The following is a 64,902-nucleotide window of genomic DNA, read 5'->3' on the forward strand; positions in this document are numbered from 1 at the left end:
CCGTGCAAAGGTAAAAAGAACCCTGCTACATGATAATATGACAATTGGTCAATTCAATGAACTATCATTCAGAAAATTAGAAAATCATATGCCGCATTAAGTAATACTTGAAAGGAAACAAATAATAAATTATCAATAAATATTATAGAAGGTCTAATATAGCACAATTTCGTATTCAAAAAATAACTTGCATAATACATCATACCAGGAAAAAATTTTATAGAATTACTACATAATTTTCCTTAAAATTTTCTGTATGAAAACATAGTTTACATAACTCGGGAAAAAAATGCTTCCATTTGAATGATTCCTTGCAAAGCATAATAGGGGAGTTCCATTCATTCATTCAGATCAGAGAGAAATAACACTAAAAAATTAACTAACATATTCATTAAGAAGCATAATGGAAAAACCAACCCGGTGCAAGTTATGAGTTAATTCACATAAGAAGATAGCAAAACTGCCAATAAAAATGGTAGCTACACTTGTTACTTTGCATACCTTGTAAAACTAAAAAAAATGAACATAATTATAAACTCAAACAGAGACTAATAATTTGAATAAGAGAAAAGTATGATTTTTTTAAATGACAAATACAAAAAGGACTTGTAAAAAAAAAGGGCACACTTGAGACTTGTAACACTAAGTACTATTAGCCTATATGTAGGTAAAGAGATTGAGAATTAACAAACTAAGCAAATGAAAGGATTGTATATAAATATATCTAAAGAATAAAATAGACAATTGTTTGGAATCTGAATGATGATGCACAAAAAGTAGCAAACCATAAATGATTGATGATGAGAATTTGTAAAGATGAGAAATGAAACTACTTGTGCTAACATATACATGTATATTCTCTACTGCTCTGCTGCTACTTGTACCTTTGCATTATTATTTCTTCATAAAAATCAATTTTGCATCATATTTAAATAGGCATGCAATATTATTCTCTGATCTATCTAGCTAGCTATACTACACACCATGCTATTAGTTGAAGTAGGAGATAATTAAGAAAAAGAAAAAATTGTTATTACACATGTTTAATTTAGTAGATGATTATGCTAATTAAGTAAGAACCGAACTTGTGAAGAGAAGCAAAGCAAAGCAGTATATTAACCAAAATTGTGAAGGGAAGCAAAGCAAAGCAGTATATTATTATTATAGGTGAAGAAAATGCTCGATAAGCCAAGTAAAGAGAGAGCAATCTGAAGAATGAACAATTCAAATTAGCAAAGGACCTCTTTGAATTATAAAATACAAACAAAGTGCCCAATGAAACATAATCAATCACTCATAAAATGTAAAAATAAATGAAAAGAAATAAAAGCAATTGTAATGATTCTTAAGTATAGCTATTTAGAATTCAACCAGAAATTACCATTAAATCCCTATAAATGATTTTAAACTAAGCAATTCTCATACAAAATATTTTGAAACAAATAAATACCTTTAAACCACTCATATGGACAGTTTTTTGGAAATGGAGGTAATAACTAATTATATAGTTGAAAAAAAAAAAAAGAAAGCATAATGAAATAGGAACAAACTCTAAAGTTACGGTCAAGTTTCCTGCAAGTGCTAGAAGCAATGTAGTTTTCTCAATACCCAGAAGACCCAACAGGAATATCATCCTGAGATTTCACACCAGAAAAAAAGAAATGTATAGGTATTCAAATATTTTCATTTCAAAGAAAGACTTTATAAAGTAAATGTTAAATTGCCCTCATTGTACACATTAAATTATTTCCATTATGCATATTCTGAAATATTGCTAATTACTCTAGTCTGATCTATCCGTCTCGGATTGGTAATTTCTTTTACATATTAGTTTAAGTGTAGCAGGTTGATGTAAGAATGTAAAATACAAATCCTTAGTAACTGAGTGATAGCAATCTGATCAAGAACAAATTTTTGGTTTTAAAGATATTATGAAGATGATGATGAAGAAGAAAATAGATAGCAAACTCATCAAGAACAATTGTGGTTTCAAAGAAGCAGACAGGGCAAGTGCACATGGCGGATTTGCCACCAAAATAATGTTGTCGCTTACAAGCTCAACATGTTACAGATGTGAAGGATTGAAGGGAGATATTTTTAGATGGGATATGCGAGTTAACTGGAGAGCTGTTCTATTTTGGATGTTGTGAGGTTGGGTCTTGTATATCATGGTGTTTGTTTAGTTTTATGTGTGATGTATCTTTTTAGGCACCTACTCAAATAACTCAAATAAAGATGTTAAAAACTTTTTTTTATAAATATACTTGTGTTAAGACTTAAGAGTGAAATTTGTTTGTTTAGCCACACTTTAAATAAAGATAATACTTTTATAACATATCAAAATTAAACTCTACAATTTATCATCTAATGATAAAAAAAGAAGTATATTTACATGAAGACAATTATAAAATCTTCATTGTAGTATCCACTATTTTTTATCGTCTTAGTTCGTATAAAAGAAATACTATTTTAAACAATCCACTTTTGCCCGACTTATAATCAAGATGATTATATGCTTATATTTATGTACATACATGCAGAAAATGGAACTTACTGAGCCAATACAGCTCACTCTTAAAGCAAATAAAAAATCATTCAGAAAACTGAAATAGCAAATTGATAAATCTCAAGGTAGAATTCACATGTTAAATCTCATTGTAGAGTTTGATATTGTGTGTATACATTGTCCGAAGAAGAAAGGCAATTGCAATATAAGCTTTTTAGAATCATTTAAACAGAGGAATTAGTATTGAAAGAACTGAATCTAATGATAGATCAGTCAAAGATAATGCAACAAAGGAAATATTGTACTGCGATAAAACATAAAGAAGTAAATGTAAAACTTCAACTGCATACTTAATCTAAGAAATATTATTTTACTATTATATATAATTAAAAGACATATTGAATTTAACAAGAGAAAACTTAATTGCATTTTCAAATGTTTGAGTTTTCCCCAAACATAGTTGGAAGGAAATCATACTTTAAAAGCAAAAGAAAAATAGAACAAGAGATTTGAGAAGCTTCTTTCCAGCTCAACTTGCAAATCCTACACTTCATTTACAACACAATCAAGTGTGCAAGTTGTTCCCACTTTAGCTCCTAATTCACTTCCCTTGTTTTACCTGTTTTTGATTCTGAAAGCCTGTGGAAAAGATCAACCAGTAAAATTCACCGCATTAGACAATCAAAAAAGAAATAATCCTAATCTCAAAGAACCTCAATGAGAGACGTGACAATGAGAAGCAAGACATGGGTTAATGGAATTCAAATTCACTATCAATGATGAAAACTCACATTTGGTTGCAACTTTCTGCATAATCCATCAAGCTTATTTGTTTTTAATGAATAATAGGCAAGCAAAATTAACAGCCAGAAAATTGTGCAAAGCACACGTTATAATTATATACCATTTTTTCTCTTCTTCTGCTTGATGTTGCTACGGACAGCCATGAGACAGTCCACATGCACAACGGACCTTATGTGGATGGGATCACCATAAAGATATTGAACATTAACATGTTTGAGCAGCTCTCCTCTGACATTATATATATAGAACCCTACTTCACCATCTGAAGGATAACATCTTCCAATAATATCCCCATTTGCAGATAAGCACAGAGGCTTAAAGAATCCAAGGGGAATCTCATAGAGGGTCCAAGACGACTGCACTTTATATTCTTTCATCACCCATATCTCAGTTGTAATCTCTTCATAAAAATACAAGGCTAGGCACCCTCCTAGCAGGACAAGACAGGGGTGATATAGGTCTGTTGTTTCTATTGGCACAGATATCTTAGAGAAACTTCTTTCCTTCAGATCAAAGATAAGAATGTCAATACAGTATTCATAAGGAGACCAATGAAAAGCCCCGTTACAGAACAACCCCTCAGGTTTCCAATAACCCCAGTACAATGATTTGGGAAGTGCAGCATCAAGACTAATCCATGAATTGCTTCTCAAATAACAAAGATCAAAATGGTTTTTGTCGTCTTTATCCTTATATGCTACAACTACTACATAATTATCTTGTGACGAATCATACCCAAAGCCACATAGAAGGGCATCATGGAGAAAGCAGAAGACCTTAGCAAGATAATCATAATCTCTATCTCTTGTTGCGGCATTAACCATGTGAGAGTATGAGATTCTTTTGCTGGAATCCGTGAGTGGGTTCCATAGGATAAGAAACTGTGGTTCGCGCTGTAAGAGTACAAACCCTCTGCAGGAACCAAGAAGATGGAAATCAAAAGATGGCTTCTTCATGGAAGGGAGAGAGAGGACTGTTGCATCAACGCCATCATTATCGTCTTGAAGCAGTGCGTTGAGGTCAACTGAGTAAGCGTGAGAATTGTCTTGGAGGAAGAAGCATGTATGAGAGGGTGCGAGAGAGAGGTCAAGATGGGATTTTGTGAAATTGGGATCGGAAATAATAGTGTTCCATAGCTTGGAAACGCACCTTACGCGCGCAAGGTGTTTGATGGGAACCCTCAGTAAGATTTCCCGTATCAGCTCCAGAGGAAGGAGATCGTTGAAGTTCTTGAGCTTCTTCTTCTCCATGCTCGATTGCTCCATTTCTATTGGTCCCATTGTTTGGGTTTTTGGCAAGGAAGAAGGTTCATATGCAAATCCCCTCAATCCGTTTATAAAGACGAGAATTTTCCCCCGTTTTCGCTTTTCTTTTCAAATGAAAATATGAAATAATGCAACCTTGGAAAGAGTTATTTCAGCAAACAATTCAACTAAGTATCTTTTAAAAATGGTACAATAAATATTCCGTCTTTCATTACAATAATTTTAAAAAATTAAAATAAACACATCTAAAAATTATGAATAGATTTAGTCTCTTCTTAAAATGAAATAATATTTAAAATACAAACTAAATAAAACAGAAATTTAAAATTTAAATTTTAAATTTTTGTTTCATATTTAATATATTATAATTTAAATACATATCTAAAAATTAAATTATTTAAAATTCAAAATTTTGATTTAAAATTCTAAAATAAGCCGTAAAACATTTAATTATTAACTAAACTCGTACAAATTAAAACACTAAAAAGCAGAGAAGTCACGTTCGTCCCCATATCGACCAGAAGTCACACATCAAAAACCCAGAGAAGTCATTCTTCGCCGCTGCATTCCTCCTTCTTGGCGCTCATTCACAAAGCCGCATTCCCCTTCGTCAATACTCATCTTCGTCGCCATCTACTTCCTCCTCGTCGCCGTTCGTCTGCATCAACGTCGCCGTTCGTCCACACCAAAAACTTACCTAAGGTTTGGATGGATCTCTGATACCATTACTTTTTTATTATTCTATATAAATTTTTGATTTTTTTAAATAAAACACCATTACTTTTTTATTATTCTATATAAATTTTTTATTTTTTGAAATAAAAATCGAATAAAATGACCTCGAGAGATTTTCATATATATTGCAATGTTAAATTATTTTTGCATGTGCAATTTCCGGATTTTAGAAGTGTTTCAAAAATATTTTTGGTATAACTTCGTAATTTTAGATGTGTTACAATTGTTTTTTAATATTTACATTTGAATTTTAGATTTATGATTTTGGATGTGTTTTAAAAATATTTTCGGTATAACTTCATAATTTTAGATGTGTTACAATTATTTTTTAATATTTAAATTTAAATTTTAAATTTATGATTTTGGATGTGTTTCAAAAATATTTTCGGTATAACTTAATAATTTTAGATGTGTTACAATTGAAAAAGAAACTACAATTGAAAATATTTTAGTTGGTGTATATAATTATATTAGACCATTCATCACTAGAAAGTCGTAAAACAAATCCTACATTTTATCAAAAGTACAATAAGTAAGGGATTAATTTTTTTTAAATGCACTGACTTTGAATTGCAGATACAAATTGGAATATTGTAGCAGAATAGAAGAAAGAAAAAAACCGTATTACAGAGAATGAAGAAACATAACAAAAAAAAATAATAACTAACTATGAAGTGGGTAAGAAGTTAAAAAAATTTTAGTTTTTAAAATTTAAATTAATCTTAATTATAAATGTGCATCCAAAAAAATAAGAATATGTTTTAATTAAATAATATTAAAGGAAGCAATTGATTATTTTTTTGAGTTAAGGTTGATTTTAGTCAAAGTTTTTAACCAATGAAAATAGTCAAACTAAGCAACAATAGTATTGACAATGCAAGTAAAGGTTAATTGAAATAAAAGCTTAGCTTGTTTGCTTTGTTTTAAGACTTCTAAGTTTTAAGTATCGATTAACTAAAGAAATTTTTTTTATTATATTTCTAGTATTTTTTTTTTTCTTTCTCCATGGCATCTTATAAATAAAAAATACTAAAACTTTAATCAGAAAATATTTTTACTAACCAAATTTTAATGTTGATCGATCTAAAAGAAAGTGCATTAAAAAAATAATTTAATATCTCATTGTGAAGTGAAAGAAGGTAAACAAGCAAGCTCTGAACTAGTTGCAAAACATGAGACAATGTTACCCTTTTTTTTTCATCTTCTTATCAGATTCATTAATAGTCAAACTAGAAAAAAAAAAAAAGTGGATAATGTTGCAGCCTCCCCTGTTTCATGACCCATATCTTTAGTTTCGGCATTATCATTATAAAAATAAACTGCTAAACTTCACTTGTCCAAGCACAAATATCTCCGAGAAGCTCCTTTTCTTCAAATCAAATTAAAGTAGTTGCATCGTTCCACTTAACAATGGAGGTAAACCGGTAATTCAACTCATTTGACTAACATTTTGCATGGATCATAAGCAAAAATAATAGTAATGCAAGCTCAGATTGGTTCATAACTATAACATGTTAAGTTATTATGCACTACCATAGATAGATGGAACCTTAATACTAGGTAATGAATGCAAGATTGCTTAATCTTGGCGCATAAAATCAGTTAGAAAATGACATATTCACAAACTATTGTCTGAATTAAGCCATCATATTTACAAATCAAATCTAAGATAATACATCAAGATTGATTGACATAATCAAATTGGACTACTAGTGGAGTTCATCACAATGCTAAATCTTAACCCAAAAAAATGGAAGGTTCTTCATGCTCACCTTCCCAACCCAGCATTTCAATCGCAATGGAAATCACGCGTCCCTTATGAATCTGGAAACTCTAATTGTTGAAGGACATGGTTTTCATTACCTCCCGCATGGATTATGGAAGCTCAAGAAACTGAGACATCTTGAAGGAATGCTATGCATGACGAGTAATAAAATCCCTTAGTAACGGACTAAATAGCAATCTGATCGAGAATATTTTTGTGGTTTAGAAGGAAGAACAGCAACAGTAAAAGAATAGATAGCAAGCTAATCAAGAACAGTTTTGTGGTTTCAAGGAAGCAGACAAGCCAAGAAGTGTACATTAAGTACTTAATAGTTGACTTACCACCAAAATAATGTTTTTGTATTATATACCAATATATAACAATTTTCAGCATCTATAAACATCTTAAGTTTTGCATAGCAAAATTTACTTCATGCTCAATCTATTATATATCTTGAAAAACAATGCTCCTTAAACCGAATAGTATAAAATTAACTTAGATGATTCTTATAACAGCGTAGGAGTAATTTTTATAATATAGAATTAAAAATAGTTCTATAAAAAGTTGTAGTTACAAGGATCAACCAAATGAAGGAAAAATAGGAGCAAGCAAGTTTACTAGTCTTTTTTGTTGTGATACTTGGATAGAGGCCTAGAAAAACAGGAGAAAGAAACAGAGATACAAAACTATTATTTCCGACCAAAAAGAAAAAACTATTATTAGTGTCTACAACATAGTTTACAGCAAAACTTGTAACACAATCTTAAAAGTTCGTAAAAGCCTATGGCTATACACAATTTTTGTACTTAATGTGATATTCTATTTAGACAATTCACCAAGTCACCAATTATTACATTGTTCTACAACCACAAGAAGTCAACAAAGAACAAAAGGCAATTAATTATGTAAGCGCTTTTGTATTATAAAAAGAGGGGTTAGTACTAAAAAACAAAAACTAGTAATTTAAAGATAGATCACTCAAAGATAATGCAGCAAAAGGGAGAAAAAGAATGTACACAGGTAAAAAATAAATATAAAAAGCAAATGAAAATTTTCAAAAGATATATTGGATTTAACAAGACGCGAAACTCCATTTTGCACTTTTCAAATGTTCTTTCCCATACATATTTGGATAGAAAATCATAATTCAAAGCAAAATAAAACTTCAATTTCTTGAAGCTTCTTTCCACTCAACTTGTGAATCCTGTGTTTTATTTGCAACGAAATTAGTCACTCATATATACATTGAAACACACAATATAAAGTTATTTTTACACGGATTATTTTCTCAAAGCTAACCATGATTTTGGCTATTACCTCAGACTTTTGATTTCTAATATCTCTTTCTAACCCTACAAGCAAGAGCTGGAGAAAAGGAAGAAACTTCCTCAGGATGTAGATGTAGCTCTAGACTGTAGTATGAATAGGTATTTTGTCAATCACAATAATGCAACTTTTGCATAAATAATACATAAAAATATGTACACACATGAATCAGGATGTGCAACTTTAGGATACAGCAAGGTAATGGAGAATGACTAAAATAATCTCCATTTATGTGACTTTAGAATTTTAACAATTGCAAAAGCTTTTCTATCAAGCACTGTGTTTTTTCACCTATGCTTTATTGGTTCATTGAGTCAGAACTCACTGGTTGAATAACTATGCTATCACAATTGTAAGATCCACTAAAAATTGATCTCATGGCAGATCATGATGCAGAATCTTGCTCCTCACATTTCATATATGATGTTTTTCAGAACTTTAGAGGCTTCACCCGATACGGATTCACAGATCGCCTCTATCATGCTCTGTGTGAGAGAGGAATCACCTCCTTCAGAGATGATGAGAACCTCAGAGTTGGTGATAGAATCAGAGATACTCTTCTTGAAGCCATTGAAAGATCCAGGTATCACCTAACTGAAAACTGAAAATAACTAACTGCTTACACCATCATCACCTAACTACTAACTAGTTTAACTAACTAATTAATTTACTCGTGGATCATAAGGATGAGGTGGCAAATTATACAGCATCAAAGTCCCACTCCCTTCCATTCCTAGATAATGATGAAAGTTGCAAACTATTTTGCAAGAAGGTCTTTAGGGGAGGAGAGTGCCCATCTGTTCTAGAATCAATTGGTAGATCAATGGTTGAAAAATGTAGAGGCTTACCACTTGCTATTATCACCTTGGCCAGGGTGGTTGCGAAGAAGGAGCGACTGACAGTTGAGTGGATGAGAATCATGCGCAATGTCATTTGGTATCTTGCTAAGGATAACAGTAGTCACTGAGGTGTTGAAGCTTAGTTATAACAGCTTGCCTCATCGATTAAAAACATGTTTTTTACACTTTGAGATGTTTCCCGAAGACTATGCAATTCCTGTGAAACGATTAATACTATTATAGACTGCTGAAGGGTTAATACAGCCACCAAAAACAGGAATATTAGATGAACCAGAAGTAGAAGAAATTGCTGAAGACTACTTGAATGAGTTGGTGGATCGCAGCTTGGTGATGGTGGCAAAAAGAAGGAGTGATAGAGGGGTCAAAAGCTGCCGGATTTATGACCTGCTTCTTGATCTTTGAATATCAGAGAGTAGGGCTGAAAAAGGTATAGATATATGCACGGTGAAAGACATTAGATCCCTTGGCAATGTCAAATCCTGTAGTAAGCAGTATGATCACTCCTGCATCCATTCTTTAATGTGCTTTAGGGAGAATTGCATTCCAAGACGGCAAAATCTTGATCGAATGGGTTTCGATTCAGCTCGCATTTCGGACTTTGGATGTAATGATTATGTAATATCATCAATGACACAGGATTTGAGTATGTTCATCCATTTAAGATACTTGAGACTAAATCGGGGTGCACACTGCCCAACAGAGGATCATCCTGATCCAATCTGCACCCTTCCGAACCTAGAAACTCTTAATTGTTGAAGAACATTTCCACTGTTATAAACTCCCGCATGGAATATGGAGGCTCAAGAACTGTCGTGAACTTCTTCCATTTGGCATATAGCATACCTATAACTTCAGTTCTTGGTTAATTACCAATACCTTTTTGCCCAAGGGTTTTATCAGTCACATATTTATTACTAGTATGACATTAAGATAAATCTTGAGTTTTACTTCATTGTGATGTGCCTAACATTATAAAGATACACATCGGCTAAAAATTTTTTATGGTGTTGTCAAAGCTAACATCGAACTGAGTATACAAGTATACAATCAATGAGAAAAGTATATTTATCTATAGGAATCAGCATAATAACGAAGCATATATAAGATTTTCATGGTAGAGGTTACAAGCTTTAGAACTGAAAAAGAGCTAAACCCTAAAACCTCACCACAAGACTAGACTTTAAAAAGCAAGACACTGATTAATAATCCCCCAAGCATCTGATACATCAAGTTTCACCATGAATAGTCAAAATTCACATCTGAATGCAACTTGATGCACATGCATCTTGCTCATCACTTTACATTAATCACAAAACAATAAAAACTAGCAGGGATAATGTGGTGCAACGCATAGCAGAAGAGTTAAATAACATTATTGTTCTTCTTATCCTTATGCTTACTATCACTAGGGAGCAGCAAGAGACTCTCTGTATATACAAGGTAACTTCCATATTTGTAAATATCGTGTGGAAGATGAGCAGGACATGTAAAATGTTGGAGTAGCTCTCCTCTGATATTATATTTGGCAAACTTTAATGGTCCAGCAAGAATAGAATCTAGTGCAATAATGTCACTACCATTGGATAAGCATAGAGGCTCAAACTCTAAACAAGGAATCACATACAAAGTCCAAGATGAGTGCACTCTGTATTCTTTCATCACCCATATGTGTGTGTTACCTTCAACATAGTCCTGAAAATACAAGGCTAGGCACCCTCCTAGTATGACAAATGTGGCAGGACCACCCATTATGAGTTGTTCAGGCAAAGACATCTTTGAGAAACTTCTTTCCTTCAAATCAAATATAAGAAGACCTTCACTATAATGTTTGAGAGAGTAAGGCAACCAATGAATAGAGCCATTCAAGAACAACCCCTCAGATTCCCACAAACAAAAACCGAATCGTTTGGGGAGTGCAGCATCAAGATTAATCCATGAATTGGTTCTCAAGGACAAGCAATCTAAGAGTTGGCAGTTACTATCCTTCCAAGCTACAACAACTAAGTAGTCATCCCGTGTCGCATCGTAACCAAATCCATACAGAATCGCATTACCGGGAAAATAAAAGTACCTGCCCTTACTACGATGAAGAATATTTAACCAAGAGTAAGATACTCTTTTGCTGAATCCGGTGAGTGGATTCCATACTACAAAAAAGTGTGGCTCTTGGTGTACGAGAACAAACCCTCTGCAGGATCCCATTACACGAAACTTAGAAGGTGGCTGCTTTTTGAAAGGGAAAGATACCTCTTTTACTTGGTAATTGTCGCCATTAAATACTTCTTCAAGGTGAACAAGGTAAGATTCCGAGGAGACTTTTCTGTAGATGCACGCATGGGTGGGTGCGAGAGAGAGGTGAAGATGCGATTCCGCGAAGTCTGGATCGGAAATGAGAGAGTGCCAAAGCTTCGAAACGCACCTGAGGCGACCAAGGTGTTTGACCGGAATCCTCAGTAAGATTATGTGAATCAGGTCAAGAGGGAGGATGTCGTGAATGCTTTTCTGCTTGTTCTCCTCCATGATCGATCACTCTTCAGCTTTGTTCTTTTGTTAGGGTTTCTGCGTTGGTACAACACGGGATTTGAATCTGCTTCTGAACACGGGATTATTAGATAAACTTATAAAGCATTAACCCCAAATTGTTATGTGGAAACTCAGGTGTATGCACCTAGTTTTCATCTTTGTAAATTTATGGGTATATAAAGAGTTTTTTAATTTTGATATGGAGTGATTGTTAGTGTATATTGCATAATATGATTATGAAGGTATATGGTGTTTTATAGGGTTGTGATGGCTACGCAGAATAAATCGGATGGGTCAATTGGAATGACGCTAATCGGACGGTCCGATTTTAGTAATCGGACAGTACACACGTATTGCTTTTATGTGGTGTGCATGCAGTTGCTTTTGTGATTGGCCTTGTTGCATATATATCTCATTTGAGTGTCATCTTCGTACTACTTCCACTTGGTGCGCATGCAGCTGCTTTCGTGGTTGGCTTTGTTGCATATATATCTCTTTCGTGGTTGGCTTTGTTGCATATATATCTCATTTGAGTGTCATCTTCGTACTACTTCCACTTGGTGCGCATGCAGCTGCTTTCGTGGTTGGCTTTGTTGCATCTATATCTTATTTGAGTGTCATCTTCGTACTACTTCCACTTGGTGCGCATGCAGCGGCTTTGTTCTATATCCTATTCGATTGTCACCCCACCCCCCTCTCTCTGTAAAGAAATCGGACGGTCGGTTTCTTCCCCCCTAAACAGGGTATATTGTATATCACTCTAAAACTCCATAACTCCAGTGTAACTCACATGTGTGAAACACATAAAAAAAATAGCCTAGTAATAAAAGATTGATTTTTAAATATTTAATTACTCTATTTGTCTTTGCTTTTAATTTTGTAATTATGTATTTGTGAAAAAAAATAGTAAAGTTAATGAAATATTTTTTTCAAATTGAAAATACTCATAAGGAAGAATTTAATGAGATCTTGGAACACATATTTTTTAGAAGGAATATTCCAATAATTTTAATGTTTTTGATACAGAAAAGACCTATATAAAGATCCAATTGAAAGAAAACAAATAGAGTAATTACCCAAATCAGTCCCCGAGGATTTTAGAATCGGACATTTTAGTCCCTAAGGAAAATTAATACACATATTAATCCCCAAGGTTTTACTCCGGCAGACAAATCAGTCCCCAGTTCATTTTCCGGCAGTGTAATTATCCAAATCAGTCCCCAAAAATTTTAAAAATGGACATCTTAGTCCCCAAGAAAAACTAATGGACAAATCAATCCCCAACATTTCTCTTTATTAGACATAATAGTCCCCCGTCCAAAAATAAAATAAAATAAAATAATTATTATTATTAATTACACAATAATATTATACTATATTTTTTGTATTTTTTGGACAAAAATAATGATAAATTTATTCATTAAATTCTTATATATATATATATATATATATATATATAGTGTCACTCAATAATAATAATAATAATAATAATAATAATAATAATAATAATAATAAAATTATTAGAGATTATTTTACAAGAAATTTAAAGTTAAAACCATTTGATATTTTTGTATTTAATATAATCAAAAGATGTCCTAGGTAAAAAATATATATATTTGTATTAAAAAATATGTATTAAAAGAAAATATTTTAATTTGAATTTATATTAAATACATATTTTTTTAATACAAACATTTTTAAAAAATATTACATCTTTTGATTATATTAAATATAAAAATATCAAATAGTTTTAACCTTAAATTTCTTATAAAATAATCTCTAATAATTTATTGATTATTATTATTATTATTATTATTATTATTATTATTATTAATTACATAATAATATTATACCATGATTTTTTGTATTTTTTAGATAAAAATAATGATTTATTCATTAGATTCTTATATATGTATTTATATATATATATATATATAAGAATTTAATGAATAAATTTATCATTATTTTTGTTCAAAAAATACAAAAAATATAGTACAATATTATTATGCAATTAATAATAATTATTATTTTATTTTTGGACGGGGGACTATTATGTCTAACAGAGAGAAACGTTGGGGATTGATTTGTACATTAGTTTTTCTTGGGGACTAAAATGTCCGTTTTTAAAATCTTTGGGGACTGATCTGGGTAATTACACTGCCGGAAAATGAACTGGGGACTGATTTGTCTGCCGGAGTAAAACCTTGGGGATTAATCTGTGTATTAATTTTTCTTGGGGACTAAAATGTCGGATTCTAAAATCCTCAGGGACTGATTTGGGTAATTACTCAAACAAATATAATAACCAAATTGCGAATTCGATAAAACATAAAGACCAATAGAGTAATTAAACTTTTTTAAAATATAAAATAACAATAATCATATTATGTGTATACTAAATAATCTATCGCGAATCTGAGTTTCATTTCAGGGTCTGGCCAATGAGTTGCTGGCGAGTGAGTTGACCACTCGACCAACTCAATTTGGTTTAAAAAAAATACATGTATTTATAGACAAATATATAACAATTAATTTAGTGACTATTTTTTGTGGTTGGTGGTAACACTGCAGGTGAAAGTTCTGTTCGTTCCCTATCTAGTTGGAACCGAACGAGAACGCCAAGAAAGAGTAGAAGATCGGGGCCGCCAGAATGGTGCGGTTATGGCTGCTGGCTGGTTCTCAGATGGTCTGACACAAATTTAAATCCAAACAAATCATTTTATGGTTTCTCCAATTATAATGTGGGTTAGAAAAATTACTTGTGTTGTTATAATTGTCCTTACCTTATTGTTCTTCTATTATTCTTGTCTGAAGTTTCATCATTTCTTCATTACAAACAAGTGGAAAGAGATGGTGTGGACTTTTTGATTGGGCAGATTCTGAAAATGATAAAGAGGTTGATAAGACAGAATCTTGTGGTGCTGATTATGAAGTGAAGGTGAACTTTGATTGGAGGTTTCGGAGATTGGAAGAAGATGTCCAGATGCAAAAAGTGATTACCCAGTTGTTAGTATTAGTTGTATCTATATTGATAGTGTTGGTGGTTATCCTGTATTGTAGATGATAAAGAGTTGGTGGTAGATTTCCTGTGAACAATAAATGTAAAAAAAGCTCATGTTGATGAAATGAAAATGTTGTTTACTATGAAATTTTTGTCCTTTAAGATTGGAAAATGCATTTCGATCCCTCACCATGTAAATTCTATGACAATTAAATCCTTCCGTGGAATTGGTGCTCGAAACAGTAACGGACATTGTTGAGGTGGAGGGGTGGAGAGTGATGTGTCCGTTACGGTTGCTGAAGTGGATGGGGAACAAATTGGTCATTAATGACCAAAACGACGTTGTATGCATCCCCACTTTCATGCCCATCATCCCAGACCTTCTTCTTCTTCTTCTTCTTCTTCTTCTTCTTCTTCTTCTTCTTCTTCTTCTTCCATGGCAGTTTCATCGCGCCCTTTCTTCCTCTCTCGTCTCACAAAATAAGAGCCTTGTAAGCAACGAATAAATAAACCCATTGACTCAACTGAATCTTTCTAATTAAAATACCTCACTGAACTTTTCCAGTTTTTCCGGAACGAGAAGAAGATTCTCATGCTACATTTTTCATTAATTTAAAAGGTACAACTACTACCACTGCTACTTATTTATTGTTTCTCGTTCTGAACTTTTCTACTATTTAAAGCTTTTAATAGCAGCTGAGATAGTTTCTTTCGCTAAAAATATAATTAAGTTAAATTAAATATGTATGCAGTTAAAGTTGAAATCTTTATATGATGATCACAAAAATTTTTGTTGAATTTCTACTGAGTTCACTTGCTATGGCTTGTTAGTGCAGATTTGAGTTTTTGGGTATGAAAATTCTTTGTTATGGTACCACACCATGCTGCCAAGTGGTGCAGACAAAGTGGAAATTGGTTGAAAAGAACTTCAATTCACGCCAATCATGGTTTCCAAGCTTTGTAAATCATTGAATTTCTTGTTCCAATACCGTACCCAAAAGTGATTCCATGAGATTTCATCATAGGTCACTAAGTGTTCTAGAAGAGTCCAGAAGATTAAAGAGTTTCAGGGTTTATAGTGGAACTTCTGATGGCTATGTGATTGGTAGTGAAGATGAAATTGCAGGGATTGATGAACATGCTGCTTCTAAGATTCTAATTCCAGGATTACCAGATGGTTCAAATGGTGAATTTGGTGCTCCTATAAGTAGTTGTTTCTGGCAATGGAAACCTAAACTTAATGTATACTATGAGAAAGCTGGTTGTAAAAATATTGGTTCACCAAATGTTCTTTTTCTTCCTGGTTTTGGTGTTGGTTCGTTCTATTATGAGAAACAGCTTAAGGATTTGGGGCGTGATAATAAAGTGTGGGCATTGAATTTTCTAGGCCAAGGAATGTCCCTTGCTTTTGAAGACCCTGCCCCTAAAATTAAGGAAGGTAAAAGGGATATGGATAGGGATAGTACTTCTTCATGGGGTTTTGGAGAAGAAGGCACCCTGCTGCCGCAGCATCGTTTGCTTCAATCATGTTTGCTCCTTAGGCTGAAATATCTTTTGCTGAAGCTTTATCTAGGTAGCAGAATACTAAAACAATTATAACATTAAGAATTTAAATACTGCTATGGCTATGGATATGCATTTATGATTTATGGTTCAAACCTTGAGAATTTTGAGTGTTGTTTGCAATGTAGATGTAGAGAAAATGATGTGCTGATATGGCTGATGTATGGGAAAGAAGATCCATGGGTGAAGCCAATATGGGGAGTGCAAGTGAAGAAAGGGTGCGATGAAACTGCCATGGAAGAAGAGGTCTAGGATGATGGGCATGAAAGTGGGGATGCATACGGCGTCGTTTTGGTCATTAAGGATCAATTTGTCCTCCAACAATTTGTTTCCCATCCACTTCAACAACTGTAAGGACACATCACTTTCCACCTCTCCACCTCAGCAATCTCCGTTACCATTTCGAGCACCAATTCCACGGAAGGATTTAATTGTCACATAATTTACATGGTGAGGGATCGAAATGTATTTTCCAATCTTGAGGGATGAAAATGTCCGCGTTTTAAAAGATTAGGGACCTATTTGTCCTTTACCCTTATTGTTATTTATGTTTGTTCATGGAATGAACCAAAATCAGTAAATGATGAAGAAGGCAATAAAAGTGATTGAAAAATCACAAAGCATAGTGTATTAAGATAAACTTCATTGTTTGGTAAAAAACAGCAAATGACAAAGATAAAAGGCAACCAAAAAACATGAAGCTGCTATGAGTAGTTTTCTCAAAAGTAAGACATCACAAAAGAAGCATAAAGGATCACAATTTACCATCTAGTCATTGTTATTGAAAAAACCTAATTACACAAAACAGAACCCCTATACAGATTTATCTAAAGTCTTCAATTCTTTTTTCTTGGAGGCTTAAACATTAGAGTTGGGATGAACTTCATCAAATTGGCAAATTTTGTTGATGTTGCTAAAGACGCACCCTGCAAGGAATTCACTGTTGGAGAGGTTGCCGGTAGAGAGGATTTTCTTTTTGGTGACAACTTCGAAGGCCTTTTCATACTATGATCCTATATGAAAAAAAGTTGGTATTAAATATAATTGAGTAGTCCACTTAAATCATGAAAGTATAAATATATAAATATTAAGCTACCTGTTGAGAATCTTCTGCATCAGAAGCAGTTGGCTGAGATATCTCGATCTCTACAGGTTGTGAAACGGGATTGCTTTCCCCATCACCTTGGTCACCATCATTTTGGGGCTGCTCTTGCTGCTCAGGCGCAGGATGTCCTTCATCTTTTTTCTTCTTCTCAACCGCTTCGGCAGTAGCGGCAGCTGCAGCGGTAGCATCAACCACCCTCTTCTTTTTGCAGCCCCTCTTTGTATGTCCCTTTTCACCACAGAAGCTGCAGGTAAAGGTCTTCAACTGCCTTTTTAGATATACACCGTTTTCACTGTTACTCAACTAATTTGGATCAACTTTAGGCTTTTTAGTTCCTAAACCACTCTTCTCATCTGCATCCATCCTCCTCTTCATCTTGAGTTTTCCAGATTTTGTCTTGGTTTGGAGTCCTTGACACTGGTGGTGGCTGTGTGACTTTAGATGTGGTGGGAACTTTGGTTTTAGAGTGTGATGGTTGTGTTTGCCGTGGAGATGTCTTATTTTTGTTGTGGCTGAATTTGCAAGAACTATTGGATACAAAATTTCCTGTGGGAGCAACTATGAGTGCATACTAGTCTCATTGAGTGGAAGACTCACATTAGCATCTGTAGTAGTATTACACCCCTCTCCACCATTATCATCCAGATATATAACTGTGTTATCTCCCTCTAACTCCTCCGACACTGGCACTCCATGCGCGAAATACACATCAATCACCCCGTCATTTGTCCTAGCACAATTCACTATCTCTCTTATCTCTTTGTCACTGTTTACGTTTCTCAACTCATTATCCAAGCATTTTCTAGGAACATGCCACTAACAATGCTTTATGTTATTGTACCCAAACTCCTTATGGTAGTTTCGTAAGAAGAAGACATCTAAAGTATCAGTGTCTAGATCACCTAAACAGGCCTTGTTGTCTGAAGAATATACCATAATTCCTTCTGCATTTTTTTTGAAGTTACCCCCATGATGAAACATGATGTCCAACCTCTCTTCCATCTGCAAGAAATTCAAAATTTTCACTTAATACAAGCTGATTTTGTTGGCTCATTAATGCATTATAAAAAAAAACAAAATCAACACCACAACAACACATTTTTTCAATTCTACATATATCATTTATCATATCCATGTTTCATCCCTGTTTCATTCGAGTAAAATAGAGCAATCCCATAAAACTCCAACCAACCTTCAAACCATAGACACTACAATGACAACAAAACGAGTAAACCTCAACAACACTAACAACTTGCATATCATCAACCAACACTGTATTGAAAATCTAAGGAAAAAAAAGAAGGTTATCTTGAGTCTGATCACAATGTCGAAACCTTGTGTTTCTGATGGAGGAGGGGAACAATGAAAAGAACTTTCAATCAGATTACTTCTTCTCTCAACTTTTTCAACCCAGTAAATACAACTCTACCGTAATGCCATTGATGAAGAGATGAAGATGAAGCGAGAGGGTGGAAGAAGAAGAGACGAGTGAAGTGTTTGTATTGGAGAGAAAACTGTTTTTCATGTTAGATAACATCCAAACGGTATTGTTTTTTTTTTGCACTCAAGGGTGTCAAACCAAAACGACGACGTTTTGGAGCCCTCCAGCGTGGCAAAACATCGCCACATCAGCACTCCGGTGATGACTCATCACCATAAATATGTCCAGGGACCACTATGAGTGCTCGGAGTTCTATCTAGAGGACTACAATGGAAAAATTTGAGTCTTAAGAGCTGTATTGGGTATTTATGTGAATCTCAAGGACGACTATGAAGATTTACTCCAATATTGAGCAAGAAAATTTAGTATAAAAAATATTTTTTTACTCAAACATTATAAATGACTCACATACAAACTCCCATTCTAATCTTTATAATTTTTCTTTATTTATAGTGATTCACATCTTCAATGAATAATTAGAATTAAATCTAATTAAAAGTTTAGATTAAGTATCTAAAATTTTATTATAAATATCTAATCTATAACATTTTTTTAAATATTTTTTTTATTATTTTACCATACTTTTTGTATTTTTATATATATTCACACTCTTTTAAAATAATCTATCACTTTTTAGAATCTTTTAGAATTTTAAAGTCTTTCAAAACTTTTTAAAGTATTCTAAAACATTTTAAAATTATTCAAAACATTTTCAAATACTCTAAAATATTATACAAACACAGTTAAATATAACATTTTAAAATTGGTCATGACATAAAGCTAAAAAGTACATGACAATTTTGCCCTTAAAGAAAAAACAGAAGATTTGATTTTTTTTTTTTTTTGGTTACAATAGGAGATTTGAATTTGCTTTTAAACACAAGGGATTATTAATTGGATAAACCACCGAAAATATATTCGTTGACAAAAATACACTCAAATTTTGTTATTGGTAAAAATATTCTCAAATAATTTAAAAACCCAATAAAATACTAACATTAAATACATATTCTCAAAAGATATTTTAGAGGTTAAATTTTGATGTTTTGCTAGCATAGCATGATTAAAAAATAATATATTTTTATTCTTAAAATTTGGTGAATTTTACTAAGTAAATATATTTTTGTCAACAACCAATAATTTTAAAAAATCATAAAAATATATAATTAGCAAAAAATCACCAAAATTTAAAAATAAGAATATCTCATTTTTCTAATCATGCTTACAAAAAATCACATCAAAATTCAATCTTTAAGGCATTTTTTGAGGAATGCATATTTAATATTTGATATTTTTGTAGCGTTTTAAAATTATTTGAGGACATTTTTATCGATAAAAAAATTTGGGTGCATTTTGTCAACGAAAAAATTATTCGAGTACATTTTTGACAGTTTAGCCTTATTAATTTATTAGTTAAACTTAGCAATTAAACCCCAAAATGTTATTTTTGTAAATTTATGTGTAATATCTAATAATAATAAGATTGTTTTTAAGAATATAAAAGTGAGAAATTAGTCTCTAATTTTTCTAAACTGTTATATTAGATATATTATTTTTTAAAATAATAAAATAACAATAATTATGTTACATGTAAATAAAAAATTAGCTATCAAATAAGCTAATTGTATAAAATATATGTCAAAATACAAAATAAAAATTAAAAATAAATTAAATAATATATGTATTTAAACACAAATACATAGTAATTAATTTTTTATATGCATTTTGCATTTTTGTAATAGATTATTTTTTATTAATAAAATGTGTAAAATATGAAAATAATATGTATAAAAATATACATTATATGATAAATGATTTAGTAGTTAATTGTAGGAATAAAGATACAATTTGGTCCTTGTTCATTTTTACGAAAGACAACAGCCTTGTTAAAAAAAAAGAGACACTTCGGGCCTCAATTTTTTTATTTTAGGATAATACAATTTCTCTATTAAAAAAATATATTAAATAGTAACGAAAATTAGTTTTGTTGGGGTTTTATTTTTATTTTGCGGGGAATTTTAAACTCGCACAAATTGTTAATAAGATTATTTTTGAAAATTTTTTTTATCAGTAGTGGTTAAGTGGAGAAAGACCATTACTTAAAATGATATTGCAGAAAAAAATAATTGCACTACGAAAGCCTTTTAAAGGAAAAAAAATAGCATCGAACAAGAAATGAAATTAGATAACATTAATGTTGATGATATTTGTATTGGTGATGTTAATAGTGGAAAAGATAACGACGGTGATAAAATCTAGTTAAACAATAAAAATAGAGGTAGAAGTGATAATGATGAGGATGAAGAAGATAGTGGTAATAGTGGTTATAGTTGGTTATATTGTTGAAAAGAACTTTGTGGGATTTAGAACTCCACAAATTACAAATAAAACTCTCACAAAATTAATTTTCGTTACTATTCAACCGATATTTTATCATAAGGATGGCATTATCCTAAAATAAAAAAATTGAGTAATTGTAGACAAAGGCTGGATTGAGTCTTTACTCCTAATGGTAGCATTGAGTTATTGACCCAGCATACAATACCATGCAATGACTACTTACTAGTGTTAGACCTATACAACTAAATAAAAAACTACCAAAGTAGCCAAAAATAAGATACTCCTATGTCTAGGTTGCTGAGAGATGCAGGCAAAATTACCAGCCAAAATAAGTGCATTTGAGAATAACTATAGTTGTTCATATTGAAATTTCTGGTTATGTTGCAGTTAAGTGATTTTGTAATGGTGGTAGATGTGGCTGTTTTTTTTTTTTTTTTTATATTGCTGCAAGTTTTTTCTCTGTCTTTTGCTGCATCGAGTAAAGTATTAGGTCATCAAAATTGTGTACTCTTGATCAATCTAAACTCTAAAATATATAAAATACACCTATGTTTCAAACGATTCCTCTATGTTACACTTTGGACAAAGTATTAAATAGTGTGAATTTAAAACATTCCTATGTGGTTAGCTTTTTCTAGACACTACCATAAGTTTCAAAGTGAAATGAAAGAACATGAATAACAAATAAACAAAAAAGCAAAAACGTATTCATTGAGCACTTAATACATGAATGGGACCGTGCTTTACGTTTACCCCCAAAATTCTGTTAGTCATTTTCTATGGAAGAATAGTGAAGATAAAACGCATGTTAAATTAAACAAGCCAATAAAGTGTACGTCAAGCACTTAGCAGCATAGTCCGAGATATTATTCTCGAATATTTCAGCATTCATCACCTCATCAAAAGCTCTTCAATACCAGAATAACTTGCTTGACTTTTCCATCATAATATGGAGCCCTTAAACTAGATATAACAATGATAGCTCCATGCTGTTGATCCATATAATCTTAAATGGCCAAGAAAAAAATTAAAGAAGAATCAAATATAAAATTATGCCTACTTAAGAAAGGCATATTTAACATTTCAGTTTTAAACATTTATTTGTATCTAGATCTGTTCATAAATTTCCTTTTTTTTTTCTTTTAATTTCAGAGTGCAATAGCTTTCATCTTTTGTTATACATTCAGAAACGGGTTAAAAGAAAATGGAAGCTAGCAAGTTATGTCTTCATTTTGCTACGATACTTCTAGAGATCTAGGAAAAACAGGGCAAAGAAGAACAAAGAGACACAAGACTGTTAGGAAGTACCTAACAAAATAACGTTGAAAGTCATACATAAAAATGTAAAATTTACACCACCATAGCAACTATATCAACATGCTACAACGTTTCATTACCGATACAACAAAATATAAGATGAAAACAGAAAACTTAACGTGGTTCAATTAACCTACCATGATAGAAAGTCCTAGCTACGAGCACATATTCTATGAACAATTAAGAATTCAAGTGGCTAACACAAAGATCCTAACTGTAATCCCAACAAACAAAATACTGAAATACTTACTACTAAGACCAAACTGAATTGACAAATTAACAATTTGTTTACATGTTAAATCTCATATTGATGTGTGATATTCTGTGTAGACATGATAATGCAACCAAAGAAATATTGAAAAAGATAAAGCATTTAATATAACAGATTGGATTCAACTAGAGGAAGCTATATATATATTTGCACTTTCAAATGTTCCAGTTTTTCACATTCATAGTTGGAAGGGAAATCATAATTTAAAGCAAAGCCAAAATAAAATAAAATTCTCTAGAAGCTTCTTCCAGCTCAATTTGTCAATCCTACACTTTATTTACAACAGAATTAAGTGTCTTTGTCGTGCAGTCATTCTCTTCTAATTCTCTTTCCTTGTTTGGCATCTTTCTGAATCTGATGGCCTACAAAAAAGATCACCATTGCATTACACATGAAAAAAGAATAAAAGTTAAAATCCCTCGCCACAAGACTAGGCTTTAGGAAGCAAGACGGTGATCAATGATTTCCTAAGTATTGATAAATTCCAATTTCACCATCCATAGACAAAAGTCGCATTTGATTGGAACTTGATGCATAATGCATATTACTCATTACTTATTCATTAGTCACAATGCAATGAAAACTAACAGGAATAACTTGGTGCAAAGCATAGTAGAATAGTTACATACCGATTATCCGTATCCTTAATGTCAGTAGGGAGTGGCAAGAGACTCTCTGTATATACAGTAACGGTTTCACGGAAGGGAAACTGAAAAGGAAGTTTTTTAATATGCTCGAGGAGGTCTCTTCTGACATTATATATGAAGCACCCTACTTTACGAGAGAAAATAGAAGCTGTTCCAATAATATCACCATTACTGGATAAACACAAAGGCTGGAAGTTTCCACAAGGAATCTGATAGAGAGTCCAAGATGAATGCACTTTATATTCTTTCATCACCCATATGTGAGTGTTCCAGCAGTAGCTATCATTATTGGGATAATACTTATTGGGATAATACAGGGCTAGGCAGCCTCCTAGTAAGGCGAGACGTGGATAGGAGCATGCACTCATTACAAGTTGTTCCGGGGCAGATATCATTGAGAAAGCCCTCTCTTTCAGATCAAAGATAAGAATAGCATCCCTGTAAGCTTTAAGAGACAAAGGCAGCCAATGAATAGCACCATTCAAGAGCAACCCATGAGGTTGCCACTCCATAAGACCCAATGATTTGGGGAATGCAGCATCAAGATTAATCCATGAATTGGTTCTCAAGGAAAAGCAATCAAAGTGATAATGGTCATCCTTATCCTGCCAAGCTAAAATAACTAAGTACTCATCCTGTGAAACATCATAACCAAATCCATAGAGATGGAACTTCTTGGGAAGGCTAACGCCCTTGTGCTTACGACGAGAAACAATATGAGAGTAGGATAGTCTTTTATTGGATCCAGTCAGTGGGTTCCATACCACAAGAAAATTTAGGTTTCCATGTAAGAGAACATAGCCTCTGCAAGATCCCAGGACCTTAAAATCACAAACTAAGTTTTTATTCTTGAAAGGGGGATTCACCACTTTTATGCGTGAAGCATTATTGTCGTCAATAAATAGTGCCCAGTAAGACTCAGTGTAGTTTATTGTGAAGATGAATGCGTTGGTAGCTGCGGGAGAGTACTGAAAATGCAATTCCGCAAAGTGTGGATCGAAAATAAGAGAATACCAGAGCTTCGAAACGCACCTGAGGCGAACGAGATGTTTGGCCGGCACTCTCAGAAAGATTGTGTGAATCAGGTCATGAGGGAGGATGTCGTGAATGCTTTTCTGCTTCTTCTCCATGCTCGACGCCTCTTTGGCTTTGTTCTTCTATTTAGGTTAAAACTTAGGTGAATGCTATCGTGCTTGTAATGTGGTGTCTATTTATTAAAAAGGGTTAAAAGTTATTATTTTATTTAAAAGATATAAAAATAAATAATTTTTAAAAAATTAAAACTTATTACAAAAAGTAAGTTAGACAATATTTAGGCAAAAATTCATAGACACCATAGAATTGACCTAAAACTTAAGGAATTAAATGTTTGTTGGGCGCGGTTATTTTAATAAAAAAAGATTTTTTTTATGAAAAAAGATATATTTTTTATTTTTTTAATGTATATAGTAAATTTTTAATAATAAAAATAAAAATATTAAAAAAATAAAAAAATATTTTTTTAATAAGTTATAATTTATATTTTTTTTAAAAAATATTTTTTATATAATAAATAAAAAAATATTTTTATATTATTATATCCAAACGTAATTGATAGATAAAAAATTTTTTTTACCTAAGATATTCAAATATAAAATTACTTTATTTTTTTATAAGATCTTTTAAAAAAAATAACTAAAAAAAATCTTTTTTTAGAAATTCACCCAAACAAGTACTAATCCCAAATTGTTATTTTGTAAATTTATGGATAATAATAAAAAAAATTGGTTTTTTAGGAGATAAAAGTGAGAAATTAGTCTCTCATTTTTTAAACTTTTATATTAGATATATCGCTTTTCAAAAATGTAAAACAATAATAAGTATATTATGTATATACTAAAAATCAATTATTAAATTAATTATTTAAATAAAATATATATTAAAATATAAAATAAATATTAAAAAAGTTAAAAAATATGTGTATTTATATACAAATATGTTATAATTAATTTAGTGACTATTTTTTATATTGGATTAGCATTTTTGTTACACAAATTTAGCCTCTAATCTTTTTAAAATTATGGTGATTAATTTTTGTTTTTTTTTTAATTCTATTTATATTCTAAAATCATGTTCAAAATATGATATTATAACTTATATCTTTTTAGAGTGTGTTTGAGTAGTTCTAGTAAATACCTCTGATATGAAATTGTATGAGTATTATTAAGATATTAAAAAATTTTTAAAAATTATTTTTATCTTTTAGTATATTTGAAAAAATTTTAATAATAAAAATAAAAATATTTAAAAAATAAAAAATATTATTTTTTAGAAGTTATAGTTCATGTGTAAAAAATTTTTGTACTTTATTTATGTACAGAATATTTTAAAAAGGCAATACTGAATTTCTCCTTGCACACTTTTAGCACATTGAAAATTAACCAGAAAACTGAAATAGAAATCTTGAATTAAAAATCTACAGCTTATAAATTCAAAAATCAATGAAAGAATATTATAGAGAATACATGCAAATTGACCATTTTAAAGTGCAGTTCACATCACAAATCTCATACGGAGATGTGATATTCTGTTTAGAAAATATACCAACTATTACATTGTTTCTACCAACCACAACATAGAATAAAAAGGCAATTAATTATGTAAACCCTTTATAATCATCTAAACAGACGGGTTAGTACTAAGAAAACAAAATCAGTAACTTAATGATGGATAACTCATGAATCATGATAATGCAGCAAAAGAAAAAAAATTACACAGATAAAAAATAAAAAGCAAAGGAAAATTTTCAACATATATAGAAGACGAAAAATAAAACAGATAATATAAGAAATATTACTATCAGATTAAACTCAAGATGTATTGGATTAACAAGATGTTAAACTCTATTTTCAATTTTCAGATGTTCTTGAGTTATTTTCCCTTCATATTTGGAAAGAAGATCATAATTCAAAGCAAAACTTGAGTTTCTTGAAGCTTCTTCCCACTCAACTTGCGAACCCTTAGTTTTATTTACAGCAAAATCACATGTCTAAATTGTTCAATTGAATGTTAGCTCCTGATTCTCTTTCTCTTATTTATGGCATCACTTGTGCATGCTGCTAAATCTAAGTGTTAACTGGAGGTAGTAATCAATGAGAAAAGTACATTTATGTATAGTAATAGCCAGTTCAGCACAATATAGCCTATGAAAGATTTTCATGGCTAAAATTTCTGATGCTAATTCTGCTTCTCCTCGAAAGCTATTCACTATGTATTTTACTCCCAATAGTTTAAAAGTAAATTAGATACAAGATTAATTAAATAAGCACACATTGCTCTATAAAAGAGAGGCAAACAGGAATTTTATAAGAGACTCCACACTTTGCATCTTAAGTACATTTAAAAAGTTTTGGATTGGGTTCATAAGATTTTGACATGATAAAATCTGAAGCTAAATTAACATAAGACAACAAAATGAATAAATGAAGAAAAAAGTACTTCATCTTTATATCAACTATGAGAGTGCATGCAAAACTATTTATAGGAGTACTTATCCTTTCAAAACATATTCAAATAAGCCCCTCTGCCACCAATGTCGATAACTGGTTTGACATACAAGGTGCAGCAAGTTTATATAGTCAAAATAAAACAACCCTCATATATACTGTCATTTTTTGTTTCTGGGTTTGCCATCATTTGCTGGTGAACTTCTAAAAATAACCACGCTAAAGATAAAGATTAAAAGAAGAAGTATATCGTGTAATCTGCAAAATAAATCCTATAAAGTTTTGCATAACCAACCAAGAAATATTACTATTAGATTTGATTCAAAAGATATATTGGATTTAAAAAGAGACTAAACTTCATTCGCACTTTTCAAATGTTCTCCTCAAGTGGCAAGTTGTTCACTTGTATGTTGGCTCCTCATTCTCTTTATCTATTTGAATCTTTGGTGATGCTAAACTTGATGGTGAACTTGATAGCCTGCAAAAACGCAACTTATTAACCCGATAGGAAGCAAGACAATGATTAATGATTCCCTAAGCATTGATAAATTCAAATTTCAATATCCATGGACTAAAGTGACATTTGATTACAACTTGATGCATAATGCATATTACACATTACTTGTTCATTAATCACAATGCAATGCAAACTAACAGAAATAGCTTGGTGGAAAGCATATAGGAGAATAGTTACATACAGTTTTCCTTCCTTTTCTTATGTGCATAAGTAAGGTTAAACAGATATGTATGAAATATGTTGATTTGGTTTGTAAAAACATAAAAAATTTTAAGAAAATTCAATGTATATGTAACACCTAGTTCAGGTAAGCACCTCTGCCTCTACATCAATTCTCTGGTCAGTTATCAAAACTTTTTTACTAATAATTTTATCAATCACATATTAATTACTTATATGACATTAAAATAAATCTTCTGAGTCTTATTTTATTATAATGTACCTAATAATATTACAAAAGATACACATAAGCTAAAAGTTATTTATGGTGTTGCCAAAAGTAACATCTTAATCCAAAGTATACAATCAATGAAAAAAAGTATATTTATGTATAACACTCAGCATAATATCGAAGCATACCTCACCACAAGACTAGAGCGTAGGAAGCAAGACGGCTATTAATGATTCCCCTAGCATTTGATACATCAAGTTTCACCATAAATAGTCAAATCTCACATCTGAATGTAACTTGATGCATAATGCATCTTGCTCGGTACTTTTACATTAATCACAAAGTATACTTTAGGAGAAAAAACAAAATAATCTCCTACTTATTATATCCAACTAGACTTCACAGCTATATACCTTGTGCACAATTCTGTTCTGGCCTCTCCTTCGACAAGAGACAAAATAAAAAGACCTCCTACTTTTCACTCAAAGCAACTCTACAGAATCCAAAAATTCCATCAAGTTCTAAAATTACTCAAGTAAAGTTAAAAGAGACCTAAATTCAACCTCTTCTTCTCTAAGTCACTGATATCCATCATAAACTAAATTTTTTGCAAATTTTTTATAATTACTTTCTTGATTAGTAATATTAACTTGTATTCTAAGAGTACATATTAGCTAAATTCAGCTATTTAACCTTTTTAGCAATTAGACATCAAACTTTTAGATACCATAACAAACACCTGGTCAATAATATAACTTTGAAAGTAGCAAAAAGGTTACATCCAAAAAAGTTAAGTCGTTATGCATTATGCATAGATGGAACCTTAAATACTCGGTCATGAATCCTAGACTGCTTGATCTTGGCGAATAAAATCAGTTAGAAAACGACATTCACACACTATTGTCTGAATTAAGTCATCATATTTACAAAAGGTGGAGAAAAAAAGAAACTTCTTCAACATGTAGAAGTCCAGACTGTAGTGTAAATAAATATTTTTTCTATCACAATAATGCAACTTGTGCGTAAATAATACATAAAATTACGTAGACACATGAATCATGATGTGCAACTTTGGGATAAAGTAAGGCAATGGAGAATGACTCAAATATTTAATAAGACTAACGACTTGTGAATGACTTACAACACAAACTCCATTCATGCGACTTTAGAATTTTAACATTGGCAAAAGCTTTTCTATCAAGCATAGTTTCTTAGTTCACTGTTTGAATAACTATGCCATCACAACTGTAAGATCCACTAAAACTTGGTCTCATGGCAGATCATGATGCAGAATCTTCCTCCTCACATTTCATATATGATGTTTTTTTGAGCTTTAGAGGCTTCACCCGATACGGATTCACGGATCGCCTCTATCATGCTTTGTGTGAGAGAGGAATCACCACCTTCAGAGATGATGAGAACCTCAGAGTTGGTGATAGAATCAGAGATACTCTTCTTGAAGCCATTGAAAGATCCAGGTATCACCTCACTGAAAACTGAAAATAACTAACTGGTTACATCATCATCACCTAACTGCTAACTAGTTTAACTAACTAATTAATTTACTCATGGATCATAATAACAGGATGTCTATTGCTGTGCTGTGTAAGGACTATGCTTCTTCCACATGGTGTTTGGATGAACTAGTACAGATCATGAAGTGCTGGAATAATGGAAAACATCAACCAGTTTTACCAATCTTTTATCTAGTGGAACCATCAGATGTGAGGCACCAGAGGAACCAATATGAAAAAGACATGATGAAGCATGAAGACAGATATGGCAAAGACTCCCATGATATAAAAGCATGGAGGTCGGCTTTGCGTGAAGTGGCCGATCTAAGTGGAGTGACTTGTACAGTGAAGAGGTGAGAAACCTTTAGTTCATGAAGTAACCTTAATGTTTTAGTGTTAGCTTCTGTTTTCACAGCTTCTTTACAAGATTTTGAGCATTTATAGTAACTTTGCTTCATTTTGTGATGGTGTGTGTATGTATTTCTTTATATAGAATGAGTACATATTGAAGAGGTATTTCTTGCAGCTATGAAGGAGAGATTATCAAGAAAATTGTTCAAGAGGTCTCGGAAAAGCTTCCTCCTGAACCACTATACATTAAGCATCCAATTGGCTTTGATTCTCACTTTGAAGCAGTGGAATCACTTTGGAATATTGAATCCGACAATACCATTAGCCTGCTGGTCATTTATGGAGATGGTAACAAGACCACATTTGTTGGAGAGTTGTTTAACAAGTTCAGGCATCAATTTGAAGCTGCAAGTTTTCTTGACAAAGTGTCTGAAAAATCAGCAAGAAGCGGCCTCGAAAATCTCCAAAAGATACTTGTGTATGAGATGGGTGCGCATAAAAGACCTACGCGGGGAAGCACATTAACAGGATCTTCTGATATAAAACAAAGTCTCCGCGGTAAAAGAGTCCTTCTGGTTCTTGATGATGTTGCTACTACAGAACAGTTGCACTCATTGGTAGGAAGAAGTGATTGGTTTCATCCTGGAAGCAGAATTGTTATAACAACAAGAGATGTCAGTTTCCTAAATAATCAAGTGTTAGATGGATTCAAGATTGAGAAATATTGCATTAACGAAGGTGAATTTGAAGGAATGGGAGGTGCTAGATCCAATCAGAAGCAAGATAAGGTCGTTGAGGAAGATATGGTGGGCTTTGTAAATATCTTTAATTGTATAATTGAGCAGTTGAAGGAAAATAAGTCATATCTTAATGTTATCTCCGTGATAGGCATGGGAGGTTTGGGTAAGACTACCCTTGTTAAAAATATTTACAACAACAATGAGGTGAAGAAGTTGTTCTCTTATTGTGTCTGGGTTACTGTTTCTAAGGACTACAAAGCCAAGGAGCTTTTTCAAAGCCTTCTACAAGGTTTTGGGTTTTCCGAGCCTAATATAGACGAAGACTATCAAAAGAGCATTCTCCAAAACTTCTTAGAGAAGAAGTATTTGATAGTACTTGACGACATATGGAAGCCTGAAGTTTGGGATGAAATAAAATGCTTATTTCCGGATAACAAAAATGGTAGTGCAATAGTGATAACTAGCCGGAATGATGGCGTGGCAAACTATACAGGATCAAAGTCCTACTACCCTCCATTGCTAGATGAAGATGAAAGTTGGAAATTATTCTGCAAGAAGGTGTTTAAGGAAAGGAAGTGTCCTTCTGTTTTAGAACATATGGGTAGATTAATGGTCGAAAAGTGTCGAGGTTTACCGCTTGCTATTGTAACCTTAGCAGGAGTTGTTGCTAAGAAGAGGAGAGAAACAGTTGAGTGGAGAAGAATCGTGCGCAACGTTCTTTGGTACGTTGACAAAGATGATGGCAGAGTAACAAATGTGTTAAAGCTCAGTTATGACAGTTTACCTCAAAGATTGAAGTCTTGTTTTCTATTTTTGGGGGTGTATCCCGAAGATTATAAAATTAATGTGAAACGATTGAAACTGTTATGGATTGCTGAAGGATTAATACAACCGCCAAAAATAGGAATATCAGATGGTCCAGAAGTAGAAGATATTGCTGAAGAGTACTTGAATGAGTTGGTGGAACGTAGCTTGGTGATGGTGGTAGAAAGAAGGAGTGAGGGAGGGGTCAAAAGCTGCTGGATTCATGACCTTCTCCTTGATCTTTGCATATCAGAGAGTAGAGCTGATAAAGAAATAGAGATCTGCACGGAGAAGAACATTAGTTCCTTGGGCAATGCTAAATCTTGTAGATTGTCTCTTCGAGGCAATTATATGGTTTCACTTAAGCAGTCCGATCACTTCAGAATCCATTCTTTAATCTGCAACTTTGGATGGATACATGACATAAGTCTACCGAGTTTCCCTTTAGCTCGCATTGTGGACCTTGGATATGGTACTCTTCATTCATCAATGGCCCGGGATTTGGAGATGTTTATCTATTTAAGATACTTGAGACTAAGCAAGAGTTACTACCAATCAGACGAGGTTGTTCCAATCTGCTCCCTTCCAAATCTAGAAACTCTAATTATTGAAAATATTGCTCTATATGGTCATGAAGATGACTATAGTAAGACTACTTATACTCTCCCACATGAAATATGGAGGCTCAAGAAACTGAGACATCTTGAAGGGAGGCTATGCATGACGAGTAACACGATTCCAACGGACATCCCCGGAGAAGACTGTTTGCCGAATCTCCAAACCCTCCAAGTTGTCACTCTTGAAGAAGGATTGACAGTATCCTCCATTGTTAATGGGAGATTCCCCAAGCTTAGAAAATTGGGTTTGCGGTGGAATAGCGAAAGTAAATATACAGAGCATCAATTATTACAAGGCTTGCATCACCTGGAAAATCTAGAAAAACTAAAACTGGTGGACTTTGAGGAATTACCATTAAAAGCCTGTGAATTTCCTTCCAGTATTGCCAAGATAAACTTAATGTTATCAGATGAGGAGCTTCCATGGTTTGGGGAATTCAACTACAGTTGCTTGAATACTCTGGGAGACCTCATCAGCCTCCGTGTTCTGAAAGTAACCATGCAAGGTTTGAGCAGTGGTGACTCTCTTCGCCTTGCTGCTGGAAGCTTCCGAAATCTTGAAGTGCTTCATTTGGCAGAGAAGAATTTCAAAGAATGGATATTAGAGAAAGGTGCAATGCCATCTCTCCAGCATCTGATCATCGAATTCTGCAACTTGGATGAGCTTCCAGAGCAACTGTGGTCCTTGACTAACTTGCAAGTTGTGCATGTTGTTGCCCCAAAGCCAGCATTGAGAAATAGCCTCGAACGTGTTAAGCCTAAGAATGGTTGTAAGCTCATCATAGAAACACTCGACCAGTATCTTGGGTAAGTCATTTTTCCTTTCTTAATCCACAGCTGTCTTATTATTTGTCAGTCTACTGCATTTCTAGGAGAAATTTCTATCTTTCCTATGTTTATTAAAAGTTGAAGGTATTTTCCCCTTCCTCTCTGTCACTCAGTCACACACACACATCATGAATTAATTCACTGTTTTCATTCAATCGCAAAATTCTTTAAGCTTTTCCTCGCATTTTATTGTCTAGGATAGACTTTGTTCTTTGTTTCAAAAGGTTACTTTAATTGCGTCTAATTACTAGATCTTGATATTGATTTTGACTGTACATGATTACTGTCATGTCTTATACCACTGAATAAGAAACTACCGTTAACTTGTTCCCATTGGCATACGGCATACTTGCGGCTTCCTTATCCACACCTTTTTCCCACTGTTGAATTTGACCTATCTTTTAATATATGGTACTCTGATGTGATATAGTAAGCATGATTTCCTTTTCAAATATGGTAAAAATGTCATACATTTTATTATAATCACCACTACAGAGATTGAGATAAAGTGCTGTTGTATATCTCTCTTTTATAGAGATTTAATATTACTTTATTTTTATTCAATTCTGTTTTGAATTTGCATTAAGCAAATCCTGAAATATTGCTAGTTGCTCTAGTCTGATCTATTTGTAATCGATTGCAAGTTTCTTTTACATGTTAGTTTAAGTCTAGCAGGTTGATATAAGAATCTTATTGTTATCTATCTATCTATCTATCTATCTATTAACATCTAAATAATTTATGCAGAAGCTTAACTAAACGAAGCTATCAAGTCCCACCATCAAGCCCAGAAACTCCCACATCCAACTGAAGTTGAAGTGAATAGGTAGAAGCTTTTCAATCTTCTCACATTTTTATTCATTATTTTCTCTCGATGTCTCGAATTTATATTACTCAGTAGATACATCCATGAACTAGGCAGAGCTATCAAGTCTAATCACAAGCATATGCCAGGTTTTAACTTCACATTTCAAACATATATGTGGAGAATGGTCCTGCAAGACTATTACATTGTTTCCACCAACCATCAATGCATTGAAGAAAAGGCAATTAGCTATGATGTAAGCTTTTTGGAATCATTTAAACAGAGGAATCAGTATTGAAAGAACCGAATCTAATGATAGATCAGTCAAAGATAATGCAACAAAGTAAATATTGCACGGTGATAAAACATAAAGAAACAAATGTAAAACTTCAACTGCATATATAGGGCTATTATATATAATTCAAATTCAAAAGGCATTGAATTTAACAAGAGCAAACTCAATTGCATTTTCAAATTTTTGAGTTTTCCCCAATCATAGTTGGAAGGGAAATCATACTTTAAAGTTTAAAGCAAAAGCAGAATAGAACAAGAGTTTTGAGAAGCTTCTTTCCAGCACAACTTGCCAATCCTACACTTCATTTACAACAGAATCAAGTGTCCAAGTTGTTCCCATGTTAGCTCCTAATTCCCTCCCTTGTTTGACCTCTTTGTGATTCTGACTGAGTGCATAAAAGACCAACCAGTAAGACTCACCGGATTAGACATGAAAGAAGAAATAATCTTAACCTTAAAGAACCTCAATTGGAGACGTGATAATAAGAAGCTAGACACGGTTTAATGGACTTCAAGGTCACCATCAATGGTCAAAACTCACGTTTAGTTGCAACTTAATAATCCATTAAGCTCATTTTGTTTCAATCAATCATAACACAAGCACAAATAACAGCAACAAAATGGCCTAAAGCACACATTACATACCCTTTTTCCTCTTCTTCTTCTTGATGTTGCTAGGGACTGCCATGAGACAGTCCACATGTACAATGGACCTTATGTGGTTGGAAGGCTCACCATAAAGATATTGAACATGTTTGAGCAGCTCTCCTCTGACATTATATATATAGAACCCTACTTCACCATCTGAAGGATAACATCTTCCAATAATATCCCCATTAGCAGATAAGCACAGAGGCTTAAAGAGTTCAAGAGGAATCTCATAGACAGTCCAAGACGACTCCACTTTATATTCTTTCATCACCCATACCTCAGTTGTATTCTCTCCTGCTGTATTCTCTCCATACAAATAGAAGGCTAGGCATCCTCCTAGCAGGACGAGACGGGGTTTAAATAGGTGTTGCCCGCATATCGTGGAGAAACTTCTTTTCTTCAGATCAAAGATAAGAATGTCAATACAGTACTCATAAGTAGACCAATGAATAGCCCCGTTACAGAACAACCCCTTAGGTTTCCAATTATCCCAGGACGATGATTTGGGAAGTGCAGCATCAAGACTAATCCATGAATTGCTTCTCAAATAACACATATCAAAATGGTTTTCGCCATCTTTACCCTTATAGGCTACAACTACTACATAATCATCTTGTGACGCATCGTACCCAAAGCCATATAGAAGCGCATCATGGAGAAAGCAGAAGACCTTAACAAGACGATCATAAACTCTACCATTTGTTGCGGCATTAACCATATGAGAGTATGAGATTCTTTTGCAGGAATCAGTGAGTGGATTCCATAAGATAAGAAACTGTGGTTCGCGGTGTAAGAGTACGAATCCTCTGCAGGAACCAAGAAGATGGAAATCAGAAGGTGGCTTCTTCATGAAAGGAAGAGAGAGGGCTATTGCATCAACGCCATCATTATCATCTTGAAGCAGTGCATCGAGGTCAACTGAATAAGCGTGAGAATTGTCTTGGAGGAAGAGGCATGTATGAGAGGGTGCGAGAGAGAGGTCAAGATGGGATTTTGCGAAATTGGGATCGGAAATGAGAGTATTCCATAGCTTGGAAACGCACCTGATGCACGCAAGGTGTTTGATGGGAACCCTCAGTAAGATTGCTCGTATCAGCTCCGGAGAAAGGAGATCGTTGAAGCTCTTGAGCTTCTTCTTCTCCATGCTCGACTGCTTCATTGCTATTGGTCCAATGTTAGGGTTTTTGGCAAGGAAGAAGATTCATATGCCCATTCCATCAATCCGTTTAAAAAGACGAGCATTTTCCCGCGTTTTTTTCCCCCTCTTTTCGGTTCCTGGAAATAAAGCAACTTTGGAAACAGTTATTTTAGAAAAATGGGGAAGCAATTCAATTTTACAGCAACCATAATTTTTTTTCTTTTTTGAGTTATTGTTGAGTTTGGTCAAAGGTTTCAACCAATGAACAACAAATCTTAATACAAGGATTAATGTGATTTCATAATAAGCATTTGCTGAATTCAAGTTTACCATCAAAACTTAATAGTAATCAATTTGGGTTGGTCGAGTGATCAACTCACTCGTTCACTTAGGCAAGTATTAGTGATTCGAATCCTGCTTTGTGTATACAGGAACCTATTGACCAGCAGCAGACGCTTAAATATAGCTCCAATTCGCGACGGATTAGTCATTGGCCTGTCGTATTGGGGGATAGCGTAGAAACGAAAAAGATCAAAGCTCATTAGTAGTTACAACATACAAGATAGCACTTTTAATTCCTATTGTATGCAAACTTAAATAAATCATAAATTTAACCAAATTTTAATGTTAGTTTGACAGAGTGCATTAAAAAAAAAATAATTTCTCATTGTGAAGTGAAAGTAGGTAACCAAGCAAACTCTGAACTAATTGCAAAACATGAGACAATGTTACATTTTCTTTTTCATCTTCTTATCAGATTAATTAATAAACAAACTAGAAAAAAATGTGGATAATGTTGCAGCCTCCTCTGTTTCATGACCCATATCTTTAGTTTGGGCATCATCATTATAAAAATACACCGCTAAATTTCACTTGTCCAAGCACAAATATATCCGAGAAGCTCATTTTCTTCAAATCAAATTAAGTAGTCACTAAGAAGGGGCAACATATTTTCGACACATATAGCGTGCGTAGTGTACCTAAACAAACCAGTCATATGAAAAAGTACATAAATCAAAGGGGTGAAATATTGGTAAGGTTGTAAGTTAGGACATTCAATTTGATGTGATGCTCTTTCTACTTGAGACTTGTGTATAGTATAAGACTAGACCAGCTTTTCTTATATGGCACTAAGTAATGTTCCAAGCTGGAATAACCTAATAAGCTATATGAATATTACATCAAAGTAAGTAATTTGGGACTTGTAATGCAAGCTATCATAACATTTAAGAGAAACAGCAGAAAATGGGAGGTATAAGATTAAGAACTTACTTCCATTGTAACGGTGAACTCCAACCTTTGGCCAACATAGCATAGTATTCAATCTCTGACTTTCCAATCGCAGGCAGTTGTTGCCAATGATGATCAATTTTCCTACAAACAATGATCAATTTTCCTACAAACAATAAAATTTTCACAGATTATTTCAAAATTTACAATCATATTTTAACTATTTTAAGCGAAACTCATTCTTGTTCATGATGGTAAATGGAAATGGGCTTCAATTCAAGTTAAATTTGACATAGAATTATTCCATACTGATGGTTTCAGTGGCTAAGAGAAGGGGGGGTTGAATCTTAGCCCTCTTTTTAAATGCTGGCACTTGCTGAACTTCAGAGAAGACTTTTCTGTTTTTGCTCGTCACTTGACACGAGCAACTTTGTTTTGTCTCGTCCCTTGCCACGAGACTTTTTGTTTTGTCTCGTCACTTGGCACGAGATAATTCTGGCTTTTGCTCGTGTGTGGTAGAAAACAGAAATGGAGTAGAAAGAGAAAGAACTTGCACCCAGATATATCCTGGTTCGGCTGCTAAGTGCAGTGCAGCCTACATCCAGTCTCCATCACAAACATGATGGAATTTCACTATAATCAATCTGATTACAACTTGTAAAGTGCTAACCCAACTTACAAGGGGATTCCCGCAGAATCATGATACACAACATAGATGAACAAAGGACCTCTAAGACATCTATGGCTTTTTCTTTCAATTTTGCACTCTCTGCCTTTTTCCGCTCTATGGCTTTTTCATTACAAACCTCACTGTTTGCCTTTTTACCATGAGACTCAAGACATGACAAAATTAAACAGAAAAATACTAAACAGAATACATTGAAGGAGAAGAGAAATCTGTTAGCTCAGGTAGCTCTGAGAACTCTGTGCCTTGCACTCTCAAATTTTCTCCTTACTTCAAACAGTGGTTGTTCCCCCTTTTTAAAGAAGAGAAAAGCCTCCACACTTGAAGCCAAAACCGAACCAACTTTCTTCCTCCTTCAACAAACAGAACCGGTTCGGCCACTCAGAGAGAGAAGAGATAACCATGCATTAACCAACATGCAATTACCTCTAGTCCTTTCTTGATCATCACCCTTCATCAATCCGGGCTCTCCATCCTTGGCTTGCTCTCCAAGATGGATTTCTGGCCCTTGATGCCTCATGATGATGATGACTTCATCTGCTTCAATCCCTGCCTTCAACCATCACTTCGCCACTCTAGCTACTCCCTGTGGTGGTTGAGCAGAATCAAAGACAAGCCATGCTTCAAGAATCTCCTCTAGCTGGCCGAATCTTCTTCTTCCATTTTTGAGCATGAAAGGCTCAAGATAGCTTCACCAAATCTAACCACATTTGGTAAGCATCTTAGCCACAGCTCATCTTTCTTTTGGTATGTTTTCTTGCCATCATTAGCTTGATGGTCTTGATGCATGCTACTCTTTCCTTTTCTTCGTTGAAGAGCACGGCGTCCATGGTTTACTGGACAAAGACCAAAGAGAAAAGAAGAAAGAGATGAGAGAGAAATAAAGAATCTGAAAGAAAAGCAATACAAAGTGGTTGATCAAATTAAGTAGGCATAGCTTGCTTTTACTTTCCTATTGAGTGGTGTGTAAGTCATAATAACCATCAATCACATCAGCTGAATTTTTCTCTCTCATGTTCCCCATGCATTAATTAACAATGTAATAGATTTTGAAATCCATCACATGGTTAACACCTTGGTTCCGTTGGAAGCACTTAGCTTTCATTTTTCCTTTTGTTTCGGACCAAGAATGGAAACATTCATCATTTGTGAGACTTGGGCTTGTAGTGTTGAAATTAAAAGCTGGCCCAATTAGTAAGCATTTGCTTTCCTGATAAGTTGTGTAGCGGATCAAGCATAGGAAGCAAACAAGAAAGCATTTGTTTGGGCTTGCAACATTAACATTTATTCTGGCCAAAATATAACTAGCTTTTAAACACAAAGCTGAATTAATAATGCAACAGTTGGGCTTTGTTAATTTTCTTTTGTTTCGGCCCAACAAAATCTGCACAACAAAATTATTTTAATCAGCCCATTAATCAAAATTAGCTTAATAATTTTGCTGTTAATAATGTTTAATCATCATCAATTTGGTTTAGAGTTTTCCAAACTCATCAATCTCCCCCTTGATGACAAACATTATTAAAATTGAAATGGAAAGAAATTAAAAGATTGAGTAAGGAATACTCCCTTTGATTTTGAATTTCTCCCCCTTTCAAAATGTCACAAGGCTCCCCCTTAATATATGCTATTTTACCAAGGGAAGCATAAACCTGTAACATTTAAATCAAGCTTCAAGTAACAATGTTATTTAGCAAATTTTATAATGCTAAATGCTTGATTTATGAGCAGTTTTAATTGATAATCAAAACTCATTTGATATCATAACTGATTTACTGCTCAAACAATTCATACAACACAAAGCTATCCAAACATTTTTCAAATATTTTCCTGTTTTAGAATATAAGAGCAAAACAACATAATGAAAAAATATTTGAAGAACAAAACACGGCAGTTTTGATATTTACACATTTAAAGGAACTGCCAAAAATAAATTTTCAATCCAACAAGTTTATCAATGATGAATCAATCAGCCAGGCATCAAAATAAATCAAACATTATAAACCAAATGCCAAATAAACTAATCATGATAAACTACAACATGCAGTTCAAGCAGCAATGATCATATGCAATCAACATGCATTCTTTAAACAAGGGTAATCATGAATCTTCAAAACTGAAAATTTCAACCCCTGTTTTTCCAGCCCCTGTTTCGTTCCATTTTCAATTTTGGAACCTAAATTTCCTCCCCCTTTTGTCATCAAAGGAGCACCTGCAGAAACCATAATTAACATAACAAAATATTAAAGATAAAGTAGCAGAAATGTATCAAAGCATCCTAGGGAGTATCCTAAAGCAGTGAGTATCAAGTCATGCTTATACAAAAAAAAGATTGAGCCTAATGGAGCCAATATCAAACAGAAAAAAAATCACTAATTATCAGAGAATTGCATGTCCTCTTCTTCAGCGCCTCCTTCACTCTCTTCTCCCAAATCCTTGTGAAGATGTTCCAGCATCAAGTTGACCCTTTCTTTGCAGTTTTTCCAAGCTTTCTCATTCTCATAAGCCTGCTTCCGGGCTTCTTTATGAGACCGAAACATCATGTCAGCCATGTTTGAGAATTCTCCCAAGATCTGTTGAAAGGACCTGATGGTTTTGGAAGATTCTGGCCTTCCCTCATGCTCACTGTCCGATTTTCTCCCTTTGGTTTCTTTAGTCACTCCTCCACCTCGGATTGTAGACACATCGTTTTCTACCTTCTCATTCAACAAATCAACTTTAAAGTACTCAAATATTCCAGTTAAAAACATACCATAAGGCAGGTTAGCCTTTATGGTGCTTCTAACAGAATCCCACATGTGTCTAATCATAATATAACCAAAAGAGATAGGAGTAGAAGTAACCAAAGCAAACAATATGAGACAGTCAGAAAATGTTACTCGGTTATGTGAGCCGCTTTGGGGTGTCAGAATATGAGTGATGATCCTGTGAAGCAAGGAGTTGATCGGTCCAAGGGATTTGTGGGTTGGAATGGTGCCATGCAATCCAGAGAGATTCTTGCAAATGTGTTGGAGAACGGTATTGTGTGAAACACCAACTTGTGTGTCCCATTTTTCCGCATATATGCACGTGGACCTTCATCCTTGAAGCCCAGGGCTGCTCCAATTGTCTCAGCATCAAGGGCTATTTGAACCCTTTTGACATAGGAATGAAGAGTTCCATCAATGAGTCGCATATTAGCATAGAATTCTCGAACAAGACCTGGGTACACTGGCTTTTTGATAAGGAGCAGAGGTTTCCAGTTGAGAAGTTCAAACAGAGAGGGAATGTTGGTGTTCTTGAGATTGTCGAGACTAACAAGATATGTAGTGCACAAGTGACGTTTCTCCACAACCTCTTTGTGAAACTCATAAGAGGTGCATGAGTTGAATCTGCTTGGATCAAAATGAGAGTGAGACTTGACATACTTGTCTCGGAATTCCATGGATTCCAAGTTCTGAGGTTCGGTTGTGTCATTTAGTGCAAACCCTTGATTTTTCTTTGAGCTTTTTCCGGGGGTAGTCTTCTTCGGTGATGATGGAGGAGGTGAAGGAGTAGGAGAAGTGTGAGATTCTTGCTCTTCTTCTTCAACTGCGGGTTGTTTGTTCTTTCCTCGGCCTGAGCTCTTGTGAGCAATCACCTTCTTTCTCATGGTGGTTGTTTGTTTGGATGGTGGTGAAGGAGATGATGATGAGGTTGAATGAATGTGTATATGAGTGTGGGTTTGAGGTGTTGATGGTTTCCGAGATAGAAGAATTCTCTCACTTTTTCTTGGCGCGGTTTTCTTTTTCATAGTAATGGAGAAATGAGAATATGAAAGGGTGTGGTTGATAACCGAATGGAGTGGGAGAGAAGCAAGGTGGGTGACGCATTAAATGTGGCTTGGAGAGAGAGAGAGTGATGGAAATAATGATCATTAGTGGGCGGTTAATGACCATTATGGGCGGTTATTGCCCAAAAAGATTATTTCCCTTTTAACTTTTGAAATCAAAAACTGAAAAGTGGTTACCTTAAATCAAGGGATTAGATGGAGAGAAGGATTTGATTTGACAATAACCTCTTCCAAGAAGATATTATGACACAAGAAAGAAGATTCTTAAGTACATAGAGAGATAACTACCAAAGCTGTTAGGGTAGGGTTATGGAAATTTGGTGGGGCCCATAAAATTTAAATTCTGCGTTCCCTCCCCCTAGACCACAGCTCTTCCATTGTGCCATTTATTTTTATCTCGTCCAAACCTACGAGCAAGACAGAACAGAGTCACAAATTCACAGATTTTCAATAAAACTCAAATCAAACATTCCCAAACTTTTTCTCAATGAACAGAATCTGTCTTCACAGAGAGGTTTTGTAAAAATATCAGCAATTTGGTCTTCAGATTTTACAAATTGAATATCAATAGTACCCTTTTGCACATGTTCCCTAATAAAGTGATATTTTATCTCAATGTGCTTAGTTCTTGAGTGCAGAACAGGGTTTTTTGAAATGTTTATAGCACTCATATTATCACAAAATAAGGGTATACTATTGATTTTTAATTTGTAATCTTCCAATTGTGTTTTTAACCAAATTAATTGTGAGCAACAAGCAGATGCGGAAACATATTCGGCTTCAGCAGTGGATAGAGCCACTGTGGCTTGTTTCTTGCTTGACCACATGTTGAGTGAGCTTCCAAGGAAGCAACACATGCCGGAGGTGCTCCTCCTATCCACCCGGTCTCCCGCATAATCTGCATCACAAAACCCTACTGCACAAAAGTCATCAGATTTAGGATACCATAATCCATAATTACAAGTTCCCTTAATGTATCTAATGATGCGTTTAACAGCCGTAAGGTGGGATTCTTTTGGATGTGATTGAAACCTTGAACATACACCCACACTTTGGACTATATCCGGTCTAGAGGAGGTAAGGTACATCAGTGAACCTATCATTCCTCTATACCTTGTTTCATCCACATCTTGGCCATCATCATCCTTTTCAAGTTTAGTATTGGGATGCATAGGAGTGCCCATTGATTTGGAAATTTCTAGGCCAAACTTTTTAATAAGTTCTTTTGCATACTTTCCTTGGTGAATAAAAATACCACTAGAAGTTTGCTTAATTTGGAGTCCAAGAAAGAAAGTAAGCTCTCCCATTAAACTCATCTCAAACTCACTAGTCATGAGTTTTCCAAACTCTTCACACAAGGAAACATTGGCCGAACCAAATACAATGTCATCAACATAAACTTGAACAAGAAGGATATCATCATTAGATGTCTTAATAAATAAGGTAGTGTCGGTGGTTCCCCTTTGAAAATGATTTTCCAACAAAAAGGCACTAAGCCTCTCATACCAAGCTCTTGGAGCTTGTCTAAGACCATAAAGAGCCTTAGTTAATTTAAAAACATGATTTGGAAATTCTTTATGTTCAAAACCGGGGGGTTGAGCCACATACACTTCCCTATCAATAAAACCATTAAGGAAGGCACATTTAACATCCATTTGAAACATTTTGAAACCCTTATGGGCAGCATAGGCAAGAAGCAACCTAATTGCTTCCATTCTAGCTACCGGAGCAAAAGACTCATCAAAATCAATACCCTCTTCTTGATCGTAACCTTGGGCCACTAATCTAGCCTTGTTACGAACAACTTGTCCATCCTCACCAAGCTTATTCTTAAAAACCCACTTAGTACCCGTCACCTTTTTACCGTCCGGATGAGGTACTAGTGTCCAAACCTTATTCTTGTCAAATTGAGCAAGCTCCTCTTGCATTGCTTTGACCCATGATGGATCCTCAAGAGCTTGTTTGACATTGTTGGGTTCTATTTGTGACAAGAGAGCAAGATTGCTAGGTTCGGTTGGCCTTTTGGTGGATGATCTTGTTGTTACTCCTTGAGAGGGGTCACCAATGATGAAGTCATGAGGATAACCCTTCATAGACTTCCATTCTCTAGGCTTTCGAACAGGTGTTGAGCTTTGATGAACTTCTGGTGGCCTCACTGTTTCAGTTTCTCGTCCCTGCTCAGGAGACAAATCGGAAGTTTCTCCTTCAATCTGACGAGACAAAACTGGACTGGCAGATTCTTCATTCTGGACAGATTTGGGATTTTCTTTGCTTGTTCCAGCTCCTTCTCCATCTGAATCATTATCTATCACAGTACTGGGAATTAAGTTAGAATCACAGAAAGTAACATGTATGGATTCCTCTATTATCCTATGCTCTTTGAGATAAACTCTATAAGCCTTGCTTGTAGTGGAATATCCAACAAACATTCCTTCATAGGATTTTGGATCAAATTTTCCAAGGTTTTCCTTATTGTTAAGTACAAAGCATTTGCATCCAAAAACATGAAAGTACTTAAGATTGGGAGGGGTTCCTTTCCATAGCTCATAAGGAGTTTTCTTTAACCCTTTTCTAATGATTGTTCTATTCAAAATATAACATGCTGTGTTCACAGCTTCAGCCCACAAAAATTTAGGAATTTCATTCTCACATAGCATGGCCCTAGTCATTTCTTGAAGGCTTCGATTCCTTCTTTCAACCACCCCATTTTGTTGGGGTGTTCTAGGGCATGAAAAATTGTGAGAAATCCCTAAGTCATCACAGAATTTTTCAAAATCTTGATTTTCAAATTCTCTTCCATGATCACTTCTCAAATGGGCAATTTTCAAATCCTTTTCATTTTGAATTTTCTTACAAAGGGTGGAAAAAGCATAAAACGCATCATTCTTATGAGCAAGGAAAAGTACCCAACCAAATCTAGAGTAATCATCAACCACAACAAGACCATAATGTTTACCTCCCAAACTTTGAGTTCTAGTAGGACCAAAAAGATCAATATGTAACATTTCCAATGGCCTTTTGGTTGAGATTCCATCTTTTAATTTAAAAGAGGATTTTACTTGTTTGCCCAATTGGCAAGCTTCACAAGTAAGGTCCTTATCAAACTTGATGTTTGGAATTCCTCTAACCAAATTCTTTTTGACTAGCTTAGAAATTTGGTACATGCTAGCATGTCCCAACTTTCTATGCCAAAGCCATTTTTCAGATTCAAGAGAGGTGAAACATGTTACATTTTGTTCCTTTAAATCCTCAAGAGTTAATCCATACACATTATTGCATCTTTTAGCTTCAAATAAAACATCCCCAGTTTTCTCACAAACAACCAAACAAACAAACTTCTTAAAGATAACATCAAAACCTAAATCACACAGTTGACTAACACTAAGTAAGTTATGTTTCAAACCATTTACAAGAAGCACATCATTTATACAAGAAGAAAAGTTTTTACCAACTTTCCCAACAGCCACTATTTTCCCTTTGGCATCATCACCAAAGGTAACAAGTCCTCCATCATATTCATCAAGCTTTATGAAGAAGGTTGTCTTTCCGGTCATATGCCTAGAGCATCCGCTATCCATGTACCACATATTTTCCTTTTTCTTAGATGCTAGGCAGACCTGCAAAATAAACTCAAGTGACCTTAGGTATCCAAATTTTCTTGGATCCTTTCACGTTAAACCACCTCTTGTGTCCCAAATCATTGTAATCAAAAACAACTTTGTAAACTTTGTCACCAATCATTCTTTCACCAAAAAAGCATTGAACTGGAAAATGACCACTTCGGTTGCACATTCTACAAAATCTAGGAGTTGTAGTTTTGTTAAAGTGAGTTGGATCTTGATATGTTACATTATTTGAAGATGAGGCAATATTTTCAAAATGTGATTTTTCAGATGTATAAAATCCCAACCCAGCTTTATCATAAAGAGGTTTTTGACTAGCCAAAATTTGGTTCAAATTTTCAGAACTTTGGGTGAACTTGGCTAGGTCATCTTTAAGTCTCTTAACCTCTTTGTGCAACTCTTCATTTTGCTTAAAACAGTTCACATATGCAAGAACAGAATGATCACTTTCACAGCTTCTAACTTGGGCTTTTAACAGCTTGTTTTCTTCCACAAGATCACAAGCAGTTTCGGCCTCTCTTAGTTTTTCTTTGAGAAAATCATTTTCAGCTTTAAGAATGAAATTTTGCTGTTCAAGATCTTGGTTCTCATTTAGAAAACATCTTATTTTTTCAGAAAGGTGATCTATCATGAGATGAAGGTCTTCAGTATTAGAGTTTTGAAATGATACCTGATCTATCTCATTTGCCATGAGACAGTGCTGTGATTTAGTCTCAGACTCTTCATCATCATCATCTAAATCATTTTCCAAATCTTCCCATGTGGCCATCAGTCCCTTCTTCTTCACCCTTTTCGGCTTCTCTTCTTTTTTTAACTTGGGACAATCAGATTTGAAATGACCCATTTCCTTGCAATTGAAACAGGTTACCTTGCTAAGATCTTTCTTTGTCCTCCTGGAGCTGCTGCCTTTGCTTTTGAGCTTTGCCATTTTCCTGAATTTTTTTGCAAACAGCACAAACTCATTTTCAGAAGAGTTATCACTGGATTCATTATCCAGAGGGTTAGTCACAGAAGAAAAAGCAATTCCTTTCTTTTTTGAATCTTTTTTCAAATAGGAGTTTTCAAAGGCAAGTAAGTTTCCTCTCAAATCATCAAGTGTCATAGAATCTAAGTTACTACTCTCAGAAATAATTAAGGCTTTTGTTTCCCACTCTTTTGTGAGACATCTCAACACTCTTCTCACTAGCACAGATTCTGAATGTGTGATTCCAAGAGCATCTAAGCCAACAGTGATGACATTGAACCGTTCGAACAGTTCATCAATGGACTCTCCTTCCTTCATTGTAAACATTTCATATTCCCTGTTCAACATGTCTGTCCGAGTCTTCTTTACTATGGTAGTTCCTTCATGAGTGATTTGCAACTTGTCCCAGATTTCCTTTGCCGTTGTGCATCGTGATACTCGTCGGTACTCCTCAAAGCTGATAGCACAGTTGAGCAGATTGGTTGCCTTGGCATTTAACTCCACCGTCTTCCTATCTTCCTCGGTCCAGCTTGCTTCTGGTTTAAGAGAGACTACACCTTGAGCATTTGTGGTGGTTGGAAATTTAGGACCCTCCAAGATGATCTTCCAAAGTCTGTAATCCACGGCTTGTACAAATATCTTCATCCTCTCCTTCCAATAGGTATAATTTTTCCCATTGAAGAGGGGAGGTCTGTTGCTTGATTGACCTTCAGCCAGATTGTATGATAACACATTTGTGCCACTGTTTTCTGCCATGAGGATCTTTACTCCAAGCTGCAAAGCTTGATCTCTTTGAGACCAAGCTCTGATACCAATTGATGGTTTCAGTGGCTAAGAGAAGGGGGGTTGAATCTTAGCCCTCTTTTTAAATGCTGGCACTTGCTGAACTTCAGAGAAGACTTTTCTGTTTTTGCTCGTCACTTGACACGAGCAACTTTGTTTTGTCTCGTCCCTTGCCACGAGACTTTTTGTTTTGTCTCGTCACTTGGCACGAGATAATTCTGGCTTTTGCTCGTGTGTGGTAGAAAACAGAAATGGAGTAGAAAGAGAAAGAACTTGCACCCAGATATATCCTGGTTCGGCTGCTAAGTGCAGTGCAGCCTACATCCAGTCTCCATCACAAACATGATGGAATTTCACTATAATCAATCTGATTACAACTTGTAAAGTGCTAACCCAACTTACAAGGGGATTCCCGCAGAATCATGATACACAACATAGATGAACAAAGGACCTCTAAGACATCTATGGCTTTTTCTTTCAATTTTGCACTCTCTGCCTTTTTCCGCTCTATGGCTTTTTCATTACAAACCTCACTGTTTGCCTTTTTACCATGAGACTCAAGACATGACAAAATTAAACAGAAAAATACTAAACAGAATACATTGAAGGAGAAGAGAAATCTGTTAGCTCAGGTAGCTCTGAGAACTCTGTGCCTTGCACTCTCAAATTTTCTCCTTACTTCAAACAGTGGTTGTTCCCCCTTTTTAAAGAAGAGAAAAGCCTCCACACTTGAAGCCAAAACCGAACCAACTTTCTTCCTCCTTCAACAAACAGAACCGGTTCGGCCACTCAGAGAGAGAAGAGATAACCATGCATTAACCAACATGCAATTACCTCTAGTCCTTTCTTGATCATCACCCTTCATCAATCCGGGCTCTCCATCCTTGGCTTGCTCTCCAAGATGGATTTCTGGCCCTTGATGCCTCATGATGATGATGACTTCATCTGCTTCAATCCCTGCCTTCAACCATCACTTCGCCACTCTAGCTACTCCCTGTGGTGGTTGAGCAGAATCAAAGACAAGCCATGCTTCAAGAATCTCCTCTAGCTGGCCGAATCTTCTTCTTCCATTTTTGAGCATGAAAGGCTCAAGATAGCTTCACCAAATCTAACCACATTTGGTAAGCATCTTAGCCACAGCTCATCTTTCTTTTGGTATGTTTTCTTGCCATCATTAGCTTGATGGTCTTGATGCATGCTACTCTTTCCTTTTCTTCGTTGAAGAGCACGGCGTCCATGGTTTACTGGACAAAGACCAAAGAGAAAAGAAGAAAGAGATGAGAGAGAAATAAAGAATCTGAAAGAAAAGCAATACAAAGTGGTTGATCAAATTAAGTAGGCATAGCTTGCTTTTACTTCCCTATTGAGTGGTGTGTAAGTCATAATAACCATCAATCACATCAGCTGAATTTTTCTCTCTCATGTTCCCCATGCATTAATTAACAATGTAATAGATTTTGAAATCCATCACATGGTTAACACCTTGGTTCCGTTGGAAGCACTTAGCTTTCATTTTTCCTTTTGTTTCGGACCAAGAATGGAAACATTCATCATTTGTGAGACTTGGGCTTGTAGTGTTGAAATTAAAAGCTGGCCCAATTAGTAAGCATTTGCTTTCCTGATAAGTTGTGTAGCGGATCAAGCATAGGAAGCAAACAAGAAAGCATTTGTTTGGGCTTGCAACATTAACATTTATTCTGGCCCAAATATAACTAGCTTTTAAACACAAAGCTGAATTAATAATGCAACAGTTGGGTTTTGTTAATTTTCTTTTGTTTCGGCCCAACAAAATCTGCACAACAAAATTATTTTAATCAGCCCATTAATCAAAATTAGCTTAATAATTTTGCTGTTAATAATGTTTAATCATCATCAATTTGGTTTAGAGTTTTCCAAACTCATCACATACATATATAGCTAGGATTTTGGCCTCATAAATTCCCGGATGCCCAAACATTAACCATGCACCTTTATGCATTTAGCTTTTGAATAAAGTTGGAATGATTTGGTGGTTAGCTCACTAGTTCGTTTAAGCAAATGGCCAAGATTCGAATTCCGTTTGTACATGTAACAACCTGTTAGCTAGCGACAAATTCTTAAATAGAGTTCACTAATCCTCAATTTTGCCTTCTATGGGTAGCAACTAGCAATTCATTGGCCATCAACAGATTTTCAGTCACATGTTGATTATTTGTATGACAGTAAGATAAATCTTATGAGTCTTATTTCATTGTGATGTACCTAATAATATTACAAAGGATACACATCAACCAAAAATTATTTAAGGTATTGCCAAAGCTAACATCTTAACTGAAAGTATACAATCAATAAGAAAAAGTATATTTATGTATAGCACTCAGCACAATAACGAAGCATACCTCACCACAATACTAGATTGTAGGAAGCAAGACAACTATTAATGATTACCCTAGCATTTGATACTTCAAGTTTCGCCATGAATAGTCAAAACTCACATCTGAATGCAACTTGATGCACAATGCATCTTGCTCAGTACTTTTACATTGATCACAACGTAATAAAACCAACGAGGAATAGTGTAGTGCAAAGAATAGCAGAATAGGACCTATCCTTTTAAAACGTGTTTAAGTAGTTTCAGTAACACCTCTACTATATATCCTTAATGAAGCAGTTAGTTTAATGTAAGAATTTTCATAACAATAAGAATTAATAATCTATGGTTTTAAACCAATCAAATTGAATGTTAGATAACTTAAATTTTTCATAAGCAGTGGATTGATTTTCATGTTGTTAAGTTTTCCTGAGAAAATGATTGGATACTTAAGAAACATCATATGGATTAAGGAATGTGATAGAGTAGAGTCCAAGATGAATTCACATTTCCATATCTGAGTTCTATTATCACCAAAACTGTAGTTTATGAAATACAAGGCTAGGCACCCTCCTAGTATCACATTCACGAGATTGGTCCATATTCTTCTCCCTCTTGTTCTTCATTGGGACAATGAAATCAATAAAGGTCACTTTCATCATAGTATCGTCATGAAATATTTCGTTTAGATCAGAGCAGTAGCGAGCTTCTGCAGGGTCCTTGATGAAGATGAATGAAGGGGTGAGTGCTGAGGAGAAATTTTACAAGAGATTCATTTGACAAATTCACTAGACTCCACACCTAGCATCTCAAGTTTGCAGGAGAAACGTATTATCCCCAAAAGAATCTACAATTAAAACTTCTAGGATTGGATTCATAAGGTTTTGACATGATAAAAGAAAAGTACATTATGCAATCTGCAAAATAAAGCATCTAAAGTTTTACATAACCAACTAAGAAATAAAACATCTGAAGTTTTGCATAACCAACTAAACTTCATTTGCACTTTTCAAATGTTCTTCTTCCCCATGTGTCAAGCTGTTCACTTGTATGTTGGCTCCTAATTCTCTTTCTTTGTCTGATGCTAACCTTTAGCAACACCAGGTTGTTCAAATTATTCATGGTGAACTTGATGGCCTGCACAAAAAAAAGCTCAGGTAAAAGACAGTTTTAGACACGAAAATAATCTAAACTTCAAAACTGCACCACAAGCCCGGACTACAGGAAGCAAGACAGTGATCAATGATTCCCAAGCATTGATAAATTCAAATTTCAGCATCCAGAAACAAAAGTCACATTTGATTGGAACTTGATACAAAATGCAATGAAAACTAACAGGTCGTGCAAAGCATAGGAAAATGGTTACATACGGATTTCCTTCTTCATCTTCTTCTTGTTATCCTTATCCTTAATATCACTAGGGAGTGGCAAGAGACTCTCTGTATACACAATAATGGGTTCATATTTGGGAAGCTGACAACACAGATCTTTAAAATGCTTGAGCAAGTCTCCTCTGACATTATATATGAAGTACCCTGTTTTACCACACGAAGTATAGCCTCTTCCAATAATATCCCTATTACTAGATAAGCACAGAGGCCGGAAGCCCTTGCAAGGAATCTGATAGAGAGTCCAAGATGAGTGCACTTTATATTCTTTCATCACCCATATGTCAGTGTTACGGCAATCATCATTGGGAGAAGACAAGGCTAGGCAGCCTCCGAGTAGGGCAACACTTGGAGAGGAGCTTGACAGTTGTTCCGGCGCAGATATAGTTGAAAAAGTCATTTCCTTGAGATCAAAGATAACAATAGCATCCCTGTAATCTTTAAGATCGAAAGGCACCCAATGAACAGCGTCATTAAAGAACAACCCACCAGAATGCCAGTAATGAAAACCCAAGAGTTTGGGGACTGCAGCATCAAGATTAATCCATGAATTGGTTTTCAAGGAAAAGCAATCCAAATGATATTGTCTTTTGCAATCGCACCAAGCTACAAGAATTAAGTAATCATCCTGTGATGCATCATAACCAAATCCATGCAGATACACATTGTAGGCAATCCTGCCATAGACATGGAGCTTACCAGGATGAACAATATGAGAGTAGGATATTCTTTTGTTGGATCCAGTGAGTGGGTTCCATACCACAAGAAAATGTGGGTGTTCATGGAAGAGAATAAAGCCTCTGCAGGATCCTAGTACCAAAAAATAAGAAGGTGGTTTCTTTTGGAAAGGGGGACACACCTCTTTTTGTGATGCATCATTGCCGTCTAAGTAAACCAAGTCAGCCATAGTCTCGTTTTTCATGAAGATGCATGCGTTGGTGGCAGCTGGAGAGTGGTGAAAATGCAATTCCGCAAAGTCAGGATCAGAAATTAGAGAGCACCACAGCTTGGAAACGCACCTGAGGCGAGCGAGATGTCTGATCGGCACCCGCAGAAGGATTATGTGAATCAGGTCAAGAGGGAGGATGTCGTGAATGCTCTTGCTCTTGCCATTCTGATTCTTCTTTTCCATGTTTGATTCCTCTTTTGCTTTGTTCACCGTGTGCTTCAGCTTGTTCTTCTTATCCATGCTTGGATTGCTGAGCTTTTCGGAATTCATATACCAATTTTTAATTTTTAGTAGAAGAAAGGTTTTCTTTAGTTATCACACAAGTGGCGTAACTAGTTGAAATCTGTGTTTAAAAGAATATTTAGAATTTTATTTATGATGTCTTAGGTTAAGAAGATTTAAATTTTAAATTTTAATTTATTTATTTTGTTTTTTTATATTTTTTAAATTAAAAAATAATAAATATATTTAACTGTCTTTGTTTTAGTTTTTTAAATTAATGTTTAAAAAAAATTGAATAAGTAATAATATTTAAAGAATATTTAGTTATATTGTTCTAAATTTTACAAAAATAAAATATATAAATCCTATTTTTAAGGATTTATTTTAAAAAGGGTATAAAATAGTAAAGTTAAATTTATTTAGTATTTTTATTTAATTCATTAACAAATCACTCAAAATTAAACTTTTTAATTCAATATATTTTTCACTCTCACATTCTAATTATTTATTCAATATTTTCTACTTTTATCTTTTACAAAGAAAATACTGTGCAATTAACATCAAAATATTTATACTATAATAAATTAATCAAATAAAAATATTCGAATAAATATTTTTTTTTAACCAATTCCTGAACAACCATAGTTTATTTTCTCTCTTTTTTTTTTGTTTTTTTAAAAGACTTTTGTTTTAGTATATTTTGTAATAAAAAACTGTTACATTTTTCATTTTAAATTTTTGTGGTTTGGTATACAAGGTAATTAAGTATTAATTTATTTTTGTCTAAGTCAGCCATAATTTACTAGAGAACAAATTAAAACCAACCGCGTTAACAGCATGATTAAAAAAAAAAAGTGTATATTTTGTGTATGTAATTGATAAAATAAAATATCTTTAAGTTTTACATAAATGATTTTACTTGTACATTCACTATCTCATCTTTAGTCATTAAACAGCCAAATAAAATAAAATATAGAAGCAAGCAAATTAAATAATCTTCTCTATTATGATACTTAGATAGAGGTCTAGAAAAAATAGTAAGAGACACAAGACTGATATTAGTGTCCACAACATAGTTTACAATATAGAATTTGTAACAATTTTAAAAGTTGTAAAAGTATATACTCAAGATAGTTAAATTTTTATATTTTATGTGCACATATTTGAGCCCTAAATACACAATTGAAAACCTACATCATAAAAAAATTTATTACATTTAAAAACTAATATTGTAGAGAATATATAAAAATTGACAATTTCATCCAAATATTTTGTCATAACACTCTTATTATCAGAATGTCACACTTCCGATTGCGTCACTCTGATAACGAGAAGTATTACACGATTTTCGTATACATAATAATAAAATAGGAACATTTGACTCGAAACCGTATCGCTGTTTTCTTTAAAAATACGGAAATGCTTTTTCATGAAAACAAACAAGCATATACATATATACAGAATTTCTTACTCAAGCAACTTACAAATATTTTATATATATGTCATTACAGTCACAAATCATATCCCTCTTACAAGAATTTAGTAATAAAGGCGAGAAAAATCTATTACATATGAATACAAATAGAAACAACATATCTAAGTACTTAACAAAAATTCTGCAAGCTTATTCGCCCGTCCTAAAAAGATAAAATTGTAGGGAGTGACAACCTAATCACATGGTCTTACACTCTTACCACGGGTTTTCAGAATTATCATAAGAATATATTTAAAAAGAAAATTGTTTTCAAGTACAGTGCTCATTGTTTGTCATATGAAACTTTTGAAAATCAACTATTAACTTGCAAAAATCCAAAATTTTTTTAAAGAAATAAGTTAATTATCCAAAATCCAAAGCCTTTCTTTTCTTAGAAGAAGATCTTAAAAGTTTCTTAAACTGTATGAATGACTAACCTGTTTCAAGCATATGTTCATTAAGTTTATGCTAAACTAGCTTGATTTTTCATACTTAACTAAATCTCAATCAAAAACCAATCACGCAATTAATCAACACTATCATCAATTCAGCACCAATACTCAATCTCAAAAGTACCACACCAGAACAAATACAGGCAAAACAGATAAGGAAAACACGGGTATAGATAGCAGATACAACAAGTAGCTTAGATAGCAGTTAATAACAATTAAGCAGTTAGGCAAATCAAGACAAATTCAAACCCAAATAAAGCATGCAAATGCATATGATGAATGTTTGTCCTACAGCCAACCCGACATGTCCAGTAGCTAACTCGGACATTGTCCTCTTGAAAACAGGTGAGCAGTACAGAACCACAATCCCCATCTGGTGAGTGGTACACCACCACGATCCCCACAGACGTTTTCAATTGGAAAACAACAAACTCGTGGGCGGTAAACCACCACGATCCCCACGCACAACAATCTTTACCCGGAGCAAGTGGATAATGCCACCGCCTCTTAACCGGTCACATATATCTCAATCAAATTCAAATTCATTTTCAAATCCATTTTCAATATCATTCAACAATCAGACTTTAAAATCAATCCTCATCATCCTTCGTTCCTTAATAGTTAATATCACACCTCCCATTACGTTCATCAATAATTTATATCAAAATATAATTCATTCTTTTCTGAATAAAACAAACTCAAAACGTAATTATTTTCTTAATAACTCAAAATCAAATCATGTAATCCTTAAAATCCAAATCTTTCTAAATAACCACTTAAAACGAAACTTTCAATTTTTTTAAAAATTTCGGCAACATCTCCTTTAAAATTTGAACGTTGCCACCCTTCAAGAATCCCATCCAAAACATTTCTCAAACTCTTTTAAAATCATTTCCAAAATTAGACCAACAGCTATACAGCGGGTCAAAAATCCTTTTCCTTGGCGCGCAACTGTGGCAGCTGCAACCACCACAGCTTCATTCCACTCCCAAGACAACCACAGCAACTCTAATCGTTACATGCAACCTCGAAAACTCAACTCTATCGCAAAAATGCCACAAATTCCTCAACCGCAAATTCCAATGACGGCGGAACCACCTGGCGACCCCTTATCTCTCCACGCGCATCGAAGCAGAGTCACGAACAGCGGCGATGGTGGCTGGGGTTGACGGCGACACAGGGTGACGGCGACGATCCTTCGCGCGGCAGCTCTGGGCAGAACAGCACGTCTTCTTCCTCTCTCACTGGCTTAGTTCACTGTTTTCATTTAATTGCAAATTTCATTTGGCCACATTGGGTTAATCAAAGCATTTTCTCTCATTTTTATTGTTTAGGACAGACTTTGCTCTTTGTTTCAAAAGGTTACTTTATTTGTATCTATTATCTAATTATTGTCATGTCCTATACCACCAAATAAGAAACTACCGTTAACTTGCTTCATCCATCATATAAAAAATAATTAGCATACAGCATACCTATAGCTTCTTTATGACATTTTGATGTGATGTAGTAAACATAATTTGTTTTTTAATATGGTAAAATGTTACATTTTAGTATTTTTATTATAATCACCAATATAGTCATTAAGACCAAGTGAAATTTTTTAATTAGTTGTTGTATATCATTCTTTAGTAGCGATTTATTGTTGCTTTACTCCTATTCAGTTCTGTTTTGAGTTTGCATTATGCATATTCTGAAATATTGCTAGTTACTCTAGTCTGATCTATCTGTCTTGGATTGATAGTTTCTTTTACATATTAGTTTAAGTGTAGCAGGTTGATGTAAGAATGTAAAATACAAATCCTTAGTAACTGACTTATAGCAATCTGATCAAGAATAACTTTTTGGTTTTAAAGATATTGTTATTATGATGATGAAGAAAATAGATAGAAAGCTCATCAAAAACAATTTTGTGATTTCAAAGAAGCAGACAGGGCAAGTGCACATAGTGGATTCGCCACCAAAATAGTGTTGTCGCTTACAAGCCCAAGATGTTACGGATGTGAAGGATTGAAGAGAGATATTCTTAGATGGGATATGCGACCAGGGGTGAACGCGGATCGGATCAGATCCAATATCCGCAATTTTAAAGCTTGGATCCGGTCCGATCCAATTCGCAAATGTGCGGATCGGATTGGATATCGGATTCACAAAAATATTTTTAAAAGCTTATTTTTATTAAAAAAATATCAATAAAATTTAATTTTTTATTCTTTTAAATATGTTTACTCTTAAAATAATATTAAACATACATTTCTTAAATAATAAATTAAAATAATATAGCATATATGATAATTATTAGTTGAAATAAAATATAAAAGAATATTTTTTTATTTATTTCTTTATTTTTGCGGATATGCGGATCGAATATACGAATATCTACACAAAATCGCAATCCGATCCGATAGCCTTGTGAATTGGATCCATATCCGCAATTTTTAGATCGAATTCGGATAAATACCGCTGATATGCGGATCGGATCCGATCCATGAACACCCCTATATGCGAGAGTAAACCGGAGAGCCGTTCTATTTGGATGTTGTGAGGTTGGATCTTGGATATAATGGTGTTTGTTTGGTTTTATGTGTGATGTATTTTTTAAAACACTTACTCAAATGAAGATGCTAAAAATATCTTTTTATAAAGATACTTGTGTTAAAAGTGTAATTTATTTATTTAGTCACACTTTAAATAAAGGTAACACTTTTATAACATATCAAAGTGAAACTCTGTAATTCAATACAAAATAAGTATATTTACATGAAGAGAATTATAAAATTTTTATTGTAATATCTACTATTTTTTTAATCGCCTTAGTTCATATAAAAGGAGTACGCTTTTTTCTCTTTATGTTTCTTAGAGGTTTTTTTTATCGAGATTCCTCTTATATGTGTATCCTGTTGGTGAGTGGCATGATAATGGTGAGTTTAATTTTGTTTTGAGATTTCGTTAATAGTTACCTGTTTAAGCTTGTATAGCTTCGTAGTTTCAGAGTAAAGCTTTACTAAACTATCAAATTAGAAAAAAAGAAAAGAAAAGAAAAGAAAATTGAAGGTAAAAATGCAATCTTTTTATCAACAAGCTAAATGCACTATAGGCTATAGCATTTACTCTACCATTTCTGAGAATTGATTTTTAACAATCCATTTTTCCTTGACTTATAATCAAGATGATTATATGCTTATATTTATGTATTTACATGCAGAAAAATAGAATTTAATGAGCCAATACAGCTCACTCTTAAAGCAAAAAAACTGAATTAGTAAATTGATAAATTTCAAGGTGGAATTCACATGTTAAATCTCGTAGTAAAGTGTAATATTGTGTGTATACATTGTACGACCTATTACACTCTTTCTATCGACCACCAACGCATGAAGAAAAGGCGATTAGCAATATAAGCTTTTTAGAATCATTTAAACATAGCAGTTAGTATTCAAAGAACCGAATCTAATGATAGATCAGTGAAAGATAATGCAACAAAGAAAATATTGTACAGCTATAAAACATAAAGAAGTAAATGTAAAACTTCAACTGCATTCATAATCTAAGAAATATTATTTTACTATTATATATAATTAAAAGACATAATCATATTTTAAAGTAAAAGAAAAATAGAACAAGAGTTTTGAGATGCTTCTTTCCAGCTCAACTTGCAAACCTACACTTCATTTACAACAGAATCAAGTGTCCAAGTTGTTAGGGTTTTTGGCGAGGAAAAAGATTCATATGCCTATTCCATCAATTCAGTTAAAAAGACGAGCATTTTCCCGCGTTTTTTTGTTCTCTTTTCAGTTCCTAGAAATAATGCAACTTTGGAATCGGTTATTTGGAAGCAATTTTCAGCAACCATAAATTTTTTTTATTTTTTATTTTTTTTGAGTTACTGCTGATTTTGGTCAAAGGTTTCAACCAATGAACAACAAATCTTAATTCAAGGATTAATGTGATTTCTTAATAAGCATTTGCCGTCAAGTTCACCATCAAAGCTCATTAGTAGTTACAAGATAGTAAATTTTAATTCTCATTGTACGAAGATTCACGGATCTTTTCATCATGCATCACAATGCAAGTAAAAGTTGATAAAAATAAAAGCTTAGCTTGTTTCTTTTGTCTTAAGACTTCTAGTGTTGACAATAGTAAAAACCAGTTTAGTCAAGGAAAAAAAATTTTGATTATATTTTTAGCGGTTCAACTAGATTAGAATAATTTAAAAAATTTAAAATAAACACATCCAAATAAATAGTCTCATGAAGGAAAAGTCATGTTCAACAAACAAAACCATAGTAGAATTGATAATCAAACTAATAAAGCTTAACCAAACTTTCAGATCGGAAAAGATATTCAATTCAACTAACAAATCATTCAAAAAAAAAAAAGTTTGCCACACCTAAACAGAGAAAATCATAATTCCAATCCAGCAAACAAGAATAACACTCCATTCATATGTTCGTCATGTAGTTCTTCTACCTGAGCAACCGAATAATAGTATCGTCATGAAATATTTCGTTTAGATCAGAGCAGTAGCGAGCTTCTGCAGGGTCCTTGATGAAGACGAATGAAGGGGTGAGTGCTGAGGAGAAATTTTACAAGAGATTCATTTGACAAATTCACTAGACTCCACACCTAGCATCTCAAGTTTGCAGGAGAAACGTATTATCCCTAAAAGAATCTACAATTAAAACTTCTAGATTGGATTCATAAGGTTTTGACATGATAAAAGAAAAGTACAATATGCAATCTGCAAAATAAAGCATCTAAAGTTTTACATAACCAACTAAGAAATAAAACATCTAAAGTTTTGCATAACCAACTAAACTTCATTTGCACTTTTCAAATGTTCTTCTTCCCCATGTGTCAAGCTTTTCACTTGTATGTTGGCTCCTAATTCTCTTTCTTTGTCTGATGCTAACCTTTAGCAACACCAGGTTGTTCAAATTATTCATGGTGAACTTGATGGCCTGCAAAAAAAAAAAGCTCAGGTAAAAGACAAAGTTTTAGACATGAAAATAATCTAAACTTCAAAACTGCACCACAAGCCCGGACTACAGGAAGCAAGACAGTGATCAGTGATTCCCAAGCATTGATAAATTCAAATTTCAGCATCCAGAAACAAAAGTCACATTTGATTGGAACTTGATGCAAAATGCAATGAAAACTAACAGGTCGTGCAAAGCATAGGAAAATGGTTACATACGGATTTCCTTCTTCATCTTCTTCTTGTTATCCTTATCCTTAATGTCACTAGGGAGTGGCAAGAGACTCTCTGTATACACAATAAAGGGTTCTAGTCTGGGAAGCTGACAACACAGATCTTTAAAATGCTTGAGCAGGTCTCCTTTGACATTATATATGAAGTACCCTGTTTTACCACACGAAGTATAACCTCTTCCAATAATATCCCTATTACTAGATAAGTACAGAGGCCGGAAGCCCTTGCAAGGTATCTGATAGAGAGTCCAAGATGAGTGCACTTTATATTCTTTCATCACCCATATGTCAGTGTTAGGGCAATTATCATTGCAAGAAGACAAGGCTAGGCAGCCTCCGAGTAGGGCAACACTTGGATAGGAGCATGACAGTTGTTCCGGCGCAGATATAGTTGAAAAAGTCTTTTCCTTGAGATCAAAGATAACAATAGTATCCCTGTAATCTCTAAGTTCGAAAGGCACCCAATGAACAGCGCCATTAAAGAACAACCCACGAGAATGCCAGTAATGACGACCCAAGACTTTGGGGACAGCAGCATCAAGATTAATCCATGAATTGGTTCTCAAGGAAAAGCAATCCAAATGATATTGTCCATTGCAATCGCACCAAGCTACAAGAAGTAAGTAATCATCCTGTGATGCATCATAACCAAATCCATGCAGATACACACCGTAGGCAATCCTGCCATAGCCATGGGGCTTACTACGATGAACAATATGAGAGTAGGATATTCTTTGGGTGGATCCAGTGAGTGGATTCCATACCATAAGAAAATGTGGATGTCGATGGAAGAGAATAAATCCTCTGCAGGATCCTAAGACCAAAAAATAAGAAGGTGGTTTCTTTTGGAAAGGGGGACACACCTCTTTTTGTGATGCATTATTGTCGTCTAAGTAAACCAAGTCAGCCATAGTGTCGTTTTTCATGAAGAAGCATGCGTTGGTGACAGCGGGAGAGTGGTGAAAGTGCAATTCCGCAAAGTCAGGATCAGAAATTAGAGAGCACCACACCTTGGAAACGCACCTGAGGGAAGCGAGATGTCTCATTGGCACCCGCAGAAGGATTATGTGAATCAGGTCAAGAGGGAGGATGTCGTGAATGCTCTTGCTCTCGCCATTCTGATTCTTCTTTTCCATGCTCGATTCCTCTTTTGCTTTGTTCACCGTGTGCTTCAGCTCCTTCTCCTTATCCATGCTTGGATTGCTGAGCTTTTCGCAATTCATATACCAATTTTTAATTTTTACCGGAAGAAAGGTTTCTTTAGTTACCACAGAAGTACGGCAACTAGTTGAATTCGGTGTTTAAAAGAATATCTAAGATTTTATTTATAATGTGTTAGATTAAGAAGATTTAAATTTAAAATTTTGAATTTCAACTTGATTATTCTGTTTTTTTAGATTTTTTTAATTAAAAAAATAATAAATATATTTAACTGTGTTTGTTTTAATTTTTTTAATTAATATTTAAAAAAATCGAATAAACAACCAAATTTAAAAAATATTTAGTTACATTGTTCTGAATTTTATAAAAATAAAATATATAATTGTTTTTAAGGATTTATTTTAAAAAGTATATAAAATAGTAAAGTTAAATTTATTTAGTATTCTTATTTAGTTCATTAACAAATCACTCTAAATTAAACTTTTTAATTCAATATATTTTTCACTCTTACATTCTAATTATTTATTTAATATTTTTTTACTTTTGTTTTTCACAAAATACTTTGTAATTAACATCAAAATATTTATACTATAATAAATTAATCAAATAAAAATATTCGAATAAACAATTTTTTTTAACCAATTCCTGAACAACCATAGTTTATTTTCTCTCTTTTTTTTGTTTTTTTTTTTAAAGTCTTTTGTTTTAGTATATTTTGTAATAAAAAATTATGTTACATTTTTCATTTTAAATTTTTGTGATTTGACATACAAGGTGATTAAGCATTAATTTATTTTTGTCTGAGTCCGCCATAATTTATTAGAGAACAACTTAAAACAAACCGCGTTAACAGCATGATTAAAAAGAAAAGTATATATTTTGTGCATGTAATTGATAAAATAAAACATCTTTAAGTTTTACATAAATAATTTTACTTGTGCATTCATTATCTCATCTTTAGTCATTAAACAACCAAATGAAAAAAATATAGAAGCAAGCAAATTAAATAATCTTCTCTGTTATGATACTTAGATAGAGGTCTAGAAAAAACAGGAAACATAATGAGACATAAGACTGGTATTAGTGTCCACAACATGGTTTACAATAGAATTTGTAACAATTCTAAAAGTTGTAAAAGTATATACTCAAGACAGTTAAATTTTTATACTTTATAGGCACATATTTGAGCCCTAAATACACAATTGAAAACCTACATCATAAAGAAATTTATTACATTTAAAAACTAATATTGTAGAGAATATATAAAAATTGACAATTTCATCCAAATATTTTGTCATTGTTGTAACATCCTTACTATCAGAATGTCACGCTTCCGGCAGTGCCATTCTGATAGCGAGAAGTATTACGGCGATTTCCGTATACATGATAATAAAATAGGAGCTTTTGACTCGAAACCGTATCGCTGTTTTCTTTAAAAATACGAAAATGCTTTTTCATGAAAACAAACAAGCATATATATATATATATATATATATATATATATATATATATATATATATATATATATATATATACAACTTTTTACTCAAGCAACTTACAAATATTATATATATATGTCATTACAGTCACGAATCATATCCCTCTTACAAGAATTTAGTAATAAAGGCGAGAAAAATCTATTACATATGAATAGAAACAGAAACAGTATATCTAAGTACTTAACAAAAACTCTGCAACCTTATTCGCTGGTCCTGAAAAGATAGAGTTGTAGGGAGTGAGAACCTAATCACATGGTCTTACCCATAGTTATCAAACTCGGCTCGACTCGGCCGATTCGACCAAAAATCCGGTCACCTGACCGGGCCGAGCCACTCGTTGAACCGGCCATGCAGTGCACCTGGTTTGACCCGACGGGTTTTAGTAAAAATCGGGGACCCGGCCAGTTGATTGGACCTGGTCCGGGTGGTGAAATTTTTATTTTATTTTTAAAACATGTTAAAACGGCGTCGTTCCCCCCTCCCCTTTCGTTGAAAGTGAAACCCTAAGGGTAATCCCCCCTCCCCCCATTGCCCCTAATGGCATATGAGACTTTGAGAGTCTGAGTTCTAGTGTAACCGTCGAAACCCCCTAGCCAACCTCGTCTCTTCGTCGTTGGAGCTCTACAATTGGCAGTCCCTCACGGCCTCACCTCGTCACTCTGTCGTCTCTCCCCTCACCTCCTCAGTCCGTTGTCACTCTCAGTCTCGGCCTCACCTCGTCAACGGCAGAAAGTGTTCATCAAGAAGCATCTCTGCCTCTGCTCCCTCGGGTCAGTTGGGTGGTAGTGGTGGTCATCAGAAACGAAAGAAAGTGTTCATCGAGAAGCATCTCTACCTCTGCTCCCTCCGATCAGTTGGGTGGTAATGGTGGTCGTCAGAAAGCTCAAAAAGCGTTCATCAAGAAGCATCTCTGCCTCAGTGCCTCTGCTCCCTCAGGTCAGTTGCTGCTATATTTGATTTTTAGAGTTGTTGAACTTGAGCATATTTTAGTTGGTATTGTTATGGAATTTGGTGGATATTACTGTTGCATTTGATTTTTCGGAGTAGTTGTTGAATTTGGGCGAATTTAGTTAGAATTGTTCTTGAATTTGGTGGTTGCTGCATTGTATTTAGTTTTTTAAGGTTGTTTGTTGCTGGTTGCTGTGTTGGTATTGAGTTGTTGCCGGTTGCTGTTGTTGTATTTACTGTGTTTTTTAGAGCTGTTGTTGTTTGTTGCTCGTTTGTTTAGAGTTGCTGTTTGTTAAATCAGTGAACTTTGGTGGAATGGTGATGGTTGCTGTATTGCTTAAAAACTGACTTAAGTAAATCTTTTGTTGCTGAAAATATTTTTAGTTTCTTTTGCTAGAATTTTTAAAATGTCTTCATCTCAAACACCATCAGAAACGCCACCATCTCAAGAACAAGCATCATCAGCAACTCCTACCCCTGATCTTACCACTAAAAGAGTTTATAATAATAGAGGAAAGACTGATCCTGCTTGGGGTCATTGTAAACAAATTGTGGAAAAAACAGAGAAAATTACTATGATGTGCATATATTGTGACAAACCTGTTAGGGGAGGTGGGATTAATCGATTTAAGTATCACTTGACTGAAAAATGAGGAGATGTTGAGAAGTGCAAAAAGGTTCCACCTACTGTTGCTCATCAATTTAGGCAAAATATTGAAGAATTTATGAATAAAAAATTGAAAGCTCAAGAAAATTATGGAGAAAGTTATGGAGCATGTGATGAGGTTGAAAGAGAATTTGATAGAATGGAAGAGCTTGAAGCACGACAGCAACAAACAACAACAACAACATTCAAGGACAAGATTGCCATCACTTGCAACTAGGAAAGGAAAAAAACTATGAAAATATTGTTCATATAGTGACGGACAATGCTGCAAATTATGTTGTTGTTGGAAGCTGAATTTCCTAAGTTATATTGGTCTCCTTGTGCTACATATTGTATTAATTTGATGTTGCAAGATATTGAAAAGTTGGATGAAGTAAGTGAGACAGTTTCACATGCTTCAAAGATTACTAAATAGATATATAATCATTGTCATCCATTGTATCTGATGAGAAAGTTTACTGGTGGGCGAGAAATACTTCGTCCAGCTCCAACTCGCTTTGCTACCAATTTCATAGCTTTGTAGAGTATTCTAGATCAAAAAGATGCATTAAGAGCTATGGTAACTTCTAAAGAATGGACAATCTCAACCTACTCCAAAGAATCTAAAGCTAAAACATTTGTAGATCATGTTTTAGACTCAAGTTTTAGAATCAATGTACAGATATTGTCAAGCTTACCGAGCCACTTGTACGTGTGCTCCGTATTGTGGATAGTGAAGATAAAGCTACAATGGGTTTTCTTTATCAAGCTTTTTATAAGGCTAGAGAAGAGATGGTGAAGAGGTTTCAACGAAGAAAGAAGATTGTGGAGCCTTACTTGAAGATTTTGGATACTCGTTGGGATTCACAACTTAAAAAAAATCTTCATACTGCTGGCTATTGGTTAAATTCTGCTTTTCGATTCAATGCTGATGAATTTGAAAAACATAAGCAAACCACTTCTGGCCTATTAGATATAATTGAGAAATATGCATATGGTGATCCAGAATTAAATTCTAAGTTGACAAGTGAGATGAGAATATATAAGAATGCTGAAGATGATTTTAGAAGACAATCAGCACTGCGTGAACGAAGCACAGTGATGCCAGATAAATATTTTATTTGATTTTATATTTCTTTATTAGTTTATTTATAAAGCTAATTATAATGCATTGCCTCTTTTGATTTTAAGACCAATGGTGGGAATCTTATGGAACTGGAGCACCAAATTTATAAAAGTTAGTCATTTGTGTTTTAAGTCAAACTTGTAGTTCTTCGAGTTGTGAGCGAAATTAGAGTATTTTTTAACACATCCACGCAAAGAAGAGGAATCGGTTAGAATATCAAAAGCTTAATGATCTTGTTTTTGTTTATTATAACTTGAGGCTACAACAAAGATATCTTCTATAATTATTTATCTAATTTTAAAAAGTATTGTTCATTAAAATTTAATATTTAGTTTATTAATTACATAACTTGATAACATAGGAATCTAATGAGAAAGCAAAGCTATGATCCAATTTGTCTTGATGCATTTGATGACTATTCGGATTGGATATTGGAAGATTCACCACCAAAATAAGAGCAACTGCAACTCCAACAATCGACTCTAGCAGCGTTTTCCGGCGACAGAGGCACGGCGGCCATGACAGTAGTAGCAGCGGAGCTCCAACAGCGGCGGAACCACCTCGCGACCCCTTATCTCTCCAAGCGCGTTCTGTTTCTTTCCCGGTGACGGAGTGCATGGCGACGGCGACGGGAGTCACAGCGATGCGAAACAGAGGCAGGAACGGCGGCGATGGTGGCTGGGCTTGACGGTGACACAAGATGACGGCTCCAGGGATGGCGACGGTGACGATCCTTCCCACGGCGGCTCTAGGCAGAACAGCGCGTCCTCTTCCTC

At 34.0% G+C, this 64,902-nt stretch overlaps 8 protein-coding genes and 1 pseudogene across 9 annotated transcripts; 2 read left to right on the forward strand and 7 right to left on the reverse strand.

Moving 5' to 3' along the window:
* Positions 1-2,860: 2,860 nt before the first annotated feature.
* LOC130977058 (F-box/kelch-repeat protein At3g06240-like) lies at positions 2,861-4,622 on the reverse strand. The gene is made up of 2 exons (XM_057902057.1): positions 3,411-4,622; positions 2,861-3,145 (listed from the first exon to the last, which is right to left on the reverse strand). Exons 1-2 carry the CDS (start codon positions 4,588-4,590, stop codon positions 3,108-3,110), a joined length of 1,218 nt encoding a protein of 405 aa, XP_057758040.1. The 5' UTR covers positions 4,591-4,622; the 3' UTR covers positions 2,861-3,107.
* A 5,717-nt stretch (positions 4,623-10,339) lies between these two features.
* On the reverse strand, positions 10,340-11,993 carry LOC130973682 (F-box protein CPR1-like). Its single transcript, XM_057898309.1, has one exon. The coding sequence runs from the start codon at positions 11,779-11,781 to the stop codon at positions 10,624-10,626; it is 1,158 nt and encodes a 385-aa protein (XP_057754292.1). The 5' UTR covers positions 11,782-11,993; the 3' UTR covers positions 10,340-10,623.
* Positions 11,994-14,225: 2,232 nt separating this feature from the next.
* On the forward strand, positions 14,226-16,600 carry LOC130975918 (pheophytinase, chloroplastic-like; annotated as a pseudogene).
* Positions 16,601-22,937: 6,337 nt separating this feature from the next.
* LOC130976171 (F-box protein CPR1-like) lies at positions 22,938-24,636 on the reverse strand. Its single transcript, XM_057900946.1, has 2 exons — positions 23,452-24,636; positions 22,938-23,184 (listed from the first exon to the last, which is right to left on the reverse strand). The coding sequence occupies exons 1-2, from the start codon at positions 24,597-24,599 to the stop codon at positions 23,142-23,144; spliced, it is 1,191 nt and encodes a 396-aa protein (XP_057756929.1). The 5' UTR covers positions 24,600-24,636; the 3' UTR covers positions 22,938-23,141.
* Positions 24,637-27,406: 2,770 nt separating this feature from the next.
* LOC130975919 (F-box/kelch-repeat protein At3g23880-like) lies at positions 27,407-35,625 on the reverse strand. The gene is made up of 2 exons (XM_057900635.1): positions 34,461-35,625; positions 27,407-27,432 (listed from the first exon to the last, which is right to left on the reverse strand). Exons 1-2 carry the CDS (start codon positions 35,623-35,625, stop codon positions 27,407-27,409), a joined length of 1,191 nt encoding a protein of 396 aa, XP_057756618.1.
* LOC130977161 (probable disease resistance RPP8-like protein 2) lies at positions 29,042-33,928 on the forward strand. Of its 2 annotated transcripts, XM_057902190.1 has the most exons (5): positions 29,042-29,340; positions 29,448-29,729; positions 29,903-32,695; positions 33,464-33,542; positions 33,671-33,928. In XM_057902190.1, the coding sequence occupies exons 1-4, from the start codon at positions 29,135-29,137 to the stop codon at positions 33,525-33,527; spliced, it is 3,345 nt and encodes a 1,114-aa protein (XP_057758173.1). In that variant the 5' UTR covers positions 29,042-29,134; the 3' UTR covers positions 33,528-33,542; positions 33,671-33,928. The 2 variants fall into 2 exon arrangements, with proteins under 2 accessions (XP_057758173.1, XP_057758172.1); XM_057902189.1 differs by having other exon boundaries at positions 33,464-33,928.
* Positions 35,626-41,815: 6,190 nt separating the features above from the next.
* LOC130975920 (secreted RxLR effector protein 161-like) lies at positions 41,816-42,433 on the reverse strand (the record flags this gene model as incomplete). Its single annotated transcript, XM_057900636.1, has 1 exon — positions 41,816-42,433. A coding segment is annotated over exon 1 (618 nt), but the record flags the coding sequence as incomplete, so codon positions are not given.
* A 7,232-nt stretch (positions 42,434-49,665) lies between these two features.
* On the reverse strand, positions 49,666-51,609 carry LOC130977150 (F-box protein CPR1-like). Its single transcript, XM_057902177.1, has 2 exons — positions 50,421-51,609; positions 49,666-50,187 (listed from the first exon to the last, which is right to left on the reverse strand). The coding sequence occupies exons 1-2, from the start codon at positions 51,568-51,570 to the stop codon at positions 50,165-50,167; spliced, it is 1,173 nt and encodes a 390-aa protein (XP_057758160.1). The 5' UTR covers positions 51,571-51,609; the 3' UTR covers positions 49,666-50,164.
* Positions 51,610-58,186: 6,577 nt separating this feature from the next.
* Positions 58,187-59,920, reverse strand: LOC130973047 (F-box protein CPR1-like). The gene is made up of 2 exons (XM_057897421.1): positions 58,733-59,920; positions 58,187-58,496 (listed from the first exon to the last, which is right to left on the reverse strand). Exons 1-2 carry the CDS (start codon positions 59,880-59,882, stop codon positions 58,474-58,476), a joined length of 1,173 nt encoding a protein of 390 aa, XP_057753404.1. The 5' UTR covers positions 59,883-59,920; the 3' UTR covers positions 58,187-58,473.
* Between the last annotated feature and the right edge of the window lie 4,982 nt (positions 59,921-64,902).

This window comes from Arachis stenosperma, chromosome 4 (genome assembly GCF_014773155.1).
Source record: "Arachis stenosperma cultivar V10309 chromosome 4, arast.V10309.gnm1.PFL2, whole genome shotgun sequence".
NCBI lineage: Eukaryota > Viridiplantae > Streptophyta > Magnoliopsida > Fabales > Fabaceae > Arachis > Arachis stenosperma.

Excerpts from the sequence above, each read along its gene's own strand:
- LOC130977058 (XM_057902057.1), bottom strand. The coding sequence starts at position 4,590 with ATGGGACCAATAGAAATGGAGCAATCGAGCATGGAGAAGAAGAAGCTC. Across the intron at positions 3,146-3,410 it reads GCAGAAGAAGAGAAAAAATG|GCTTTCAGAATCAAAAACAG; the intron begins GTATATAATTAT and ends TCTTTTCCACAG.
- LOC130976171 (XM_057900946.1), bottom strand. The coding sequence starts at position 24,599 with ATGGAGAAGAAGCAGAAAAGCATTCACGACATCCTCCCTCATGACCTG. Across the intron at positions 23,185-23,451 it reads ATTAAGGATACGGATAATCG|GCCATCAGATTCAGAAAGAT; the intron begins GTATGTAACTAT and ends TCTTTTTTGTAG.
- LOC130977161 (XM_057902189.1), top strand. The coding sequence starts at position 29,135 with ATGGCAGATCATGATGCAGAATCTTCCTCCTCACATTTCATATATGAT. Across the intron at positions 29,730-29,902 it reads GTGACTTGTACAGTGAAGAG|CTATGAAGGAGAGATTATCA; the intron begins GTGAGAAACCTT and ends TATTTCTTGCAG. Across the intron at positions 32,696-33,463 it reads ACACTCGACCAGTATCTTGG|AAGCTTAACTAAACGAAGCT; the intron begins GTAAGTCATTTT and ends TAATTTATGCAG.
- LOC130973047 (XM_057897421.1), bottom strand. The coding sequence starts at position 59,882 with ATGGAAAAGAAGAATCAGAATGGCGAGAGCAAGAGCATTCACGACATC. Across the intron at positions 58,497-58,732 it reads GAAGATGAAGAAGGAAATCC|GCCATCAAGTTCACCATGAA; the intron begins GTATGTAACCAT and ends TTTTTTTTGCAG.
- LOC130977150 (XM_057902177.1), bottom strand. The coding sequence starts at position 51,570 with ATGGAAAAGAAGAATCAGAATGGCAAGAGCAAGAGCATTCACGACATC. Across the intron at positions 50,188-50,420 it reads GAAGATGAAGAAGGAAATCC|GCCATCAAGTTCACCATGAA; the intron begins GTATGTAACCAT and ends TTTTTTGTGCAG.
- LOC130973682 (XM_057898309.1), bottom strand. The coding sequence starts at position 11,781 with ATGGAGGAGAACAAGCAGAAAAGCATTCACGACATCCTCCCTCTTGAC.
- LOC130975919 (XM_057900635.1), bottom strand. The coding sequence starts at position 35,625 with ATGAAGCAGTCGAGCATGGAGAAGAAGAAGCTCAAGAGCTTCAACGAT. Across the intron at positions 27,433-34,460 it reads GAAGAAGAAGAGGAAAAAGG|GCTATCAAGTTCACCATCAA; the intron begins GTATGTAATGTG and ends GCGTTTTTGCAG.